Source organism: Cervus canadensis, chromosome 13, assembly GCF_019320065.1.
Source record: "Cervus canadensis isolate Bull #8, Minnesota chromosome 13, ASM1932006v1, whole genome shotgun sequence".
NCBI classification, from domain to species: Eukaryota; Metazoa; Chordata; class Mammalia; order Artiodactyla; family Cervidae; genus Cervus; species Cervus canadensis.
In genome coordinates, this window is record NC_057398.1 from 73,489,536 (window position 1) to 73,559,295 (window position 69,760).

The 69,760-nt window shown below is 56.4% G+C and overlaps 1 protein-coding gene and 1 long non-coding RNA gene across 3 annotated transcripts; one reads left to right on the forward strand and one right to left on the reverse strand.

Moving 5' to 3' along the window:
* Positions 1–10,612: 10,612 nt before the first annotated feature.
* CDK18 (cyclin dependent kinase 18) lies at positions 10,613–38,649 on the reverse strand. Of its 2 annotated transcripts, none has more exons than XM_043485722.1 (16): positions 38,460–38,649; positions 19,906–20,054; positions 19,599–19,738; positions 18,885–19,010; positions 18,071–18,127; positions 16,994–17,108; positions 16,771–16,865; positions 16,329–16,391; positions 15,283–15,406; positions 15,066–15,186; positions 14,205–14,302; positions 13,890–13,995; positions 13,736–13,778; positions 13,041–13,131; positions 12,666–12,743; positions 10,613–12,032 (listed from the first exon to the last, which is right to left on the reverse strand). In XM_043485722.1, the coding sequence occupies exons 2-16, from the start codon at positions 20,027–20,029 to the stop codon at positions 11,998–12,000; spliced, it is 1,416 nt and encodes a 471-aa protein (XP_043341657.1). In that variant the 5' UTR covers positions 20,030–20,054; positions 38,460–38,649; the 3' UTR covers positions 10,613–11,997. The 2 variants fall into 2 exon arrangements, with proteins under 2 accessions (XP_043341657.1, XP_043341656.1); XM_043485721.1 differs by having other exon boundaries at positions 38,377–38,527.
* Positions 38,650–43,067: 4,418 nt separating this feature from the next.
* LOC122452231 lies at positions 43,068–46,458 on the forward strand. The gene is made up of 2 exons (XR_006272634.1): positions 43,068–43,282; positions 44,870–46,458. It is a non-coding gene; the product is annotated as an uncharacterized LOC122452231 (long non-coding RNA).
* Positions 46,459–69,760: the final 23,302 nt, after the last annotated feature.

The following is a 69,760-nucleotide window of genomic DNA, read 5'->3' on the forward strand; positions in this document are numbered from 1 at the left end:
AGGCCCCCCAGCTCAACAGAGACAACTCCAGGGAAATAAGCCTGAGCAGCAGGGAGGGTCGTGTGGGAAGGGCCCCTGGGATGATCCCTCAGAGTGCATGCTTTTGGTGTGATTCCTGGCGTGAAATCGAGGGTTTGGGGCATGGACGGACAGAGGAGTAGAGGGGTGGAAGCAGCCCTCCGGACCTGACCGGGGCTTCAGGGTCCTGCAGGCCACAGCCTGACCCCTGATCCTCTGAGGGTGACCCAGGCCACTCATCAGAGCCCACAGTCATCATTCTGAGTTCTGACCCCCACCACCCGGCCCAGCCCTTGGCTCTCAACAGAGTCAAGTGGGTCAGTGGCAGGTGGATGCTGCTGGGAGCCCTCCGCCAGCACGGCCTGGACACGGAGGGTCAACTCCTCCCACTGCTCTGCTGCTGCTGCCCATGCAGGGAGCCCTGTGAGCTCGCAATGATCTCACAGCCATGTGCAGAGGTGGACCAGATGGCCCTCATCTGGTCTGCAAGCTGAGCTCAGGGAGGTTGTCATTTGCCTGGGAGTGCAGAGTGGCCAAGCCAGATTCAAACCCAGAACTCCACATGCTGGGTGTAGCACCCCTTCCACTAATCTACAGCTGTGCCCCAGGCATCCCCCAGGGGCTGCAGCTCTGGGGCCCTCACCTCAGGAGTTCCTTTCCTCCCCAGGCCCTCCAGCCGCCAGCTCTCAAACCTCTATTTGCTTCAGAATTGTCTCGGGGAACACATTTAAAACAAAATGCAGATTCCTAGAGTTCAACCACCAGGGATTCTGACTGTTGAAGGCTGGGACAGAGCCCAGGACTCTGCATTCTTAGCAAACCCCAGGTGTCTCTAAAGCAGGTTCCTGATGCAACTCTATTCACCATCTCAGAAGTGTCTGTCCCAAGCCCTATCCCACGGTGTGTGTGTGGGCTAAATCACTTCTGTTGTGTCCGACCCTTTGCGACCCCATGGACTTTAGCCCACCAGGTTCCTCTGTCCATGGGATTCTCCAGGCAAGGATACTGGAGTGGTTTGCCCTACCCTCTTCCAGGGGATCTTCCAGACCCAGGGACTAAACCCGCATCTCTTTTATCTCCTGCATTAGCAGGCAGGTTCTTTACCACTCTGCCACCTGGGAAGCTCCCATGGAGAGGGGCCCCTTTATTCTGCCTTTGTTGCTTAGTTTTCTCTCTATGTATTTCAAATACTATGAAGGGTGATGGGAGACTGTTCTAGGCTGCAGATGGGTTCCCTTTGTCTTCCGAGGCTCCAGGCTGCTTCTCCTGGGTCTCGCACATAGGCAGGGACAGGTGACGGGACAGGACCACCTCTTGGGGTCTCAGCAGGAGCCTGAGGCTGTACCTGTTTTAGACCAGTGTGCTGCTCTCTTGGCTGAAATCACAGAACAGAACCCAGCCCCCAAGGCAGTGTTTCTCAACCTGTGGCTCACATGCTACAGAATCGCCTTTTATTTGGCAAAAATGCAGATGCCTGCCCCTCCCTGGTTTATTGAATTAGAGTAGGGGAGAATGCAGGCCCAGAAATCTGCACTTGGCCAGCAATCCGGTCACTCTTTCGCACGTGAGTGGCTGAGAAGGCCTGCTGTCGATCATGGACTATGGAGTGTCACAGACCTGGGTTCAAATCCCAGGCCTGCCACAAGGTAGCTGTGTGTATTGGAACTAATCCCTAACCTCTCCTCTGTAAGACATGGCATACTATACCTGCCTATTTATTGGTCTTGCTGTGAGGATTCAATCAGACCTTGAGAAAATTGACTCAGAGCACCTGGCATCCAGAACCTGCTCTGAAGGCACACCCCGTCTCGTGGCAAAGAGGATGCAGACATAAATGCCTCCCTCGGGAGGGAGGCGCTGCAAGCTAAGAACGCTGAACGTTACTCACCCCACAGCAAAGATAGAGCAGCTTTAAAACAGTTCTGACCTTGCCTTTCCTCTGGGGTGAGCTCAGTGAAGTTTTCAAGGTGACTAGGTCCATTCCCACCCTCAGGTGTGAGCCATTCCAAGTTGGGGTCAGGCATTGGCAAACCTCTGGTCGGCCTAGGTCCCTGGGACCTTCAGCCTGGCAGCAGGCTGCCAGGAACCGGGAGTCTACAAGTCCTTCCTTTCCCGGGCTCCCCTAGTCTGGATCCAAAGAAATGCCAAAACTTGTAAAAAGCTCCAGCCATTCATAACGGGTCAGTTCCCTTGGGAAACGCTCCCAGCTCTGCTGAAAGCTTGCCAGGCGACTTGGTGACGTCGTGCTCAGCCCACACAATGGGCAGAGCAGGAAAAACATCCCGCCTGTCCATAGGCTCACATCCTCCTGGGGCCCCACCCTGCGGCTCCCAGAGGTTGGGGATGGCAGTGCAGAGGGGGCCAAAGGGATGCCAGAGCAGCTGTGGAGGAGGGAAGGGGGTGGAAGCAGGACCAGATCTCCCCAGTTTGCCTGCCTCCGGAACCAGCTGGGCGGGCTAGATTACAAGTCAAATCTGCTTTTTCTGGCTCCCCTGCCAGTCCCTGGAGACTACTGCTTACCAGCCCCGACACCGGAATGGATTAAAGCCTGAGCTGGCACATAAAGCTGTTCAGAGGGCAGTCAGCAGGTGGGCATAGCTGGTGGGAGGCCTTGCTTCGCACTTAACTGATGTGCAAGGTGTTAAACCTCCCAGGCCCTCAGTTTCCACGTCCATTGAATGGGAGTACTCGTGTATGTCTTATCTACTACCCAGGGTGTTCTCAGAGCAAAATGGGCTACCAGGCATGAAAGCACCTCAGTAACCTTAAATACACTACTGGCGTCATTATCGTAGCAGAGTGAGTGGGGAGGGGGCTGCATGCCTGGGGAGGCACAGCCATGAGGACAGGACCCTCCCCAGCCCAGGCAGCTGGCCACCTGAACCCAGCAAAGAGACCGAACAGATTGGAAACGCGGACACGTGAGTGCCAACCACAGGCGGTGAGGATGTCCAGACAGGCTTGGGGGGCAGGGTGGGGCAGGATGAGTGGAGAGGGGGCAGGGAGCGTTTACTGGAGAACTCACCCGGAGGTCACGTTTCCATACTAAGCTCTGTGTTTTTCCTTAGGTTGTGTCTATTTAGCGTGGCCTTTTGGGAAATGGAGGTTATAAGGGGCTAAGGCTCCCGTGAAGCCCTTGCATCAGCATTGATGTATGCATCATTTGGCATCAACAGAACTGAGCACATAGTGCTCAAGGGGTTGATCAGGGAAGGCTTCCTGGAGGAGGATTTGAGGCATGCTTGAAAGGAAGACAGAGGGAAAAGGTTCCCACAAAACCCTAAAGTGAAAACAGGCACGTTGATGAAAAATCGGGAGCAGGGAGGGCACTCTGAGGGCATCTACACCCCCCCTACCCCATCACTGTAAGGACGGGAGCACTGAGTCCCATCACCTGCCTGAGGTCCAGTGTCTGGCTGAGCTGCTGCAGGAGGTGGGAGGGGATGTCCAGGCAGAGGTTTGAAGACTTGAAGGAGGAGTCGCCTTCCAGGGAAAGGTGATCCTTGGTCTGCTAGCAGGAAAGGAGTGCGCAGTGGGTGGTCAGACACAGGACTGGAGAAGGAGGAGTGTCAGGGCTGGGACCCAAAGGGCGCCTCGCTGGGGCAGGCTGTGCCTACCTTAGGATGATGGTGGGAAGCCGGCAGGATGTCGTGAGGTCTCTAGGAGCACCTCTGTGGCCCAGGGCCACATTCTTTAGAGTATTCTGGGGGTGGGATGGGGGTTGGAGGAGTAGAGTATAGAAACACCTAGAAATAAGAGTGACTTTACTGTGTGACTAAATGGCACGAGTCTAGAGAGGTCTAAACTCAAAGTTGAGGGTCACCTAGGGGCACTCACTACCTGGGAGCAGGCCAGGAAGGGAAGGACTTGCAGAGGTGGGGTTCCAGCAAGTTCCTAATGCATCAGATATTTCATTTCAATGTTAACTCATTCTTATTCACAACTATGAACTATGAGGCCCAGAGATCCAACTCACTCTCTGAAACTTGCAACGCTAATAGGTACGCAGAGGTTGAGGAAGGGGAGGGAAGGTGCTCGTAAGTGAAAAAACCCTAGGCAGGTTGCTCATACCCGATGGGGTTATCTGCATCTATGAGTTCCTTGAGGAGTTTACTCAATTCTGAATCTTTAGTGCTTTACAGAGTGGTTTGGACCAAGGAGATTTTTTAATAAATGTCTGTTAAAGAAAAAAAAAATGTCAATTTAGGTAATGGTTTGTTACCTAAATTTTAATGAGCTCCAAAGAATTGATACTTTTGAACTGTGGTGTTGGAGAAGACTCTTGAGAATCCCTTGGACTGCAAGGAGATCCAACCAGTCCATCCGAAAGGAAATCAGCCCTGAATATTCATTGGAAGGACTGATGCTGAAGCTGAAACTCCAATACTTTGGCCACCTGATTCGAAGAACTGACTCATTGGAAAAGACCCTGAAGCTGGGAAAGATTGAAGGCAGGAGGAGAAGGGACTGACAGAGGATGAGGTGGCTGGATGGCATCACAGTCTCAGTGGACATGAGTTTGAGTAAACTCCAGGAGTTGGAGATGGATGGGGAGGCCTGGCATGCTGCAGTCCATGGGGTGGCAAAGAGTCGGACACGACTGAGCGACTGAACTGAACTGAACTGAGTGTTACCTGAAAATTTTGATTTAGGTAATGGTTTGTTAAGTTCACAGTACCTTGCCTGACATACATCTGTTAGGATATGAATGAATATGTGCGAGCATTCTCAGTTGTGTCCGACTCCTTGCAACCCCACGGACTGTAGCCCGCCAGGCTCCTCCGTCCAGGGAATTCTCCAGGCAAGAATACTGAAGGAGGAGTTGCCATTTCCTCCTCCAGGGGATCTTCCCAACCCAGGGACGGAACCCAAGTCTCTTGCATCTTCTGCACTGGCAGGCGGATTCTTTACCACTTCGGCACCTGGGAAGCCCAAGGGACATCAGAATTCTGAAACTTTGGTGGCAGTTTGGAAGGATGGGTGGGTTCCCATGGACAGACAGATTTTATTCCCTCCTGTGCTCTTACAACCCTTCCCCCTTGAGAGAATGATGCTGGCTTCCACCCTAGGGGACAGGCAACATAGCAACAGCCAACACTTTAGGTGGTGCTTTTCTATGTGGCCAATAAATTCTGAGTGCTTTCCGTGTATTTACTCATCTAATCTTCACACTAAGTCTGTGATCACCCCATTCTACAAATGGGGAAACTGAGGCACGGAGAAGCCATTTTCTGTGACCCCACAATTAGGAAGTGATGGGGCCGGGATTCAAGCCGAGACAGCCCGGCACTAGAGCTCTGCTCTCGACCGTCACGCTCCAGCTCCTCTGTCGCCTGGGAACCCCAACCTCCCTGCCTCCCCCGGTACTTTGAGCGGGGCGGTCAGTTCCACCGCCAAGCAGAACACTTAGGAGAGGTGCAGAAACACAGGTGGTTAAGGGTAAACATCAAGTCATCACCTCAAGGCAGGAAACCGCACTGGGCCCTGCCCGTGGGCTCCAAGGCAGCCCTCGCGCCGGTCCTCATCAGCTCCAACTTTAGGAGTTCCCACACCCCAGAGTCAGCCCCAGGTCTAGAAAAGCCAAGGTAGTCTGGCCTCAAAGCAAATGGCCCCACTGGACGCTCCAGGCATCCTGCAATCCAGGTGGAAGGGTTCTGCAAGCCTACAGCCACGGTTGGCCACACTCCTCTTAGCATCTCTGAGGGACGCTTCTTACCTGTGGGCTGTATCTTCCTGTCCTGCTTGGCAAAGTAGAGATCTGGCCAACCCCAAGACAGCTCCTTCCTATGCAACCTTGTAAGACTTGCCAGAAAAACTGCCTGCCACTGGAATTCCCAAGTGGTCTCCCATCCTCTGCTTGGATGCTTCTAGGGACAGAGAACTCAACACCTTGGAAGGCAGCTGATCCACTAATACCTATGACCCAGTGTTTTTTTATCATAAAACTCTTTGCATGTTTACTTCCCCAGCTATACTTAAAGCTCTGTGGAAACAAAACTGGGATGAGGTCATCCTAAACTCTTGCAAAATCTTTTAGGTAGAATGTACTTAATACATTTTTGCTAATCAAGATCTTATCAACGGTGAAGAATGCAAGAAAAAAAGTATGATCTAATTTAATCAGCTTGCAAACAGCAGAGCAGGGATCTGAATCCAGATTCTTGTATTTTGGAGCCCTGGATGTGCAAGACTCTTCCCTGGAAACCCAGGACCCCACTGACCCCTTCTCCAGGGAAAACATGGATGGTATAAAGTCTTGGTTGTATCTGAAGAAAAGAAAAGCAAAAAAAAAAACTCTTGGTACATTTTTTTTCAAATGAACAACTCCCCCTCCCCCAAGTAACCCAGACCTCATGAGAGGAAGCAAAGACCACATCCTAACTGACGCTGAGACTCTGAGTTCCTGCAAGTGGGGTCTAAGTCAGGGTCGAGCTGGTGTCCCAGATACTGGAAAGAGAGTGCAGCGTGTGGTCAGGAAGTCTTGGATGAATAATGAGTGAATGTGGGTGGGAGGGGCTCAGAGACAGGAAGATGAGGGGCTGGGCTGGAAGCTTGAGCAGGGAAGAGTGCTGATGGCATCCTAGAGGGCTGAGCGTGTCCCTGCCACTCGGATGGGCCCCCGAGTGACACAGCTACTGCACAGCCACGCCTCGTGCTGACCTCACCAGGACGAGGCGGACGCGGGTGCAGGAGAAAGCGATGGTACCCGGCGTCGAGAGAACTTCCCAGGGGCTGGGGGCTGGGTGAGCAGCTAGGAGAGGCTTCCTTAAGGCAGAGGCCGTGTCAGATGATTCACCTCTGGACAGGTGTTACTGCGGGGGGGGGCCCCCCCAGCAAGAGGAAGGGACGGGGGAGGAGCAGAAAGAGCAGCTGGCAGAGGGGAAGAGGCAGAGAGATAGAAGGCACCAGGAAGTGGACAAGTGGCCTCTGCAGCCCCTCCGAGCCGCCGCCCTCCCCGGCCGTCCTGTCTGAGGAGAGCTCTCCCTGGAACAGGGTGTCGCCCATAACGCTGGCGTGGCAGCTGGGTCCCCAGTGCCCAAGGCCACCTGCTGAGCTGGTGGGGAGTCCCGGAGGGTCCCGAGGAGGGGCAGGGCAACGGCAGGGGGCTCGGCCTGTCAGCCATGCCCGCAGGTGGCCAGAGGGTGAAGGCCTGCTCCCAGCTGCCAGGAACGCGGCAGGCAAGCCAGGTGCCAGCTGCCCACATAGCCCAGCAGGGGCTGTCCTGCGAGCCCCGCGCCTCAGGGCGGCAGGCGGGTGGGTGTGAGCGCTGACATCCCCCTGCTCCGCGGGCGCAGAGCCTCAGGCTCGCTGCAGGAAAGAGAATGAGGGTCCCGTCTCAGGGCTCCGCTCCCAGGGCAGCTCCTCCTCCACGCCTGAGCTCCTCAGATGAAGCCTCCCAGTGTCTGGGGGGGGGGGGGGGTGGATGCTACTGGCCTCTCTCAGCCTTTAAAAGCAGGGGTCAGGGGCTTTCCAGCTCAAAGTGAGATCCAGAGTCCCTCCCATGCCCCACAGGACTCCAACCTGGCTACACACTGGGGTCAACTGGGCAGCTTTTAAAAATCTTCTGATGGGGCTTCCCTCGTGGTCCGGTGATAAGACTCCATGCTTCCAATGCAGGGGGTGCAAGTTTGATCCCTGGTCAGGGAACTAAGATCTGACATGCTGCAGAGGGTGTGCAACCCCCCCAGTTTTTTTTTTTTTTTTTAAATTTCTGACACCTGGCCCCACTGCTGGAAAATCTGTGAATTTCCAGCATGGAAATTCCAGCACACTTCCTACGTGCTCCCTGATGGGCCCGAGGTGCAGAACCATCCATCCCTCCATGCATGCCAGCCCACCTGCCACCCTGCCGGGCCACTGTGCTCCGTCCAGCCCGGCTGCCTCCTTGTTCATCCTCATGTGCCCTCCCTTGGGGGTCTTTGCTGTAACACTCTGTCACTGGGGGTCCACACAGCTCCCCACTGACAAGGCCCTGCTCTCCCCAGTCTCACCAGAGGCCCCTGACCACACTGCACCATCACATGGCCCCTGACTCCGCCTCATTCTGCCTCCTCACACCTGAGCCCTTGACATAGGGTGCTTAATTTGGGTAATGCTTTCCCCCCTCACCAGAATGTTGCTCTGCAACAGCAGGGACAAGGCGATCTTGCTCGCTGCCCCGTCCTCTGGGCCCAGCACTGTGCCTGGCATGCAGCGGGTGCTTGATACAAAAATGCTGAAAGGTCATCCACACCAACAGGTCTGAGCTCCTATTGCTGCAAAGCGAGGGTGTGGAGTCCCACGACTCGGCGTGCTGGCTCCCAGCCAGGACAAATTCCCAGGGCTGAAGGTCTGCCCTGGAGACGAGGGCTCTCAGGATGCTGCGTTGCGTCAAGACAGGAAGCAGGGGTCTGAGCAGAGGTGAAGGTGGAAAGATAGCCCGGAAGGAACTGAGCTCCTTCAAGGAGGAAGCAAAGGAGGTCCAGCACGCGTCCCACACCTGGAGCCCAGCAGGCAAAGAGGGTGGTGACCCGTGGTCAGATCAGCAGCCCTGACCACTGGACCCAGCCCACAGGGACGGCGTGACTGAGCCACAGGAAGGGCAGAGGCAGCCCCAGGGCCGGCAGGGTGGGGTTGCTGCGGAACGGAGCCCAGCCGCCCTCTGCAGCCACCGCTGAAGCCAACCTCCTGAAGCTGAGGGCCCCTGCAGGGCGCCGTGCCCGTGCGGACAGCCTGGTGTGGTGGAGGGAGAGGCCGTGGGTGCCCCAGGCACTCCTGACTCATCCCAGGGGCAGAGGAGGGCAAAGGGCGGCCAGAGGGGGAGATGGTCAGCCGCTGCGGGGGACGCTGGGCCAGGGACTCCGGCCCGGGGGCGGGCCGCCGCTGCGGGGGACGCTGGGCCAGGGGCTCCGGCCTGGGGGTGGGCCGCCGCTCGGGAGAGGCATATGAGAACGGTGGGGGGGCACCCGGAAGACAGAGGCCCCAGGACACCTGGCCCGGGTGGTGGTGGTCGGGCCACCGGAGAGGCTGAGGACGGCCCTCAAGGCCTGTCTGCCCCAGCCGCTCACAACCATCACGCCACCAAGCTTCCTTCTCCAGTAACGTCCTTTTTCCTCAGGCACTGATTACACATGAGGCCTGGGGGGCACCCCCCCAACTCCGCCCCGGAGCTCTCTGGGGCAGAAACTCAGAGTGCTGTGATGTCGGCACAGAGACCCCCAGAGTCCCCCTGACCCATTCTGCCTCCAGAGAGGACAGGAGCTGTCGCAGCAAGAGCAGCCGCCCTGCCCCTCCAGACTCTCAAAGGGGCCAGCGCCTGCGTGAACCCCTGTGTGCTGCGGCCCGGGGTACAGCGGTGGCCTCCAGTCCCGAGAGGAGCTGCAGCGAAGCAGCGTCTGCTCCAACTTCCCTGCCGTGTTCTCCTCCAGTCTGCCCCTCTTCCCTCTTTGCCCTCCGTGAAGACCCACGGCTGCGGCGGCTGACAGACCTGGCCTCTAATTCGCCGTGGGACCCCAGGCGGGTCATTTAACCCCGGGGAACCTTACTGTCCTCACCAGCAAAGCAGGCAGAAAGGGGGCTGCTGTGAGGCTTCGACGAGACGCAAGGCGGTGGCACAGAGTAGGGAGCTCAGCAAACCTCAGGTATTGCTCGTCCCCTCCCAAATTCAACTTCAAAAGCCCAATGCAGATCCCCACCAACGTGGCTCCTGGCCCCTGCCCTCCAGTTTGGTGACCGGCTGCCTGTAGGAGGTGAGGGGATTAAGGCTGGCAGAATCAATGTTGAGAACCAGGCCCTGATCCACCCTCTGCGTCCATGGTCTTGGGGCACACCACCCAATCTCTCAACACAAGCTTTCTCCCCTGGGAAGCAGCTGGCCCCTCATGCGTGCCAGCAAACTGGAAAGTTCTCACGGCCAGATGTGAGGCATTAGACACAGCCAGGAGGCGTGGTTTGCAGCCTGACATTCTCAGGGTGGTCTTGGGGAGAACAAACCTGGACACCGAACTGGAAAACAGCACGACGCTGAGAACTCTGGGAGGTAAGTGTGAAAGGAGATGTGAACAGATCCAAGGTAAGGGGGCATCTGGGAAGTGGGAACAGGAGTCAGGTCTGTGCAGTTACCGTTGGGCCAGAAATACTGGAGGTCTGTGCCCTAGTTCTGCTGTGCTGGCCTTGACCATTCTCCACATCAACCCGCTCTTACACCTTCCTCCCTGCCTCCCAAGAGGTCAGAGACTCACTCGGTTGGGGGAGCACAAAGGTCAGCTACATCAGACAGAACCCAGACCCTTCCCCGGGACCCCTGGCAGCAACTCGGGCCACGGCAGCTACAGAGAGCACCAAGCCCCAGGCCTCTCCTGCACCCACCCCAGGGTACCCAGGACTGATTCCCAGCCCTGAAGGCAGCAGCATCCAGAACACAGCAGGGAGAATACAGGGCACCATGCCCATGGCCCCGAGGGGGCTCAGGCACACACACTAACCAAACTCTCCCCCTTTATCTACACAGACACAGGCCCGGCCTGCACTCAGGAGGCCTGGGGAGGCCCTTCCGTCCTCCACCTCCGGCATCAGTTTGTCAACACCAGCTTTTGTGCAGGAGACTGCTCACTCCTTTCTGTACAACATGAATTAAATATATTATCTGTCTTTATGCTGAGTCACAGGACATTCACAGTACAGTGGTGGGGGGTGGGGGGGGCACTTATGGGGAAGCCAAGACCCTCTAGGGCCGCTCCTCAGGCGGAAGGGGGTTGGGCAGGCGGCCTGGCCTCCCTTTGGCCTTGACATCTAAGACCCAGCCCAGTGTTGAGACTTTGGGAATACAAGAGGCGTGCTCCATAGGTGGGTAGAGGCGCCTTCTCGGGGGCCACGGCCCTGCACACTCCCGGTACCCTGGGGCTCAGGGTAAGAGCTGACCCCATCCCATCCCACCTTCCTGCACCTCAGACTGTGGGCGCGGTCTCCTCTGGGCATGGGGAGGCTCCAGGCAGGCCAGAGCAATGACAGAGCCACGGGCACTGGGGAGGAGGAGGGAGGCTGTGCCAACACCACAGGGCTGGGGCCGGCCTGGCACCAGGCTCAGGGTGAGCCTGCACACCCGGGAGCTGCCCGCTGGACGCTGGTGCAGGGCGGACCCACCAGCACCCAGGGATGATGAGCAGGAAGGGCTCTGGGGAGAGGGCAGACAGGCAGGAGCGGGAGGCAGAGCTCCCAGGGCAGTGCGTGCTCTCCCGCCTGCAGTTTAAGGCAATCCCGCTCAGACTGGGGGGGAGGGCGGGCTCCTCCGAGCTTCAGGAGCGCGGCTGGGGGCCAGGGCCCCGCGGGACTCGGCTGGGCCCCCAGCAGCACACAGGGCCCCTGGCGAGGAGCGGAGCGATGGGAGAGGGGGTGTGGCTCTGTCCCTTGGCAGACACCCGCCCCCTCAGGTGGGAGGGGCTTTGGCACAAACGTTGGCACCCAGGGTTCCAAGGTCCCAGTCAAGGTGCCATGTCGCTTCCTGCCCTCGGAGGGGAAACTGGGGGAAGATGTGCGGGCTCCCAGGGGGCCTGAAAGGGTCTCAACCAAACTGGTGAGGCAGGCAGGCAGGCAGGCAGGCCCCCAGGAGGTCGGGGGGCACGGTGGTGCCCATGTCCAGGGCACAGCGCTCAGCTCGGCCTCTGGACTCCCCGGTCCGTGTGGTCTCCCCGCGGGTGCCCGAGGGTTTCAGGGTGGGAAAGTGCCTGTGGTCCTCTCTGCCCACTGCTTCTTCCCAGGGAAGCAGCTCATGCCTGGCCTCAGGGCAGGTGGTGGAGGGGTTGGTGTCTGGGCCAAGGCCACCGGGGAGGCATGTGGGAAGCAGGGAGAGGAAGCAGCCACGGCCAGCAGGGCTGCCCGAGGTCTCCTGGGCCGGCCACTAGCCCGCACTCGTCTGTCCTCCGAGGCCGCGTGGGCCCCATCCCACCGCAGCTGTGCATGGAGTGACCTCTCACCCCTGGGCCACAGCAGGTCGGGCGCAGCTCAGAAGATGCTCTGCCGACGGTTTTTCCCTCGCCCTGGAAAATGGAAGGAAAGATGTGGGGCTGCAAGGAGCAGGCGGGGGCCAAGTTCGCCTGAGATCAGCAGGGGCGGACTGCTCTGCCAGAGCCAGCAAGAGTGTGCACTCGGGAGCTGGTCAGTCCTGAGGTCTAATCCCATCCCTTCTGCTCACCAGCTGTGTGAAACTGCAACTCAACCTCCCAGAGCCTCAGTCTCCTTGCCTGAGAAATGGGGAGCGCTAGCCAATGGTATCAACTTCAAGGAAAATTTTAGGATTAAATAAGATGCTACGTGGAAAGCACTTATCACGTCTGAGGCCATCAGCTAGCCTGGAAACGAGCACAGTTCTCCCAGGATAGAAGCTACATACAGAGCTCAGAATTTGCCCAGAGAAGGCACCAGGAGATGAGCGCACCTTCCTGGGGCTACTGTCAGCTGCGCTGTTCTGTCTGGACTGGGGGTTGAGGAGGAACACACAGGGAGGAAGCCTGGGCAGGAGATAGGGAAACCGGCCCTGCCCGGCTCCCTGCAGGCCCCCGGAAGAGAGGATCCCCCGTCTCTCGGCCCTATCTCTGTTCCTCGGGGAGGCAAGCGCTGCCCGCCCTGGCCTCCTCTAGTAGGAGCGAGCAGTGGGGAGGACAGGCCCCTACCTGGCTGCTGGAAGGCCAGGCCCCGGTAGCCGGGGTCCTTCTGGAGCTGGATCTCCTTCAGGGAGAAGAGGGAGGCGGCTGTGGGCAGAGAGGGCACAGGCCAGGAAATGGCTCAGTGAACAGGTCTTGTTCTTGCAGTCTGCGGCCCCTCGCCCATCACGCGCGGGGAGCTGGGAGCACCCCTTCAGTCGGGGCTGGCAGCCCCAGGATAACCAGGTTTGCTCCCCTCGTTACGAAGGAAAACCCGGGGAGGGGGAGCCAGGATGCTCAGCCAGACCTGGGCCCTGGGCTCTGGGCTCTGCTCCCTCCTCCCCCAGACCCACTGCCCCGCTCCCCGGTCCAGGGAGGCCCCCCCAGCCTCCCCTTCGCACTCACTGTCTTCAAGCTGGTGCACACGCTCCCCCAGAGACCGGAAGTAGGGGTGCCTCAGTGCCGCCTCTGCCGACACGCGGCTCTTGGATTCATACTGAAAGGCAGAGAGGGGCGGCTGCAGGGACCTCTAGGCTAAGTCCCCTGGCCCAGATGGAGGGCCAGTCTGAGCTGAGCAACCCCTGGGGTCAGCTGCTAGCCCAGCTCAAGACCGGCCCAGAGCCCAGGGTCCCAGGTCCCCAGCCACCAGGAGAGAACCAGACGTGGGACTTAAAGAGGGTGATCTCCTTTGGGGATGGAGACACAGATGCGAAAGCATACACAGTTATAACGTGAGTACCAGCAATGCTAACAAGGAACAGCAACCACCACCCTTGCCGTGGGCTTACGCAAGACACACATCGTTCAAAGTGTCTTCAACAACCTCACTTTATCCCTCTTACAAGCTGTGAGTGATTCTACTGTGCAGTTGAGCGAAGCGAGGCACAGCTAAGTTCTGTAACCTGCCCACGGCTACGCAGCTAGGGTTTGAACTGGGGTTTCCGTTTGGAGCACGCCTGCTCTGAAGTCTGGGGAGGCCGGGGGGCTGGGGGTCCCAGGGAGCCCCAAGCCGGGCCCGGGGCTGGGGCTGGGGGCCAGGGTGTCGTCCTGAGGCTCAGCTCCCTGCCTGCTGGGCCCCGGCCAGCGGGGAGCACACTCACCAGGAGGAGGCCGCTCAGGAGGTTGATGCCGTCAGGGTCCAACCTGCGGGAGGAAGGAGCTAGTGCAGGCCTGTGGGGGTGTGGTGGGCCCCAAGGCCGCTTCCCCGAGGGACTGTGAGGACCACAGCAGACAGGAGCGGGGAGGACAGGCTACCTGGGAGCATGGCTGAGGAGCGGCTGTGGGAGGTACCGGGGGAAGTTGTAGGCTCGGAACTCGGACAGGGCCATGACCCCGGGCCACGTCTCTTCCGTGGGGGTCCCTGGGGAGATGAGAAGGGTTTGGGAGGGTGAGAGGCCAGGGCCGAGGGTGACATGGGGTGGGGGGCAAGGGAGGAGGTGGGGGCAGAGAGTGGCCGAGGCCACCGGGACCCCCACCCTGGAGGATCTTGCCCGACCCAGGAAGCGTCCATGCTGGACGGGGTGCTGGTGCCCCCTCGAGGTGAGACGGAGGGAGCAGCAGGAGACTGACCGAGGAGTCGGAAGATGAGGTGTAGCTCCTCCTTGACCGTGGAGCCGGGGAAGAGCGGCCTCCCTGTGGCCATCTCATAGTGGATGCAGCCCACACCCCTGCAGGAAGCGATGGGCAGGGCTGGCGTCAGCCTGGGGCTCCTTGCACCCACGCTCCCTGGAGCTGCTCCCCCGCGATCCACCACCACGGAGGCTCCAGTGGGTCATGGCATGGGGGTGGGGGCCCAAGGGTGCCGAGGCCCCTAGCACAGCACCACCCCCCCTGCAGTCTCCGTCTGGGGAGCCTCTGGGCTCCAGGACGCTTTGAGCTCTCCCCCTTTTACTCTGTAGGGTTTGTGTCTGCATAGCCAGCACTCCTGTGGCGGCTCTTCAAGCTGCGCTATCTCAAATTTTGTCCATCGTGTACCCACACGGGAAGAGAGAAGTCCACAGATCCACTCTCCAAGAAAACCCCTGCAGACCACAGAGGCCATTCATCGCAGACCTGTGTTTTACCTGGAAACCTGGGCCAACTTTTCATTCTACACTGAATCCTGTCTGTGTTAATTTTAACACAAAAAGCATGCATCCCTTCTAAATTTTTCAGCAGAACTGATGCTTGGGGAAGATTCATCATATGCACTGTGGGGGCCCTCCTGCACCCTCTGGTGACCCCCTATATGCTCCTGGTGGGTATTTCAGAAGCACAGCCCAGCACAGTCTGTTGAGAACCAGGGAAACCCCGATGTAGCTCTGACCTAGTTCTCTGACATCCACTTCAGTAGGATGCCACATAGCTTTTATTCAAAGGAGGTTAGACAGCCCTTTGAAGAAGCCCGAGGGGCAGCAGAGGCGAGTCGGGAGGTCCCACAGGCCAGCTTACCACATGTCGAGGGGGGTGGAGTACTCCGTGGACCCCAGCAGCACGTCGGGGGGCCTGTACCACAGGGTCACCACCTCATTGGAGTAGGTCTTCGTGGGCACTGACTTGGCCCGGGCCAGTCCTAGGAGCAAACCGTCACTGCACCTCCCCGCTCCACGGCACCCGCATCCCGGAGAGATTGTCAGGTCCTCCCAGCCCCGCAGGCTCTGGCCCTCACCAAAATCAGCCAGCTTCAGCTCCCCTCTCTCGTTGATGAGCAGGTTCTGGGGCTTCAGGTCCCGGTGCAGGATCTTGCGGCGGTGGCAGTAGGCGAGGCCCCGGAGCAGCTGGAACATGAAAATCTGGAGGGAGAGAGGGAAGGGGGCAGCCAGAGGCGGGAGCACGCCCCACAGCGGGGGAGCAAGGGGGCCTGCACCTCTGCCCCGGGGCTGGGACGGGGTGGGGGACACGACCGGGTGCAGGTGAGGTACTGGAGGCTGTCTGGTTCTCCTGCCCACCTGGACTCCCCGTCCTCGGCCCCAGCCAGAGGGGAGGGCACCGGGCAGGCAGAGGAGGCGGGAGGGTGGGCAGGAGAGAGCACTCTAGCGGGGAGCTGAGAGGGGCCACTGTGGGTCGGGAAGCGCGCCCGGTGTGCGCACACAGAAGAGGCCATTCACTCCTCCGAGCTTCCCCGGAAGCTCCTCTTCACCCTGACAGGGAACTTGTGCTCCCAAGTGACAGACATGCTAGAAGCGGGGAGGGTTACACCGGCCCCGGCGGGGCGGTCCATGAACAGACGTGTTGGAAGTGGGGAGGGTTACACCGGCCCCGGCAGGGCGGTCCATGAACAGACGTGTTGGAAGTGGGGAGGGTTACACCGGCCCTGGAGGGGCGGTCCGGAAACAGACGTGTTGGAAGCGGGGAGGGTTACACCAGCCCTGGGGGGGGGGGGGGGGGTCCATGGACAGATGTGCTGGGAGCAGGGAGGGTTACAGCAGCCCTGGTGGGGGCGGTCCATGGACAGATGTGCTGGGAGCAGGGAGGGTTACAGCAGCCCTGGTGGGGGCGGTCCAGAAACAGATGTGTTGGGAGCAGGGAGGGTTACAGCAGCCCTGGGCGGGGGGCGGGCGGTCCATGGACAGATGTATTAGAAGTGGGGAGGGTTACAACAGCCCTGGGCGTGGGGGGGGGGGGGGCAGTCCATGGACAGATGTGCTGGGTACGGGGAGGGTTACGCCGGCCCTGGGGAGGGGGGGGGGCGGTCCGTGACAAGGAGGCTCTCACCTTGACGTTGTGCATGCTCATGAGGTTCCCACAGTGGTCCAGATACTGCTTCAGGTCTCGGTCCTGGAACACGCGGCCTGGCTCAGCCCCACGCTGACCGATCCCTGGCCAGAAGCCCTCCCGTAGGCAGGGCCCAGCTGGCGAGTGGGACGCCCCGAGCCTGGGCCCTCTGGCGCGCCTGGCTGGGGCATCTGGGCACAGGCCGGGCCAGCGCGCCGCAGCCCCGCGCCTCAGCCTCGGGCGCCCCTCGCTGGAGGCCTCTGGGCACAGGCCGGGCCAGCGCGCTGCAGCCCCGAGCCTGGGCCCTCGGGCGCCCCTGGCTGGGGCTTCTGGGCACAGGCCAGCCCGCCCGCCGCAGCCCCGCGCCTCGGCCCTCGGGCTCCCCTCGCTGGGGGCCTCTGGGCACAGGCTGGGCCAGCCCGCCGCAGCCCCGCGCACTCACCAGGTACTCAAACACCAGGGTGAGCGAGCGCTCCGTGTGCACCAGGTCGTGGAGCGTCACGATGTTGGCGTGCTTCAGGTTCCGCAGGAGAGACACTGCGGGCGACAGGCGCACCTGAGCCCCGCCCGCCCCTCACCCTCTTCGGGGACCTGCCGCGGGGGCCCCGCCCCAGCCACGTCTCCTGGCCCCCGGTGCCCCCAGCCCGCAGGACCCCGGGGCGCACCCTCGCGGATGGCGGTGCAGGGCGCCCCCTCCTCATGCTCCAGCCGGATCTCCTTCAGGGCCACGAGGTTCTCTGTCAGTTTGCTGCGCCCCTTGAAGACCGTGGCATAGGTTCCCTGGGAGCAAGAACCGCACTCAGGGCCGGCTTTCCTGTCCGGCGCCCTCCTCTCTGTGCCTCTGCCTGGGCCGTGACGTGGACCAGACTGTCCTGCCAACTGCAGGGGGAAATGGCAGCCCACTCCAGGGTTCCTGCCCGGGAAACCCACGGACAGAGGAGCCTGGTGGGCTACAGTCCATGGGGTCACAGAGAGGCGGACACGACTGAAGTGACTTGGCATGCACGCCCTGCCTACCCTCCCCACCCTCTACCCTTCACTGAAACTCCCTTTCCTCCAAAGCCCGCTTGTCTGTGAAGCTGTCCCTAATTCCTCCCTGGTCAGAAGGAACGTCTCTCCTGTAAGCTCCCAACAGGCGAGGTGCCCGTCTATTACAGCACTAGCTTTTTCTTCCTTATATTCTGCCAATGTTTACAGGCAGGTCTCCTCTGGCTTCCTAGAAGGATGGGGCTACACCCTCCTCCTCTCTGTAAACCATTGCCCACCCCCAGCCTGGAACACAAAGGCCAATGCAGTAATAATGGAAATAGCCAGTAAATACACAGCACAAAAGCTTATTCTAGGGACCTCCTCAGTCCTCACAGCACCCCATGAGGTAGAATAGTTACCACTCCCACTGACAGAGGGGGAAACCAAGGCACAGGGGGGAGGTCACCCCAGACCTCACCCCAGGCCACACAGCTAGCCAACAGTGGAGCTGGGACATGATCCCAGGCATGAAATACTTGCAGAATAAAAAGACTGCATTCTGCCCCAGAGTCCATCAGCCACTCCATCCTCAGGGCCTCCACCAGGACCCAGGCCCACCTTAACACCTGCCAAAGGCAGGGCCAGACAGACTACATGGGCAAGAGCGTGGATGGCAGGAGCTGTGGGCAGGGGCGTGTGAGCACAGACCAGGGGAGGCTGGGGAGACCCCCTTCCTCCTCCTCGCCATCCTGCCTGGCAACCTGGCCTCTTACCTCTCCCAGTTTGTCTAGTTTCACGTATGTTTCCAGTTTCCCAAAGCCGATATCTGACTGAGAGAGAGACAAAGGGTCCGTGAGCCTGGAGCCCCCGCATACAGTCAACCTCCCCGCCCCGGGCCCCAGGTGGGAAGGGAACGAGACCCTGTGGGTCCGAGGCGAGCAGGGGAGGGCAGTGCCAGTTGTTCTCTCCCCTTCTTCTCTCTGTCCCTGGGGGTGAGTTACTTTCTCCCATGGCAGTGCAGGGACCCAGGGTGTTGGCCTGGGATTGCCCACGCCTTCATCACCTGTCTCCATCCTGCTCAGAAGCCCCTCAAGGACAGGAACCGTGCCTTTTTTGTCACCGCACCTTGAGTGTCCAGTTCAGAACCCACCTCTCTACAGCCTCTCATCAGCACACTTGCTCTCACTCAGCACTACCCAACCCTTAAAAGAATGGATTCCCGGGACCCACCACCCAGAGTCTGATTCTGTAGGCATCTGGACAGGGGATCAGAATCTGTGTTTTGTAAGATGCTCCCAAGGAAATCTGACAGGCCAAGACTCGGAAACATGTGCCATCTTGCTTATTGATCTCATCTCAGTGAAGACTCTGGAACCCAGAGTGGGCTTGGAGCCCAGCTCCATCACTGGTGGGACCCAACTAAAGAATGGAGGTTGACAAAGATCTGCTGTAGGAATCCTCCCTGGCCAGCAGGTGGCGCCAGAGGCCCAGGAAACTGCTGCAGGCCTCAGCTGGGACAGGCAAATCCAGGACCATGCAGGGGAGTGGGTGGCCATTCTGGTGACCTCTGACCCTCTTAGGACTCACCAGGGAGGCGCGGCGGGACATTCGGGTGAGCGGTTTGGGCAGGTCTGGGCTCTCCAGCTGCAGCTTCTGTAGGAATTCCTGGGGCAGGCGGATGTCCATGGGCAGAGAGAGCCTCTTACTGATGTCCTGCAGGGGCCAGGATGAGACAAGGTGTCCGAGTTTGCTCCCGGGTAGCCAGGGCTTGTGGGGCCTGCATCTCCCACCCTGGGTCTCGCTTTCCCTGTGAACAACCCTGGCAGGATTGAATCATGGGTGGGGATTGCGTCAAAGGTGTGCTCAGAGACAAACATGAACATCCAGATGGTGCTGGGTGATCTCAGGAGGTCCCTCGTGCTCTCTGGGCCTCAGAGTCGCCATCTGCAGCATGAGATTCCTGTAGACACTGTGCTTTTGTAAGCCTGTTTTTCATACATTTGGGCACATGGATATGGGCCATAAGAACAGTAGTCAAATTGTCTAGCCCTTGCTGTGTACCAGGAATGTTCTGAGCATGTGCCGTATGTTAACTGATTTCATCTTCATCATGATCATTTTAACATAAGGAGACTGTGTTATGCAGAGGCTGAGTAACCTGCTCAAAGTTACAGATTTAGTCAATAGCAGAGCTGGGATTTGAACCTCTGAAGTCTGGCACCAAGGCAAACCTTCCTGGGCACACACACTTGTGGATGTGTCTCTTATCACATCCATAGCATAGCGCCCGGAGCCCCTCACCTCCATGGAGAAGCGGCGTTGGTTCTGCCGCCGGTACTGCACGCCTGGGGACGGCTGCCCGCGGTCCTCCCCACTGTCTGTGGGGGAGAAGGTGCTGGACTCTGGCTGGGTGTCTCCACCAAGAGGACCAAGCTGCAGGTCTGAAGGGAGAGGCATCAGCTACCCTCCCGGCCTCTGCCCCGGGGTGGGGGCAGAGTGGGGAGTCCAGTCCACCCTGACCTCTGTCCTCCCCCACCAGGGCCAGTCGTGCTGGTGTGTGGGAAGGCAGGGGAGGGGAGGGGTGGGGAAAGGGCCCCAGACCCCTCACCCTCATTACGCCGGTTGTGGAGCTGGTTGAACTGCTCTGTGAACTCTGCCAAGGACTCCTCGATGGTCTCCGTGCGGGGCACGGATAGGGAGAAGCGGCGCTTAAAGTTCTTCATCTTGTTCATGATCAGCAGGGAGCAGCGGCGGGTCCTGGGACAGGAGATGTGAGAACAGGTGAAAACGGATGAGAACGGTGAGAACGGGGAGAACGGGTGAGGACGGGTGAGAACGGGTGAGGATGGTGAGAACGGGTGAGAACGGTGAGAACAGATGAGAACGGGTGAGAACGGGTGAGGACGGTGAGAACGGGTGAGAACGGATGAGAACGGTGAGAACGGGTGAGAACGGGTGAGGATGGTGAGAACAGGTGAGAACGGTGAGAACGGGTGAGAACGGTGAGAACAGATGAGAACGGGTGAGAATGGGTGAGGACGGTGAGAACGGGTGAGAACGGATGAGAACGGTGAGGACGGGTGAGAAAGGTGAGGACGGGTGAGGACGGGTGAGAACGGTGAGAACGGGTGAGGACAGTGAGAACAGAAGAGAACGGGTGAGAACGGGTGAGGACGGTGAGAACGGGTGAGAACGGATGAGGACGGTGAGAACGGGTGAGGACGGTGAGAACGGGTGAGAACAGGTGAGAACGGTGAGAACGGTGAGAACGGGTGAGAACAGGTGAGGACGGGTGAGGACGGTGAGAACGGTGAGAACGGGTGAGGACGGGTGAGAACGGGTGAGGACGGGTGAGAACGGGTGAGGACGGTGAGGACGGGTGAGAACAGATGAGAACGGGTGAGAACGGTGAGAACGGGTGAGAACAGGTGAGGACGGTGAGAACGGATGAGAACGGTGAGAACGGGTGAGGACGGTGAGAACAGATGAGAACGGGTGAGAACGGGTGAGGACGGTGAGAGAGGGTGAGAACGGATGAGAACGGTGAGAACGGGTGAAAACAGATGAGAACAGATGAGAACGGTGAGAACAGGTGAGGACGGGTGAGAACGGATGAGAACGGTGAGAACGGGTGAGAACGGTGAGAACGGTGAGAACGGGTGAGAACAGGTGAACGACGGTGAGAACGGGTGAGAACGGTGAGAACGGTGAGACGATGAGAACAGGAGAGACACGGAGACGGAACGAACGGTGAGAACGGGTGAAAAGATGAGAACGGGATGAGAACGGTGAGAACGGGTGAGGACGGTGAGAACGGATGAGAACGGTGAGAACGGGTGAGAACGGATGAGAACGGTGAGAACGGGTGAGAACGGATGAGAACGGTGAGAACGGGTGAGAACAGATGAGAACGGATGAGAACGGTGAGAACGGTGAGAACGGGTGAGAAACAGACAGATGAGAACGGGTGAGAACAGGTGAGAACAGATGAGAACAGATGAGAACGGTGAGAACGGGTGAGAACGGTGAACGGTGAGAACGGGTGAGAACGGTGAGAACGGGTGAGAACAGATGAGAACGGATGAGAACGGTGAGAACGGTGAGAACGGGTGAGAACAGGTGAGAACGGGTGAGAACAGGTGAGAACAGATGAGAACAGATGAGAACGGTGAGAACGGGTGAGAACGGTGAGAACGGGTGAGAACGGTGAGAACGGGTGAGGACGGTGAGAACGGATGAGGACGGTGAGAACGGGTGAGAACGGATGAGAACGGTGAGAACGGGTGAGGACGGGTGAGAACAGGTGAGGACGGTGAGAACGGGTGAGAACGGTGAGAACGGGTGAGAACGGATGAGAACGGTGAGAACGGGTGAGAACAGATGAGAACGGATGAGAACGGTGAGAACGGTGAGAACGGGTGAGAACAGATGAGAATGGGTGAGGACGGGTGAGAACGGGTGAGAACAGATGAGAACGGGTGAGGACGGGTGAGAACAGATGAGAACGGGTGAGAACGGTGAGAACGGGTGAGGACAGTGAGAACGGTGAGAACGGATGAGAATGGTGAGAACGGGTGAGAACAGATGAGAACGGGTGAGAACGGTGAGAACGGGTGAGGACAGTGAGAACGGGTGAGAACGGTGAGAACGGATGAGAACGGTGAGAACGGGTGAGAACAGATGAGAACGGGTGAGAACGGTGAGAACGGGTGAGGACAGTGAGAACGGGTGAGAACGGTGAGAACGGATGAGAACGGTGAGAACGGGTGAGAACGGATGAGAACAGATGAGAACGGGTGAGAACGGTGAGAACGGGTGAGAAAAGATGAGAACGGGTGAGAACGGTGAGAACGAGGAGAACGGGTGAGAATGGTGAGAACGGGTGAGAACGTGCAGCGGGTCTTGTTGACACCAAATGAGAATCCTGGGTCTTCCCATCAAGCTCTGACAATCACCCTGCACTTGGGGGCCAGGGCGACATGTTGCTAACCATCTTCCTTCCTGGGAATCTTATCCCCTCTGGATTCCCTGCCCCTGGGGAGATATTTACAATGTATAACAGGAAGCAGAGAAAGGTATTGCTCATAATAGTGGCTTGATGTGCCAATAGGATCCTGAAGGTCTCCCCAGGGCCGGACAGTAGCCTTTTAGCTGCTGGAGGCCTAGAGAGTTCTGGAAGGAGGCTGGGGGGCAGGGGGGACACCAGAGCCAGGTGGCCCCTGGGCCAGCAGCTCTTTACCAACTTAGGTGGAGGAGGCCAAATATGTCAACAGCCAGTAAGCCTAAAAGATGGATGTCTGTAAGCTAAACGTACCTTAGCCTACACCCTCGTAATGCAGCCTGGCCCAAACATTTTCATCCTAATACTGATGCCTAGAAGCCCCTCTCCAGTTTGCTGTGAGTTCCCTGGAGCCAGGAAAAGAGAGGAAAGGGGTGAGGGGAGGAAGTGTGCATCTGAGCTGGCCGTGCTCCCGTCTCTCCTGCTGAAATATGGGAGGTCTGGAGCAGCTGAATGTCTCAGGGCAAAGGCAGAAATTTGCCGGAAACAGACAGGGCCCCCTGGGGAGAGGACACAGAGCACGGTCGGCCCTTGCCATACAGAAGCCAGCAGGCAGGGCATCCACTGCAGTGAAGACCATGAAGCAGGGGGGCGGGCAGTCTGCTCGCCCCAGGGCCCCTTCCCCAGCCAGTTCCCTGCCTAGGCTCCGCAGCCATCTTGGACTCTGAGAAGGGGACACCCTGCTGGCCTCTCAGTGGGACGGGTGCCATTGCTTCTTCACACCGACTCTTCCTTCTCTGTTCTGCCCTGAAAACTCAGAGTGGAGCTGTCACGCCTCCCCTCCCCTTTCCTTCCCTTCCCTCCCCTTCCCTGCGTGGTTTCATAAGCTTCCAGTGTGTCCGCCCCCTCATTCCGCTCTGCCCACTTTTCCCTCAGCTACAGTGGGGCCAGGATCAAGAGGCCTCACCAGGCACCCCCCGCCCCCGACACCTGCCAAGAAGCCATCAGGGCCAGCCCTGTGAGAAAAGGACCACCCTGCACTCTCTCCGGATTTCACCCATGCACCAAGCATGGCCCCTCCCCAGAGGATGCTCTCAGCACTGTCACTGGCCAGTAATCAGTTGCCAAGGCAACCAGGCCCCTCCTGAATCCTGGTTTAAGGGATGATGGGTCAGTAATGTTTACTTCGCGTAATGATCACATCCTTCTGTCCTCAGCCAGCCTGGAAAGGGTCCTTCCCCTGGCTCCTGGCTGCCCCCAAAGGCAGCTAAGTTGAGACCTTCCAGCTCTCCTGAGCCCAGACCCCCTGCTTCCTCGGGCTGGCACCTCTCAGAGTATAGGCCTCAGGTCCACACTGCCCGCTGAGCCTATCTCTGCCACTGGGCCCTGAAGTCTCACTCAGTTCAGCTCAACAAACGAAGAGCCAGGCCCTGGGGCTAGTGGTGAGTGAAGGCTGGTCCCTCTTCTCAAGGGACTTGGGGCTGCGAGGGCTCCTGAGGTGAGAAGGTAGCCGAGAACTCCTCTTGCAGCTTCCCTGCAAACCTCATCAGCCTGGAACTTCCCTGCTTCTCCATCTCCAAGCTCATCCCCATCAGTCAACCTCAGCCGCTCCTCCAGGCTCCGTGTGATGTCCCGAGCCCACAGTCTGTGGGATTCTCACGGACAGAAAGCTCCCAGAGGCTGCTAGCCACCTCACTCTTGTGTGGAGCTCGCAGGGAAATGGGAGCAGGAACGGGGGCTTCCTGATGGAGGCAGCGTGTAGGTTCCAGTGACAGGAGGACCTCAACATGCCCTGCGTGTTCGCTCACACCTCCCACACGACAGGAGAGTGGAGATCTCCCCATTGCACAGACCACCTGTTTACAAGTTGGCTGAACATCAGCATCAGCAAGGAGCATCAGAAAAAATTCCGATTCCTCGGTTTCATGCTCAGATTCTAGAACTGAGGCTCTGAGGGTGGTGCCTGGGAAAATGTGTTTTTAAAAACCATCCCCAGTGGTCTGAACATTGGAGCCATGGTTGGGAAGTAGCTGAGGTCCAGGTAAGGGATGGACTCTGCCCAGGTTTCCAGATGGCCCTAATGTGCTGAGATGGGGAATCCAGGGGGTGGGGGAGCCACAGGAAGGTGGAGTGAACGCTGAGCGGAGCGTGAGACACCCCCCTCCCCCAGGAGGAGAGGAAATGACTGGACTGCACAAACTGATGCCCCAAGCTCCGTCGTGGTCATCCTAGTGGGTGGGGGAACTGGGCACTGGGCTTCCTGAGGTCTGTGTTCCGCCAAGGCGGGGCCAGTCATGCCCTCTTCCAGAAACAGGGCTTCCCATAAAGCCGTCCTACAGTCTGGGATTTATGGGATGGCAGGTTGAGTTGGTGACTCAGGAATCCACCAGGAGCTGCCATAAATCTGATGCCCTTGCTCTTGCCTGGAGGGGAGGGGGAGGGAAACTCATCAAAAGCCTTGTGGGAGGGAAGTCCCCAATTTCTACAAGACAAAGGAGAACCAGCCTGAATCCCACCCGCCCTTCTCATGGCTAAGTTGGGAGCAAGGAGCCACCAGTGGGACCAGGAGGCATGGAAAGAGTGAAACTGGAGACTTGAGCAGGAATGCAGAGCCAAGCGATGCAGACGACATGGGGGACCAGCTGCTCTCAGCGGCCTGAGAAGAGACAGAGAGGAAGTGGCTGCCACTGCAGCAGCAGTGATGGGGGCGAGACATCAGGATGGGCCTCCTGATGGCAGCCGGGGAGCAGGCGGCAGTAACCACGCAGAGAGTGGACGCTGCTCTCCGATGGGGACAATTGGGGCATTGAACCCAGCAGGGTCTGAGTGCGACAGGGCAGACTGGGCAGTGAATGATCTGTTGTTTCCTAGCTCAGGACACAAGATGCCTCTGTCACTTCTTTCTTGGGAGCGTCAGCTCCTCAGATTTGAGGGTCAAGGGGGAAGGGAGACAGGAAAAAGGCCTGTTACCTTCGTGCAGTCGGCCCCTCACCCGCATCAGGGGACAGAACGGCTCAGTGTCACCCAGCCTGAAGCCAGCCCAGGGCTGGGCACAGTGTGGCCTTTGTCCCCAGGGCCAGGGAGCCATCTGGGGCTGTCCCCGGGCAACCGGTGCCAGGGGAAGAGGCAGATGTGCGTTCAGAGATGCTGGCCTGGCTGGGTGTGGGGGTTGTTGAAGAAGCAGTCGCCCTCGGGAGCTGCAGGGATGGAAGGCAAACCCTAGCCCTCCTTCCTGCCCAAGTGAGTCCATTAAGTTCTTGCCTAACCGCCACCACTTCCTCCTGGCACACACCAGCCAGCCAGAGAACTGCCAGAGAAGTGCGTCGCACAGGAGGAAGGGGGAGCTGGGCCAGGAGGACACTGACGCTTCTCCAGAGGCCGCCGTGAGAAAGGGCTGGGCTCCTGGAGTGCTAGCCGGAGTGGGCACTCACAGAGCCAGCATCCCAATCCTCGCTGGCTCCCAGAGGGGAACTGACTTGCTCAAAATCATGCAGCAACTTCCTGGCTGTTGCCAAGTGCACAAACTCCGTGACCGCATCACTCCTTTCTTCTCCTAGCTGGAACATCCCCCCTGCCCCTCCAGAGGCCCAGCTTGTAAGAGCTGTTCTCTGCCTCCCAGGTCTCCTCCACCCTCACCCCAAATTCAAAGCCAGACAACCCCAGATGGCAGTTCCGTGCTACCACTAGCAGGCCGATGACTGCGTGCAATCGCTGCCCATTGCTCATATTTCGGCTCTAGCCTTTCATCCCATGATTATTTATTGAACACCTGCTACTTGCCAGGCGCTGTTGCTGACCCTGATAATCTACTTGTGAACAAAATGGGCACTAATCCTGTCCTCATGGTGCTGACACTCTAATGGGGGTGGGGAGAGGTAGCAGACAATATGATTAAATAAAATACACAACATGTTAGATGGTGACAAGTGCAAGGGAGAAAAAACAGGAAAGAGATGGGGTGTGAGAGGTGAGGTGTTGCAGTTTTAAATACGGTGATCAGGAAGTCCTCCTTGAGAAGGTGGCATCTTCTGAGGAAAATTCTGAGAAGGCAGTGGGGAGGGGGCTAGTCATACAGAATCCGGGGGAAGCAGGTAACAGGGAAACGGCAGGTGCAAAGATCCTGAGGCAGAAGTGAGTGGGGCGATCTGGGAGCAGCAGATCATGCTGGGTCCCCGCGGCGTCTGGGAGGGTCTGAGGGGATGAGTGATCTGATCGGGTGTAGGTTCGAACAGGCTCCCTCTGACTGCAGCATGGGGGCTGCAGGGAGGCTGGCCAGGAGGTGACAGTGATGGGGGAGATGGCCGGGATCAGGGCGGCAGAGCAGAGGCGGGGAGAAGCGCTGGCTCCTGGGTGTGTCACAGAGGGGCAGCTGGAGGGATTTGCTGACAGACTGCAAACGGGGGGTGAGAAAAGAGCCAGGCGGGGCTCCGAAGGGCTTGGCCTGAGCCAGGGAAGCACGGGCAGCCACCGTGGGGGTGAGGGGTGCTGGGAGCAGAGGCCTGGTGGGTTTGGGGCACGAGCTTTACATTCGCTGATGTCTGAGTGGGGGTGCCGAGTTGACACAAGGAAGGCACTCAGAAAATGTTAGCTCTCTTCTTTTTTTTCCCTCGGCTTCCGGCACAGATGTAAAAATATATCAGAAAGGAGGCCCATATAAAGCTCATCCTATAACACATATCCCTCACAGACATTCCTACCGTCCATAAGGCGCTTTGAGATCTTGGGGTGGAAGAGGAACAGGAAGCAGGGACGTGGTCAGTGATTGGCAGGCAGGAGCCTCCAGATGGAGGGCAGGGCAGGCAGGAGGGGTCCCCCATGGCTGACACTGCCAGGCAGGGCCCTCCAGCCCCTGGGAAGACAGCGCCCACCCCCGGGGAGGCCACCGGCCTGCAGGCCGATCACCCCCATCCAGGAGGCGCAGAGATGGCGGCTGCTCCCCATCCCCAGGACAACCTCCGCCAGGACCCAGAACTAATCCCCACACTCTGGCTGGGACACCTGGAAGACCCAGGTGGGCAGACCCTGGAGACAGAGAAGGAGCCTGGCAGAACATCCGGGGAAGCTGGGCCACGGCCTCCCTCTCACAGGAGTTTGGCTGCAGGCCGTTGCAGGGGGCAAGGTCAGCTTTACCTCCCAACCTCCAGGAAGCCAGGCTCTGAGATCCCTCAGGAAACCTTATGAGAAGTCCCTTTGCCTTCCTCAATAAAGCCTTCATTCGGACTTCTCTGTGGTCCAGTGGTTAAGAATCTGCCTGTCAATGCAGGGGTCATGGGTTCAATCCCTGGCCTGCAAAGATCCCACATGCTGAGGACCAGCTGAGCCTGTGGGCTACAATAAGAAAAGCCCGTGCACCGCAGCTAGGGAAGGCTGGTGCCCAGCCACAAACACCCAGCACAGCCAAAATAATAAAGAAATACAGTTTATTTTTTTTTTTTTAAAAAAAGCCCTGATTCGCAGCCTGCAACCCAGGGCCCTTCAGAAGCCGCATCACCTTCCTCTGGGGCTCAGCTCTCCCCACTCCCCACCGTGGCATGCGGTTCGGGTCCCACATCGCCAGAAGCCTCCCCAGGAGGGAGCCCACCTGACGGGCACACTTGTGAAAGTGCGTCATCCATGGGGCCACGGGCAGGACTGCTCACGCCCTCACCAGGCACGCTTCGACTGCCAGGCTAGCTCTGCGGCACACAGCAGCCTGGCTGTTTCACCAGCACTTGGAGCACCTACTGAGTTCCAGGTATGTGAGTGCTTTTCAAGTCCCCCTTTTGCTTTGTTTTCTTTTCTTTTCGGTCTCAGTCTCTGCGAACCCAGGGCTAGGAGATGAAGGAAGCAATTTCCAACTGCCTGCTTTCCGAAGCCCCGAGGGTCTGTCCCTCATTCTCAAAGGCTGACCACCAGCTACGGTCCTCATTACACTTTCCGCTGCTTGCTTCCTGGCCCTGCCTCGGCCACTCTGGGCCCATGGGCAGGTTTTAAAATAACCAGGGTCCACGGTTGACCAAGTCTGCACACGTCACACGCTGGGACTTCAGAGACACCCCTTCCGCCCAGCAGAACCGTGCCTGCAGGGAGCTGGCAGATAGCATCTCTTCCTTCACCCTCTCACTGACCCTGCCCTGCACGGCTTCAGGCTTTAGTTTCCCTAGCTTGCAACAAACCTCAGGGGAAGCCAGTCACCCCATAACCGCCTGGAGCCGGGAGGAAGTGGGGAAGCAGAGGCCCTGGAGCCCTCATCACTCACCTTGCTCTGTGAGCTCCAGCCTTGGGGAGAGGCCGTCAGCCCGGGCCCTTCTGAGGGGCCGGGACCCAGTGGACAGTGAGGCCTGTGGTCACCCTGCCCGTGAGCAGATGCTCTGGGTGCGGGGACAGAGCTCAGAGATTCCCACAGCTCCTGCCAGAATGTGTGGGGGCAGGTGGGGAAGGCCTTCCAGGAGCAAGCTGGACTAACCTGCAGGAAGCCTGTCAGGAGGCGGCTGTCTGGGGTCCCGGGTCGCCCCTGTCCTAGACAAGTGCACCCCAATTCTTCCCCATGGCAGTGGGGGCATGGTGGGCTGGGGCAGAGGGGACAGCTTCCGGCCAGCAGCCACTGCCCCAGGGAGGTCTGCGTGGGCCTCGGGCGGGCAGGTGCCACAGCAGTGAGGAATGGCATCCTACCTGATGCAAGAGTCCCATCGTGAGGGCCACGTGCTGCCCGGGCCTGCTCACCAGAAGGCTCTGCGGTTTGGAGTCATGGGAGGAGCCCCAGCTCTCCCACCTACTAGCACTGTGACCTGGGAAGACCTCAGCATCCTTGTCTGCAAAATGGGGATAGTGTCCAACCTCCTATCCAGTTGCCACCAGCTGTGAGACCTGACTTTCTCAGCTGCCTTCTGATGACGTCACTTCCCCGTTTTAAATCCTTCAGTATTAACACCACCCTCAGGAAAAAGTCCAAACTCCAGCGGCCAGAAGACCAGGCCTCTTGTGTTTTGACCCCTGTCTCCTCCTCTCTCTGCTCTCACCCCTGCCTGGAGGGTCCAGCTTTCAGGAATGCAGCTGACATTCTCAGAGGAAAGCACCCTCCTGGCCCTGGGAAGGCCTTCTTCGCTTTTTCCTTGGTAAGATTGCTTCCAAACTCAGCTGCTGCCTCCCCTGGGAGGCTGCACATGGCCGCCCCCCCTCCCTGGAGGTAAAACAAGATGCCTCCAGACTGACATGTCCTTCAGGGCAAGAGCACGGACTCGGGCAGCTTTGCTTCCACGGCCTCACGTGGAACCAACCTGCCAGGTGCTTGGCCAGTGTTGGTGGGATGAATGGCCACACCGAACTAGACCACAGCCCGCGCACTACAATGGCTCATCTGAGCCTCTCCACTACATTTAAACGTTAGACCCGTTGAAGACAAAGACCTTGACCCCCCAGGACACTCTGTCGGTGTGTAGACCCTTTCTTCCACTCTCAGGCCGGCCAGGTCCTGCTTCTACGTTTATCTTTTCCTTGTCAGGCCAGCCCCAACTCTTAGCAGGTGGGACTCGAGCCCACGTGGGTGGCCTGGCCCTGCCCTCTTCCTGGGGACACGAGAGCAAGCGCGGGGGTCCATCAGCCAGCCCAGGACTCTCTGGGACACCTTTCCTCTTCGGTTCTCCTGACTCTCCATGGAAACTGGAACCCAGGGACTGGTGCACCAGGGACAAGGGGGAAGCCAACCGAATGTCTGCATCTTCAAGGCTCGAGGCAGACGTGGCCTCCTCCTCATATGCCTCCTGCCACACCCCTCCTGTTCTCTCTAGCCTGAAACTCTGCTGGCCCGGCCACGTGGCCCTCACTGGGCCCCCACGGCACTCTAGATGTCCCCAAGCAGCGCGCTTGGCTTGCTGTACTGTGACTGCTGCCTTGTCTGTCTCCCAGGTTTGCCTGTGGGTGGGTTCAGGGCAAGGACTGGTCTGACTCATCATTACACCCCTAGCCCCTGACACAGGGCTCCGCACCACACAAACCCTCGAACAAGCAGTGAGCGAATCTATGAGAGCCCAGCTCTCCTGGTTTGCGGAGTGTTTGGAGGTAAGCAGGCTGCTCCGAGGCTGCCAGTTGCCCACTGGGCTCCAAGTCTCAGCTGTAAGCTTGGCTCCTTCCCCAGGGCAGTGGGGGTGCAGTGGGGGGGTTGGGGCAGAGACAGTGGCTTCCGGCCCAGCAGCTGCAGTCCCACTGAGGTCTGTGCAGGCCTCGGGGTGGGCAGTTCCCACAGCTTGGTGAGGCGTAGACAAGGGATGGAGACAATCCTCAAGAGAGGTTCCAGCTGAACATGTGCCGAGTTGGGGCTCCCAGGTCTTGTGGGGAGGGGGCTTGGCAGGCCCCAGGGCCCTCCTCCTGGGCTCCCGTCCCCCAGGGGCAGATTTCCAGGGCCTCACGGGTCACGTGGACCACCTAGGCTCAGACCTTGACCCCTAGAGATGACCCCTCCTCACCGCAGACCGCTCCATCAGCCCTGCTGATACCCCGTCACTCTTCTTGGCTTCCTGGGGCTCAAGGAATGAAGCCACATATATTATCTTCTGGCATTTTCTCTTTTGGCCTTTTTTGGACACCCAGCCAACGCTGGCCTAAAATCTCTGGAGAGGTTGTGGATTTCTAAGCGATAAGGTGGGACGAGGCACCCTTCTGTCAGCTCTGGCCCTGGCCGTCCCAGACATCCCAGACCAGAGGTGGGAGCAAGGAGCCAGGGCAGGCAAGACCTCTGTCTCCTACATCTGCTTCCAGACCAGGCCCACCCTACCTCCCAGACAGAGGAGACCCTCCTCCACTCCTTTCAGCAGCATGTATTAAAGAAAGACCCTCCAGGAAGGCCCCTCACTACCACCCAGTGTTTTTAAAATTCCAAAGTCGGGAGCCTTTTCTTAAGTGTTCCTTGCCAAATCTCAGTGGAAACAGCTCATCTCTGTTTCCACTCTGTTTGCTTAAGCACAGAGCCTGAGGCCCACCATCCTCTATTTAACCAACAGGAGGAGAAATAAAGAGTACCCAGGTCGCCTGCCCTTTAGTCTTCGCTCATCCAGAGTGAACAGCCTGTCAGGGGATCTTAGTTCCCATCTCTGGGCTTCCCTGGTGGCTCAGAGGGTAAAGCATCTGCCTGCAACGTGGGAGACCAGGGTTCGATCCCTGGGTTGGGAAGATCCCCTGGAGAAGGAAATGGCAACCCACTCTAGTACCCTTGCCTGGAAAATCCCATGGACAGAGGAGCCTGGTAGGCTACAGTCCATGGGGTCTCAAAGAGTCTGACATGACTGAGAAACGTCACTGGCTTTCTCACCACGCCCAACTTTAGCAACAGAACAGCAGGGGCCTTCAAGCCTGCATCCCAGGGGAACAGCTGTCTCATGAGCAGTGAGGGGGCCGGAGGGGAGGGTTTCCCACATCTCTAGACCACGTTCCTATTTATACTGCACTCCCTGCACTCGCCACCACCAGTCTGGCCCTGCGACGCCACGCCCATGTTCTGAAGGACCCTGGCCAACATTCTCCACCCTTCAGGGCACGCTGGCCTTCTCACACTCAGCGTTACCTCCCTCTCACCAGGCGAGGTCCAGGCAGCCGCTGCGGCCACGACCACTGCCCTGCTCCTGTCTGTCTCCAAGGCCCACTCTGGGACACCTCCGAACACCCCGTGCTTTAGATGTCCCGTCAGCGGCACCCACCGCTCAGAGCTTGGGGGCGGCGCTGGCTTCTCCCAGTCCCAGTCTCGTTATGTCTCCCCTCCCCCAGCCCCTGGCTCTCCAGCTTCCTCCTCCCTCCCCTGTCTGGGAACTCACTTCCTCTACCTGGCCCTGAATGTCACGCCGCTCAGAGTTCCCTCTTTGGTCCTCTGTTCTTCTGTCTCTATGCTCATCCTGGTGACCTCAGGCTTTCCTGCCGTGGAAACCACCACCCACGTGCTGATGACTTCCAGATTCGCAGCTCAGGCCCCACCAAGCCCCTGCGCCTCACACACAGGCCTGAATGCCTGCTGGGCACCTCGGTCTGGATGTTGCCCCAGGGCCTGGGATACTAGAATTACCCCACTGGGCCTAGGACAGTCCCTGAGACAGCAAGCAGTTTGAGATGTGTATTTAAATGAAAAAGGCATTTGCGTACAACTTATAAAAGCTGTGTGCTAGACATATATGTGTCATACATGTACACCCATAAATACATGTAGACAAACACTATATAATTCAGCAGGACACACACACACACACACTATATATATATATATATTCCAGAAGGCTCTAAATTAAAATGCTAACAGTAGTTATCTAACTGGGTGACAGAATTACGGGTGATTTTAATACCTCCTTTTTGCTTATTTGCAGCTTCTAATATTTCCATAATGAACTTTCATTGCTAATGTTAAAAGAACAACACTTCTTTTTAAATGAAAAGAAAGTATTTTTAGATAGAGATTCCAGAACTGTTTGGTGCAAACCTTGGAAGAACTATGGTTATCTAAGCAGGGTGGGCAAGCGTTCCTATAAAGGCCAGACTGCCAGTATTTTAGGCTCTGTGGCCATACGGTCTCTGCTGCCGTCACACAACTCTATCCCCCTAAAAGTACCCACAGACAGGATGGAAAGGAGTGCGTGGCTGTGTTCCAGTAAACCTTCACTCGTGGACACTAAAATTCATATATTATGTAATTTTCAAGTGTCACAAAATATTACTTTCATCTTTTGAATTTTTCCCAACCACTTAAACCTATAAATATCATTCTTAGCTCACAGGTCAGACTAATATAGGCTGGATTTGGCCAAGAGCCATGGTTCTTCAAGCCTCGCCGTTGGGCATCAGTGCCTGTATGATGTCTGAATCCCACACCCACTGCTTTGGGAAGTACTTTTTCTCCTCCCGTCTGACAAGGAGGCAGCCTTCCAGGGCTTCCTCATCCACCGGAGCGATGGCAAGGGCCAGCTACCCCGGCCTCAGCTGGGGGAAGGCCCTGCGCTGCAGAGTTTGGGGGATCAAGAGTCCCTCCTGGGGTCTCCAAGGACAGCTCCCCTCGCCAGCAGGATTGGCAAAAGCTGGAATCACAAACCAGCCATCCTGGACGGGGCTCTAGGAATCCCCAGGTCTGGGCCCTCATCTACCAGGTGAAGAAGGGAAGACTCAGAAAGGGGAGCGGCTGGCCCGAGGCCACTTGGACGACGGGGTAGAGCCAAACTAGAACCGAGGGCTTGTGACTCTGAGCTCGGTGCCCTTTCTGCTCCCCGGGGCTGGAAGGGACAGCAAGGGTCTGGCCAGAGGTGGCGTTCCCTGCTCCGGGCACCATTATCAGGGACATCAGCCGTCCACTGGAGAGCCACCTTGCCCAGGCAAGCAGCCAGGCAGGTCTGGCGTCAGCCCAGAGCGTGGCACCCGGCCCAGCCGTGGCAAGGGGTGCTGCCAGCTGAGCTCCGTGCCAGGAACAGGGAGGGGCCTAGGGCCCCCTTTCCTGGCCTCAGCCCATGCATGGCCTGCTGGCAGAGGGGGTCTGGGGACCCAGCACTGCTCATGTCATGAGCGTGATGCCCTCCAGCACAGGGCCTACTCCCTACCTGCTTCCAGGCGCTGGATCCTGCCAGGATGTGGGGAAAGACAGCTATGCCCCCCTCCCCCGGGGCCTGCTCTCTCAGCAAGAATCTCCTTTGCTGGGTGGCCAGGGCCAGAGGGGAGAAGCAGCCCTATTTCCTGAGGGGACCCCCAAAGAAAGAAAAGGGGAGGTTCCTTTATGGCAGCGAGGGGTGAGGACAGAAATCATTCTGGAGCTTTGCCAGAGCGTCTCACGATAATGATAACCTGGAGAGGGTGCTTGGAGTAAGGGAGTGTAGAAACGTTTTAAGAATAGTTTCCTTCCCAGCTGGGGGCCTGAGCCCTGGTTTCTACAGTGATCAAGGAGAGGGCAGGGTTCTGAGAACTGCCAAATGTGGTCCGCTGACTCTGCCTGCCACCAGCCCCTGGTCACACACCAGGTAAGGCAAAAGGCGAGCAGTACTGTTGACATTATCTCATCGGAATTCTCACAACCACATGAGGCAATACTGTTCCTCTCTCCATTTTCTAAAGGAGGAAACTAAAACTCGGGTGAGCAAGGTCCTTCACCTAAGGCAACCACTTCCTGAGCAACAGGGGCAGGACTGAACTGACCCCAAACACTGCCCCCATCCTTGACGGGCAAGAGACACACCCTCCACACGCAAAACTGAATGAACATACCAGCGCGCCATCATTAGCAGGCCATCCAGGACTTCCCTGGTGGTCCGGTGGCTAAGACTCCGAGCTCCCAAAGCAAGGAGCCCAGGTTTGATCCCTGGTTAGGGGACCAGGTTCCACGTGCCACAACTAAGAGTTTGCATGCCACAACTAAAGATCCCGCATGCTGCAAGGAAGATCAAAGATCCTGCGTGCTGCAACTAAAACCCAGTGCAGCCAAATAAATAAATATTTTAAAAAATTATTGGGTCATCTTGTCTATACCAACCCCTCTATTTCCAGGAAAGACTTTATTTAACATCAGAAGGGTGGGGTGGGAGCACAGGAAGAAACCACTATCCAGAGTCCCCAGTATCACCACTGCCCTTCAGAGGTTCAGGCCAATGTCTCCAGACCAGTGTCCTGTCTTACCAGGGCCACTCATGCTGTCAGAGAGCCTGAAGACCCTCTTGAGTTTAAAGGCACTTCTCACCCTGCCACCTTACCGCTCCTCCTCTGCAGACAGGACCCTGAAGATGTCAGGAGCTAGGGGGAGCTCTCCTTCCAAAGGGAGGTCTGGCTGAGATGCGCCCACAGCGTCCCCTCTTCCTAGTCTGCTCCTGCACCATGGGCCAGCTCCTGCCAGGCCAGCCACTGGCTCTGTCGTGATCCTGGGTCCCAGATGTCTGAGCAGCCACGAGCCCAGCCTTAGCACTGGCTTCTGTGTACGTGCGCGGGCACGTGCGCTGGGGCGCCCAGGACAAGACCTTGGTCTGCTCCCACCCCGGAGATGGGAAAGTGCCTACTCAGCAGCTGATGCCAGGAGGGCGAAGGGTCCAGGGTGGACAGGAGAAGAGAAATGTGACTCACGCCCAAAGGGGCAAAGCTAATCGGGTGAGTCTGGATGCAGGCCAGCCACTCCCTCCCAGACAACAGAGCAGAGTTGGGCCCGCAGTTAAGCACTGGGGGAGGGTCTTCTTACCCCAGGGAAGGGAGGCCTGGTGGAGGGCCCTCAGAGCAGGAGGCTGTTAGCTTTTCAGCCCCCAGGGCCCACCTCGCTCCTCTTGGAAGCTGAGATAGAGGGGAGGGTAGAGTCCCACAGCGCAGACCCCTGGGTCCCTCCGGGCAGGTTCTCACCTAACAGGAACCCCACCTAGCCCCCACTCTCTTACACAGGGACCGCCTCCTCAATCTGGAGGAATGGAAAAGACACTGCTAAGGGCCCAGCCTGATGAGATTAGGAAAGCCTGCCTCCATCTCTACCCAAAGCCAGGCACAGTGTGATAACTAGGAATTCATTCCCAAACAACAAATAAAGTCACTGGTTATTTAGCATTTGCCAGGTGCCAGGCACTGTACATTACTTCATTTAATTCGGGTAACAACCTTCCCTGTTATGACCTCCATTTCACTGGTGAGGAAACAGGCTGGGAGAAGCTCAGGAGTTCGCTGGGAGAGAGGAGTCACACAGTGAGCACTTGCGGGGCTGGCCCTGTCCTTTAGATCTCAAACTCAGGGAAGGAAAAAACGAATCAGAGAAGGGATAGGTGGAGACACTGAACAAAAGTCCAAAGCAGGGTGACCCCAGAAAGTAGAGGCCAGACTGGGGTAGGAGCTGGGCGGGGCCAAGCCAGGCACGGGGCCTGTCTACCTGGGCACAGGAAGGTCAGATCACCAGAGGTCAGTCTGGGTCTGCGGGGAAAACAAATGCAGGCATAAAGGCAGCTCCATCTCCTCGAGGCCCGAGGTAGGGGGCATTTCCAAGGCAGGCAGCCTGATCCCATGAGGTCTTAGACCAAGAACTTAGTTGTTCCTCGGATCGGGTGCCTCTCTCCCACGACCCGTGGAGAAGCCGGGCTCTGCCTGGCACGGGACAAGTGGGAGCCTCCTTACTCAGAGCACCAGACCCTTCCTTCCTTCTCCAAGGACCAACATAGAACCAGACAGCTCCAGAGTAGGCTGGGGTCTCCCTTGATGGGGGCACAGACTAAGAGCCAGGGGGCTTGAGGTCAGAGGAAGTGGGATCCCACCTATGTGGATAGGGGGAAAGTTGGTGTCCCAGAGTCTCTGCTTCCTCACCATAAAGTGGGATAATAGTAACAGCTGCAGTGGCGCTACTGGTAAAGAACCTGCCTGCAAATGCAGGAGATGTAAGAGACGTGGGTTCGATCCCTGGATCAGGAAGATACCCTGGAGGAGGGCATGGCTTCCCACTCCAGTATTTTTGCCTGAAGAATCCCATGGACAAAGGAGCCTGGCAGGCTACTGTCTATAGGGTCACAAAAGTTGCACATGACTAAAGTGACTTAGCACGCACTCATGCACAAATAATACCTATCTCATAAAGCTGTATGACACACTGCTTGGCACCCAGTAGATAATTGATAAATGGTAGCCACTAGGGCATTAAGAAATCAAATGTAACTTACTGAAAACTACTCTGGCTCTGGAAACCCCAATAGGTTTGGGAAGAATGAAAGCTCCTGGCTGGGGGTGGGCAGCCAGAGGGGAGAGTCCCAGGAACCAAGTGGGCAGGGCTCGGGGGAGGTCAGGCTCACAGGCTCATCAGCTGCACGGGAGGTGCCTGGAGCTGGGTAACCTGAGACAGAAGCTCTCCTGTGGCAAGGTGACCCTCTCTCCAGAACACCTTGGGATGCAGACCCAAACCTAGAAGCCAGTGTTGCCTGGGCCATCTTTGCCATCCCCCAACCCTAAGCAAGGGGGTCCCAGACCCCCCGCCCAGGTCAGAGGAAAGGCAGGGCATCTCCGAGGATGCGCCTGTCAGCCAGACATTCCAGCATCCTCGTTCTAAGGATTCTGCTCCCTCAGGCCAGTGTCAAGGAATGTGCTGTGAGCCCCAGCCCAGTGGAAAACACCCCACGAGCATGCTGAATCTCACAGGGCGCTGGCACTGGAGGGCCAGGCCGGTGGTGTCAGTGAGTCACAGGGCTCAGGACGCAGCTGGGGAACCGCTGAGGGCCGGGCTGGGGGTGGGGATGAGGTTCTGGGGAGCGGTCTCCACTCATGCTGTAGGGAAGGAGTTCAGAGAGGATCAAAGGCCCCTGGTGCCCAGCAGGGTGTTGACCCCAAGCACAGGAGATCAGTCACTGTCTCAACCGCAGGACTCCCACCACAAGGCCTGCAGACAGCTCCAGAAACCCTGGCCCCCAACAGGCAGGGAAGAGAGGCCTCCAGCCAGAGCAGACTTCAGATTTCTGATTCCTGACCATCTCCCCCCCTCCCCAAGAATCCTTAGGCTACATCTCCCAACTGGCCACCCACCCTTCCCATGACTGCATTAACCCTTTGCCTGTTGCGGCTGGGTGGGCAAGGGGCATTGCTCCTTTGGTTGGCAGGGAGAGAAGAGCCCCCTCCCCCAACCCCCGCACCCCCACACAGCCCCTAGCGCTGGACGCTTCAGGGCTTCACGTGTCGTGTCCTTCCACCTTCACCCTAGGGCCCTGGCCTCCCACCGCGCCAGCCTGCCTCTCTGGAAAGTTCACCGGAGCCCCGAAAGCCCTTCAAGGCGGGGTCTGGTCCCACACTGGCGGGTTCTCCCATTACCGGAGGCTCCTGACCCTTGCCCTTCCCAGGAGGAAGGGAGCAGAGAACGCGCCCCGTTCCGACCGGGTGAAAAACTTTGCTTCCTAGGAGCTCGGGGGAGGTCAAAGTGAGTCCCGCTGGAGACGCCCGGGAGGGGCGGCGGACCTGAGAAGGCAAAACAGCCCTCGGTCCTAAGCCCCTGGACGCCGGGAGCCGGCCTGCGCAGGGAGGGCATCGCCCGCCCCCCAGCATGCCGGCCCAGCCGCGCGGCGATCGCCGACCTCCCCGCGTGGCCCTGGAGTCGCCCTACAGCCCGGCCCCCAGCAGAAGCAGCCCTGCGCCTTTAAGAGCCGCTGGGTTTACCTTTGCTCCGTTTCCCCGGCGCCGCGCTGCCCCCTCCTCCCGGGCCGCCCGGCCGGCCGCCGCGAGTGGCCCGCGGGACTCACCGCGCGTGTCCTGGGGGCCGCGGCGCGCCGGCTCCCGCCCGCGACCGCCGAGGGGCCGGGCCCTGCGCCCTGCTGGGGTCCCTGCCCGCGCTCGGAGCGGCGGCCGCTGCTCGGGAAAGGTGAGCGGCTCCCGGGAGAGGCTGCAACCTGAGCGGGAGGAGGAGGAGGAGGAGGAGGAGGCGGCCGGGGTTGGGGGGGGGAGGGGGGAGGGGGGAGGGGGGAGGAGGGCGGAGCGGGGAGGGAGAGCCCGGCGCCCGCCGGAGTTTTTCACACGCACGGCCCGACTCCGCCCCCGGCCCGCCTGCCCTGCCCACAGCCGCTGCCAATCCCTGGGGCTCGCTCTGCCCTGGTGCCCACCCCTCTCTCCCATCTGGGAGCCAGGGTCCAAGCGCCTCTTCCGGTTTCGTTCCTCCGCCTGGCCTCTGTCAGCCCTCTGGGGCTGCCCTGAGCGCCTTGACCCGGGGATGAGGTCTCCGGGCTTGGAGCACCCGGGACTGGGGCCAGGGCACCGGGGAAGGGGGGGATTTGCTGAGTGTCCTTCTCTCAGTGAAGCTCTCCCAGCCTTCTGGGTCTGACGCTGGATCCCAGCACCTGGCACCCCAGGAGCTAAAATGCACAGACGGCCCCGTTGGTCATTTTTGCCTTTAGAGTTCTTGACAGCCGCAGTCCTGGCAGGGCTGTCCCTCTGTCCAATGGGACTTATCACTTACCTTCAGGTAAGTAAGGGCTGCCCTGGTGGTTCAGGCAATGAAGACTCTGCCTGCGATGCAGGAAACCCAGGTTCAGTCTCTGAGTCAGGAAGATCCCCTGGAGAAGGGAATGGCTACCCGCGCCAGTATTCTTGCCTGAGAAATCCCATAGACAGAGGAATGGTGGGCTACAGTCTATAGGGTTGCAAAGAGTTGGACTCTACTGAGAGACTAACACACTTGCACACAGGTAAGTAAAGATAATCATCGCTCCCACTTCCTACCCTGAGGAGTAATTATCTCCTTTTGGAATAAAACCCTGCGAGCCAACTGAGGATTGCCCAAGAAGGCTTATGGAATACCTCGTGCTAGGCCAGCTTTCATTTTAGAGAAGGGGAAGCTGACACCCAGAAAGGATATTGGATTGGCACAGTCTCACAGGGAGTTAGCGGCAAGCCACGATGAAGACCTAGGCCAATGGCCACCACCATCCCTGCCCCATCGGATTTCAGGGATCAAAGGAAAACTGGGATGGATCAAGTGCCCAATCTGGCCCCCTTCCAGTGCTACTTCCTCCTGAAGGCTGTGAGGAGAGGAGATGGTCACCAAATTGGGGAGGTCTGTGGCCTCTGCCGTCTGGGGCTCCTGGCAGAGGACTCCTGAGGGGTAGTCCACAGTGGGGATGTGTTTCTGCTGAATGCTCTCTGACGATTGATCAAAAGTGACTGCCACTCTTTAAGTCCTAGGCTTTGAGCCTGGGCCCTTTCCCTAGAGAGAGAGATTGAGTGGTTAAGAATACGAAAAATTTCTTTCTGGAAGACATAGGCCTGAGATCTGCCATCCCACATCAGCCTGCATCCAGCCTGCAGCACAAGCTCTCTCGCGACTCCACAGGGCTTGGACTTGGGAGGGAGAAGAGAAACACCGGGCCCATCAGGACAGGGACCTGGCAGAGGGCCTCCCAACTCTTTGCTCCCTCTGTCTTCTCTGCCAGGGCATGCAGATTTCCTGGGCCCATGTGCTCTATAAGAATAAATCTGCTGCGTGTTGAAGGGGTGCAAAGAGCGATGGATCCGGAGCAAAGTCTCCTGGATCCGGAGACTCCAGGCTTTCAGAAGCAGCAGCAACCTGCCTGGCTCCATAATCCACCTGTGTAATAAGAATACAGGCATGCAGGGAGGAATCCATGCAGTAGCAGGGCAGGAGCTATGCTGAAAAACTATGTTTTAGAGGATAAGAGAGAATGAGGCTAAAGGAACCAGGGGAGTATATGTAGTTAAGAGGCTTCAACAAAACTTTACTGATCATCTCTTCTGTGCAAACAACAGCCGATTCTCTGGGCACAAAAGATGAATGAAATGCAGTCCCACCCCTCAGGGAGCTCACTCTCCCTGGGGCAGTAAGTGACCAGTTCCTGGGCTGGAGGGCTGAGGTCAGAGCTGTGGCCGCCTGGAGGGGTTGTTCTGCTACTTGAGCGCAGGGTTACAGGATGAGAGGACAGTGGAGGGGAGGAAACGCTTTTGTGTTTTTCCAGCAGGGATAATATCAAGTGCAAAGTGCAAGGGTAGAGAATCTGGCCACACGGCTCTGTGAGGCCAGGGCTTAGAGTGGGGCTGGAGGTGACTTCACGAAGGGAGCAGGTGCTGGGTTCTGAAGAGCCTTCTACATGCACCAGGGCTAATGAGCCAGGGCCCTCTCCTGACAAAAGGAGGCAATCTAGAACATTTCAGAGGAAAGCGGAATCACCTGGTCTGTGATTTAGGATAAGCCCTCAGGTAGTCAAGTGGAGGATTGATGGTGGGGTTGAACTGGGAGATAAGAACCCCAGTTTGGAGGCCGAATCTGGTGAAACATCATGAGGAGTAGCAGCAGAGAGGAGGGGAGACAGGAGACAGGGTCACAGAACTTTGTGCCTAGAAGATAAGTGATCAGAGAGTGTCCAGGCTGGAACCACTGGTGTGATAAGCCAAGCTGGGAGCTTCTTAGGGACGCCTTGATTCCTAGCACCTCCTGTGTACCCTTGGGCAAGTGACTTAAACTTTCTGAGCTGAGTTTTGCAATCTGTAAGTAAAGATACTAAAATTAATGTGTGTGGTTGTGCTGCATATTAAAGATAATGTATGCCAAGGCACAGGATTTGGCTCATAACAGGAACTCAGGACAGAGTAGATGTAATTACCTTCGTCCTTTCAGCTAACATTTATTGAGCATCTGCTATGTGCCAGGGTCGGTGGTGGATCCTTGGGATCTAAATCTCATTGCCCATTCTCTGGCTGCTATCCAAAAGTCTACAAGCAATAAATGCTGGAGAGGCTGTGGAGAAAAGGGAACCCTCTTACACTGTTGGTGGGAATGCAAACTAGTACAGCCGCTATGGAGAACAGCGTGGAGATTCCTTAAAAAACTGGAAACAGAACTGCCATATGACCCAGCAATCCCACTTCTGGGCATACACACCAAGGAAAGCAGATCTGAAAGAGACACGTGCACCCCAATGTTCATCGCAGCACTGTTTATAATAGCCAGGACATGGAAGCAACGTAGATGCCCATCAGCAGACAAATGGATAAGGAAGCTATGGTACATATACACAATGGGAATATTACTCAGCCATTAAAAAAGAATTCATTTGAATCAGTTCTAATGAGATGGATGAAACTGGAGCCCATTATACAGAGTGAAGTAAGCCAGAAAGATAAAGATCAATACAGTATACTAACGCATATATATGGAATTTAAAAAGATGGTAACGATAACCCTATATGCAAAACAGAAAAAGAGACACAGATGTACAGAACAGACTTTGGGATTCTGTGGGAGAAGTTGAGGGTGGGATGTTCTGAGAGAACAGCATTGAAACAAGTATACTATCAAGGGTGAAACAGATCACCAGCCCAGGTTGGATGCCTGAGACAAGTGCTCAGGGCTGGTACACTGGAAAGACCCAGAGGGATGGGATGGGGAGGGAGGCGGGAGGGGGAATCGGGATGGGGAACACATGTAAATCCATGGCTGATTCATGTCAATGTATGGCAAAACCCACCATGATACTGTAAAGTAATTAGCCTCCAACTAATAAAAATCAATGGACAAAAAAAATAAATAAATCTCATTGCCCATTCTCATGCAGGTCAGTGTCCGGGGGGAGAGAGGTGTGCAGAGGAAGAGAAGCACAGCTAGGTGATCGGGGCTGGGGCCCAGGAGAGTCAGGAACACCTTCACAGAGGGGAGGGGACAGCTGAAATGACGCTGAGTCAGCTACTGCTCAGAGACTGTCCCGTCGCCCCCACCCTCTGACATGGGGTTGCATTTCAGAATCTTTGAAATCTTCAGTTTTGACTGCAAAGCCTTGCTCCTTGGAGTTGGGTGGGGGGAATGGGCTGTAGATGGGTGTCTCTATGGAGTCTGAATGGCAGATGGAGCCTTGGCAGCCCCAGGGAAGGGCACGAGCATAGGGACAGGTAGGAGGGGAAGCCAGGTGAGAGTGACCATGGGCTGCAGGCGGAGTTTGCTAGCTGGGTAAAGAGCCTGTGTGTGTGTGTGGGGCTCACCCTGATTTTTCTGCTCCCTTTCTCTGTTCTTTGGAAAGTCGCCTCCAAGTCCTCTGATGTCCCCACCCTTCTCCCATGCCGATTTTCTTTCCATCCATCTCTCAACAAGCCGAGCTTAGTAGAGGACTGCCTGGGTCCTCCACTAGAGAGTGACCCCCACCCTACCGCCACATCAAGTAAGACCTCGGGCTGTAAAGCCACATAGACATGACCTTGGGCAGTTATTCACATCTCTGGCTTGCCCGTCTGTAACATGAAGATGGTAACGGTCCCTCTCTCGTGGGGCTGTTGTGAGATGTAAACCCGTGCCCAATCAATGCTTTCTTCCCTTTTCCGCAGCCCAATAACTCTCCTTGCAGAGAGTCAGACAAGACTCAGCTGGGGGTTTCCCCTGGCACCCCAGCCCCGGGGGCCCCTCTTCTGCAGACGCCTCTGCTCTGCTAACCTGAAGGGTCTGCGGCTTTCCTGGGAGGCTCTGGTGGCCCCAGCACGACAGGCTGAGGCCCGGGCAGCATGACAGCGGGGCCCAGGGGCAGCCCAGTCCACTCCTTGCCCGATCCAGCGACAAGCCGCTGCCCTGCAGGTAAGACAGGCATCCCCGCGCCCTGAGGACCGAGTGTGGAAGCTGGAAACTGCTCTCCCTCACAGACTGTGTGGGCAGCTTCTGAAAAACCAAAGTTCAAGCCCGCCGCACTTTTTCCTGGGAGGCGCAGCATCCAGCCGGGCAGAACTCAGCCAGCAGAGAAACCCCCTTCCTGCACCACTGCTGCGGGCTCTCCCCCCTCTGACCCCCCACCCCCCCGCACCCGGGCAGACAGTCTCCCGAAGCACTGCAGGAACCCTTGGCGGGCCCTGACCTGACTCTGCCCCTAAGGTGCAGGAGTCATTTCCTTTATCTGGGCCTCAGTTTTCCTCCTCTGCAAAATGGGAATAAAGCAAATGCTTGCGTCTCAGGAGGCTTCTATGAGTATGAATGTAGAAGTGCTTAGTTAACTGTAAGAAGATCTGCATGTGTGTAGATCATTAGTGTTTGGCCAAAGGGCCCTTCTTAGGATTCTAGGAGACAAGTAATGACAAGAGAATTGAGAAACTAAGTAAGAACAGAGAGAAACTCTCCCGAAGGGCATGTATGTCCCTGGCAGGGAACAGAGTGGCAGCAGCGACCTGAGCCCACAGACTGAACCCCTGTGGCCTTGCTCCTTAGGCTGCACCAGTCGGCTGGAAAAGCAGGATGTGGCTGGACTCAGCCAATTCTTACTCCTCCTCTAAATAAACCCAGGCCAAATGTTTTCCAGTGATCTGTGGAGAGTGGGGATGAGTAGGAGAAAAATATCATTTACCTGATTCCATTATGAGTCTAGTAGAAGGCCTGGGAGTTTCCACTTTACCACCGCACCAAACATCACATCCTCTCTTCACTGTTTGTGCCAAATGTACAGACACATTTGTACTTGTGCGTGTGTACACAGACATACTGCACTACCACTCCAGACTTCAGATGGGCTAACAGCTGCATCCCTAGAGGGTTCTAGGACAGGGTGGGCACATAAACAGAGCCAGCCAATCATAGTCCTGTTGACCCTAGCAACCATCAGACCAATTAGAACCCCACCCCTGTATCCAGCAGTACCTCCCAAACATTACACACACACACACACACACACACACACACACACACACACAGCCTTCAGGTTGCTGCATTGCCACGGCAACAAAACCACCACATAGAGCCAAGAAAATGGGAAAGGCAATGAGACTGGACAGTCAATGGGATGAGGATGCAGTTAGCACAGGCTGGAGTTAGGACACTGAGTAGGGTCCCCATGCAGGATCGGGGAGGAGAAAGAGCTGGCTCACCAAGACTTTCCAAGCCCATTTTATTTAGCCACGGGCCTCCGTTTCCTCATCTATAGATGAGGGTCAAATGCTCCTGCTTGTATTATATTATGTGCTCAGAGCATATAATTACTTTTCAACTAGTTAGTAGGGATGGGAACTGTAGGTTACATTTTTAGAAACCCCTGAAGAAATGAGAGATCTGGGTAAAAAGAGAGTTGATAGGTCCCCAGAAAGACCTAAAATCAAGTCCTAAAATTCAGCTCATGAATTCATTGTGAGTTGGAACTCATTTCAACTTGAGAACACTTACTTGGGATGTACCATTTGCCAGGCACAGATGCTGATTTCGGCTGTGGCCAGGCAGACTTTGAGGGGTCTGCAGCGCGTCTTGGTGGAGACGACTGGAAAGGTCCAGGAGACCAGCGAAGTGGGCCTGAGACAGGTGCTGGTACGGATGGCAGACTGCCTGCAGAGACCGCTCCAGCCAAAGAGAAAGCTGAGGCTTCGACCCTTGGGCCCCACTGGCGTTTTGCTTCCACATCTCAGACTCCTCCCTTCCGTCAGCTGCCAGCGTGGTCTCAGTTAAGAGTGAAGAGCAGACAGTGCACTCCTCTGCCCAGCGTCATGATAGCTCCCCAACAGTGGGCCTTCGGGCCCCCAAGACCTCCTTCAGAGCTTGGTGAAAGCTGAGGAACTCCCTTCCTAGAGTCACATATGCACAGTATTTTTCTTTCATTCTGGGGGACTCTGGGCCTCTTTCAAGCTCGTTCAGGGAGTTGCTTGTGGAGGCCTGGCCTACGAGGCCCCTAGGTGACCTGGCCTCTGCCTCCCTCGCCAGCTCATCCTGACCTCCCCCACTGGTGTATGCCCGGCCACATCAATCTGCATGTAGTTCCCTTGCACATCTGCTGTATTTCACTGTGACTTTGCTTATGTTGTCCTCACCAGCAAGAGAGGCTTCCTCCTGGTGTCTGGTTAACGCCTCCTTGTTCCTCAAAGCCCAGCTCAGGAGTCACACCTTCGATGCTGTCCAGACAGGCTCAATCACTCCGCAGCCTGAATCAGTTCTGCTCCCTCTGCACACCTCTCTCCCCAAGGGCCTCCTGATACACGGGGGACTCTGTGTCTGTCTTCCTTACTATGCTATGAGCTTCCTAAGGCCAGACACCACATCTGTAGCCTTTGTATTCCCAGGATTTAGTGTTTAGTAGGTCTGGAGAACCAAAAGGGTGGGACTGAATTGGCAGAGGAAACGGAGCGGACAGAAGAGGTGAAGAACAGTCAGGAGCCTTGAGCAGAGAGGGCATCAAGAAGGAAGGAGGCATCAAGAGGAGCCTGGCGGTCAAGCTGGTGAAGGACTGAAAATTATCATTGAATTTGGCAACTAGGAAGCAAACAGTCCCACTTCTCCCAGGGCTCATCCAGCTCTAGACTGAAAAGTCCTGGGCAGATGGAGGTGGTCAGTCACTCAACACTGGTGACCTTGATGAGGGCAGTTCTGCGGGTGGGGGTTGGCAGAAGCCTCATGTGAGGGGCCAAGGAGTGATGGAGGCAGGGAAGAGAGATTGGGGTGCTGTGACTGCTGAGTTGTTAGGCTGTGCTGAGAGGAGAGAGCCGGCAAGAACCTGGGGGACTCCCCGGCCCCACCGCTCCGGAGAGACAGCAGACAAAGCTGTCAGGAGCACTGTGGGCATCTGGGTGACTTCTTCCCAAAGGGCTCCAGCCCTGCCGCCTCGGTCACCACGGCGGATTCTGCTTGGACGGCTTGGGGGTCCTCTCTTCTTCTGAGTTGTGAAAGTCTTCCTTGAATCTGTGTATCTTGTCTAACTAATTAGATCCTGAACTTCTCGAAGGCAGGGACCATGTCCTCCCCGCTGCCTCCCCTTTCCTTCCTTCAGTAAACACTAATTAAGTGCTGTCTCTCCAGCGGTCACGACGATGGCTAGAGTTGCTGCTCTTAGGTGTCTCCCAGTCTGGGTTCAGGAGACCTGAACGTGGAGAATTTTATACCCTGGAGCCAGCAGAGAGCTCAGAGAGTCTGTAAAAAAAAGCATACTGTTATATGCCAATGCTGACTCAGGGGGTGTGTGTGTGTATGTGTGTGTGTGGTGGAGACTGCATAGTTCTAAAGAGAGACTCTACAAATGAACATATTCAAGTGGAGTCAATCAGCTGGATTCAAGTCTTATCTGTGTGATGTGGCAAATTATTCTCCACTCTGTGTCTCCTTTCCTGGCCTGTGAAATGGGGACTATATAGTACCTTTCTCCTAGGGGCACAGTGAGGGTTTAATGGGGAATGTATATAAATAACTTGCCACAGTGCTTGGAACAGAATAAGAGGACGATTAGTGTTAACTCTTATTGTTTTTGAGAGAGAGGGTGAGAGAAGCATTCGTGAGACTCTCAAAGGGTTCTTGGTCCAGAAAAGACCAAGAGTCGGGGGCCCAGTGGATGAAACTGACTTGCGTGCTGACTGCAGGACACGCATGACAGGTGCCAAAGGGTGGTAATCTGAGGGGCGATGCGGGCACCTCCAACTTCCGCTCTGCGTCTCCCAAGCACCAGGTGGCTCGGGACCCTGCTCTGAACAGTGGTTCAGAAGTAAAGATTGTTGAACGGCCTCCTCGTGGCCATTGAGTTCAGGCTGGAACAACATATGAGGTGAGACCAGAACTCCGTTTCTCCCAGTTGGATGGATTAAAGGGAGGGGAAAAAAAAGAAGAAGAAGAAGAAGAGGGCCTTTACTCCTGATCACATTAAAAAGCAATCGCCTGCACAGCAATTAGGCCCCCGTAAATTACAGAGCCTGCCTCTGTCAGCCGGCTCGGCGCTATCTCATTAGCCAGGGTGCCAGAGACGCTACACGCCCTGCCGGGAGCCGCCCAGTTGCCAAGCGCCTGCTCCATAATTAGACACAGAGTCCCGGCCTCGTCGAGGCGCCCACCCACCCCTCCTGAGGGGCAGGTGCAGGGCACGGGCGGGCCCGGCTGCCGGCCCTGCTCAGGGGAAGGGAGGTCAGAGCGCAGGTCTGAGCGGAGAGTCCCAGCCCGGCCGTGACCTTGGGAGGAGATCTGGGAAGTCCTCGGGGGAAGGAAGTGAAAGGGCAGGGACAAGGGCAGGGACCCCGCCTTCTGCCCACCTGGACGCCCAGTACCGGGGGCAGTGGGCCAGACGGGCCTCCCAGGAGACTCTGGGTTAGAGGGGAACTACAGAAAGGTGGGGAAGTGGGGAGGTCTTTGCTCCAGGTTGGTCTGAGAACATTGAAGCACCCAAGCCACCCAGCATGCATGCGCATACACACACACACACACACACTGGTTCTCAGTCACCCGGGGGCTGGTGGGGATGGTACCTGGGGCTGGGAGGGGACTTGGGGCTGGGGCAATACAGCCCCCGGAAGCCCCTGTAGCCAGAATTGCAGTAAGGGCTGGGGCGGCAGGCAGGTGCCCAAGATGGAAATATAACAAGATGTGTGTAGGAGAAATGATTCTCCAAGCCTCTCAGGGCAGAGATGAGCACCCCTAACGGTCAGGAATGCTCCAGTGACAAGACAGTGGGGTTGTGCTTTGCGGAGTGGAGGACACAGACCCCCTGGGAAGGCGGGCGGGGCCCGGGCTGGTCCCAGCAGCCCTCTGCCCACCCCCACACAGCCTCTCTTCTAGATCTGCTTTGCACAGGTGAAGGGAGGTCCCAGGGAGGTGCCAGGTGACTGGCCTGCCCGCGGGTCTCCAGCCAACCACGACCGCCCGCTGAAGGAGGCAGAGGACACTGCAGGATGCCTGCAGCACTCGTCACACGTGGCGGACCAGGTCTGGAGAGAGGATGAAGCAAGAGAGGGGAGACTGGAGGGCAGGCAGCAGCCTGGGGCCTGCGGACGGCAGCGCCAGGCCCCTCCGAGTTCCCTCATGTGCCCCCTCCCCAGCCCAAGCGGCTTGGGCCCAGATGGGCGCTGTTCCGACCTCCAGCTCCAGCAGTCCCATCCTGATGGAGAAGGGGAGCACCGCAGAGAAAACATGGCGAACGGGCAAGACAGCCAGACGGGGAGACCCAGGCCGGAGCCCCCGAGGGCAGGTGTGGACGGATGTGGACGCCATCTGGCATCCATCGGTGAGGCATTTCATCTTAACGGGGCAGCGGGAGTGGTGGCCGGTGCCCAGCCAGAGCTCAGGAACTACCTCTGCTGAGAGAAGAGGGCTCGGACCCGGGCCTTGCCCTCCCCCAGGCGGTTCTGCCGGCTCTGACTGGCCCAGGCCGCGGCTGCTGCCCCCCCGGGCCCCCCAGTCCCGGCCGGGAGGACAGGAGGCTGCGGACGGCCTCAGAGCGTGACTCACACTGCTGGTCTCCAAGGCTGGCAGAGCCTGGAGCAACGCCAGGCGGGCTGGGCTCCTCCCAGTGCCCGCTCCGCGCCCCAGATCATCAGCAGCCCTGGGCCAGGCCGGGGCCAGGGCCCCCCTCCCACCGCAGCCCAAAGGAACCAAGGTTCCCAGCCCAGCCTGTCCCGCCAGGCCCACTGGGAGCCCTTTGCCACCACACCTTGGGAGCCCAGCCCAGGGACCATTGTTCCCTGGAGCCACGGCTCATTTTCCTGGGGGCTCCTCCCAGGCCAGCTTCCCCTTTTCCTGCAGCCAGGGAGGGGTTGGGGCTCCCGGGTGGCCAGGTGTGGCCTGAGGAGTGGGAAGGAGCCAGGCAGACTGCAGGGGTCAGCGGGGTCAGGAGCCAGAAGCGATCCAGATGGGCCCCGGCGTGGGGGCACGCCTGGAGGAGCGAGGAAGAAGTGGGAGGTTATACTCACAGTCCCCTTTGCTCTGGGGGGAGCGCATGACCAGAATGGTGAAGACTGCCAGGGCCTCCCAGAAACACATCTGGTCTGCGTGAGGGAGCAGATAAGACCGCTCAGCTCAGACCCCCCCGAGTGATCAGTGAGGTGCAGGGCCCCGACATCTGCATGATCAAGCCTGTCTGGTCAAAGCACATCTGGCCGTGTCGGGTCCCCACAGGTGAAAGTGGGCCTGAGAGGCCAGGCAGTGATGATAAGTCTCTGCGTGAACAGGTGTGACCAGCTACAATACCTGAATACTCCAGGCTGCCCCAGAGCAGACCCGAGTGCCAAATGACCTGGCAAGAGAGGCCTGTTTTGGGGAGCCAGCTTCTCCAAGTGACAGCCCGGCCTCACAGGTGGGCATCTGGCAGTGCCCGCCGTGGCAAGGGGAAGGAGGGCATTGTGACCCATCCAGATCCCAGGCCTGCTGTTTGCAGCAGCGAGCTGGCCCCTGGCCCCTCGGGGGTGGTAACACCACTCTGCGTTTCTTCCCCAGGACCCCAGCCATTCATGAACTCACGGCTCCTCTCTTAGTTAAATATCTGGGGACTGAACCTGACCCTGTATTTACTCCTGGAGGGAGGGCAATGGAGCAGGCGTCACCTAGGAGCCTGCCGCCGCCGCAGGCTGGGTGCAGGGGAGGGCCGGGGAGGGGGGCCTGCTGTCTTTTCTTGGGTCGTTGCTGTTGTTCAGTCCCTCAGTCGTGGCTCTTTGCGACCCCATGGACTGCAACGTGCCAGACTTCCCTGTCCTTCACCATCTCCCGGAGTTTGCTCAAACTCATGTCCATTGAGTCAGTGATGCCATCCAGCCATCTCATCCTCTGTCATCCCCTTCACCTCCTGCCATCAATCTTTCCCAACATCAGGGTTTTTTCCAATGAGTCAGCTCTTCACATCAGGGGACCCAAGTATTGGAGCTTCAGCATCAGTCCTTCCCATGAATATCTGCTTGGGCTCCGGAGGGTCTCTCAGGCCGCGCGCTGTGCCCCCGGGCAACCGTCTCCCACCTCCTCCTGGCTCGGGCTGGGAGGGACAGAAAGGAGACTCTGTCCCCAGGGACTGTCCCTAGGAGTGTGAGAGTCGAGTAGATAAGGGACCTCAGCCAGAAGCTGTTAGAAACCCAAACCTCTCCCTCTAGATAAGAAGGCCCCCGGATCCTGCCCTGGACCCAGTGGGTGGGAGGCTTCTGGGGGAAGGAGCTTCCCTGTGGGAAGCGGCCAACCTGCTTTTCTCTGGAAGGGGATGGTAAGAAGAAAGGGGGGCTGGGGAGCCCCTCGGAGGAATGAAAGCAGGTGGCTCCTCAACAACGGGCTGGGCCACCTCCCCACAAAGGACTCAGACCCGAGACTCTGTGAGAATCCAGGAACTTGGTGATTTCCCTGCATTAGGCACTGGAACTCTCCCTGGCATGATTAGCCATAAACCTTGAAACCGAAAACACCAGGGAAGCCCTAAGGGCTCAGAGGGTGAAGAATCTGCCTGCAATGCAGGAGACCTAGTTTCGATCCCTGGGTTGGGAAGATCCCGTGGAGAAGGGAATGGCTACCCACTCCAGAATTCTTGCCTGGAGAATCCCATAGATGGAGGAGCCTGGCGGGCTGCAATCCATGGAGTTGTAAAAGAGTCAGAGAGTCAGACACAACTGAGCGACTTCACTTTTGCTTTCTTCCACTTTCACTTTCTTTCGAAACCCGATGTAATTGCCAGGTTCTTACAGAAAGAGGAGCTGAGGGATCTCTCACTAGCCGGGCCTGGAGGAGAAGCCCTAGAGACAGAGCTTCAAAGAAGGGCAGGGAGGGGGCCAAGGTGGTGGGGAGGCTTGCTGAAGAAAGAAAAAGTAGGGACAAGGGTAGCAGCCAATGTGTTTTCCTGATGGGAATTTACTTTACGGGTGCCTGTTATGTGTCAGGCACCCTATGCAGATCAGAATTAAAGTTCATGATGACATTAAGTTCATGGGGTTCTCAAGGCAGCAATACTGAAGTGGTTTGCCGTTCCCTTTGACAAGACCCTGATGCTGGGAAAGATTGAAAACAGGAGGAGAAGGGGACGACAGAGGATGAGATTGTTGGATGGCATCACCGACTCAATGGACATGAGTTTGAGTAAACTCCGGGAGTTGGTGAGGGACAGGGAGGCCTGGCGTGCTGCAGTTCATGGGGTCGCAAAGAGTCGGACACGACTGAGCGACTGAACTGACTGACTGATGACATTAAGTAGACACTGTTATCCCATTTTACAGATGAGGAAACTAAGGCTTACAAGTGGTCGAGTGACTTTCCTGGTCCCTAGTGAGTGAAAGCGTTAGCCTCTCGGTCATGTCCAGCTCTTTGCAACCCCATGAAATATAACCTGCTCAGGCTCCTCTGTCCACGAAATTCTCCAGGCAAGAATATTGCAGTGGGTAGCCATTCCCTTCTCTAGGGGATCTTCCCGATCCAACGATGGAACCCAGGTTGCCTGCATTGCAGGCAGATTCTTTACTGCCTGAGCCACCAGGGAAGGTCCCCAGTGAGAGGCAGGGCTGAATACAAATCCAGGTCTGAGTCGAGGGCACGTGTGCTTTCTGCAGTGCTTCATTGCTCAAACCAGGCTGCAGGCCCCCTCCAGACACCAGAGCCCAACCTAGGGCAGGTCAAGCCAGGGGAGGGAGTCTCAGTCACAACCTCAGGGTGCCCAGACTCAGAGGTCGTGCTCCCAGCAGCCCGCAAAGACTGCCCATCAGAGGCAGCACCACTCAAGAGAAGAACACAGGCTCTAGCCTCGGAAAAATCTGAATTCACATACCGCTTGCTGGGCTTCCCTCATGGCTCAGCAGGTAAAGGATCGCCTTCAATGCAGGAGACACAGGAGACGCAGGTTCGATCCCTGGGTCGGGAAGATCCCCTGGAAAAAGAAATAGCAACCCACTCCATTATTCTTGCCTGAAAGAGGAGCCTGGTGGGCTACAATCCAAAGGGTCACAAAGAGTCGGACACGACTGTGTGACTGAACACCACTCATTAGCCCCTGTGTCTTTGGGCAAAGGGTTTGACTTCTCTGAGCCTACATTTGCTCATCTGTGAAGAGGACATACACACGCCTACCTCATAGAGCTATTTGAGATTTAAATGAGATACTGCATATAAAGGGTCTAGCCCATGGTAGGCGCTTAGTAAAAGATGGTTCCAGGCAGGGTGGGCTGCTGGGGCCTGTGATCATGTATCACTCAGGGCCCTGTGCTCGGAGGGGCCCACACATAGGAAGCTCCATTCCTGGTTTAAAGCTTTATTGGTGCCTTCTTGAAATTTTGAACACTTTTCGAACCAGGGGCCCAGCATTTTCATGTTGTATTGGGTCCCCCAAATTCTCTATCGAATCCTGCTTATGGGTCTGGGTTCAGTTCTTTTGACTCCCACACTCTGGAACAAGCTGTCCTTTCATCATTTCACGGTTTTCCAAGCCCGGGAAGTGTTTCTCTGTTGCTGACAAGCAATCAGGGAGAGCAGACAAGAGCCCCTTCTCGCTTTGGCGGCCAGCACCTCCAGCGGGGCGGGAGAGGATCCCCCCCTTTCTCTTCCTGAAGAGACTCGTGAGTTCGGGCTCCTGGTGGTCAACGTGACTTCCCAGATGCCAGCAGCCCCTTTAGGATTAAAGCTCTGTGAGGTTGGGAGCCTCCAACTCCTCAACCCTCTTCCTCCAGGGCAAGCCTGCATGTCTCCAGAGCGTCGGGGAGAGGGCTGCTGGCCGGGACAGAGGCAGAGCTCTGAGCGGCTTCAGGGGGTCATGGGCAGGGCAGCCTCCAGACGCCGCAGGTCCCAGGCCTAGACCCCGAGGCGGGGCCGGAGGCTGCCCTCCTTTGGTGTGGACTGCTCCTAGGCTTCTGCCTCCGGCTGTGTCTGCTCTGAGCTGTTTTTAGACTCCAGTTCCCAGAGGCCCAGCTGTTTGCTAAACTGGCTAGTCAGGGCCCACCTCCTGAACTCTGAGAAGCATCAGGGCAAGAGGGGAAAGACAACCTGATAGGCTGGAGAGCTGTCTGTCTTCCTCATTCACTCTCACAGCCTGCCTCATCACTAGGTCTAGGAGCCTGCGACAAGGACATGGGAGTCGGGAGTCGGGAGTCGGGAGAGGGAGGGTGCGGAGGACCGCGGGAGAGGAGGCTGGGCTGCAGCTGCGGGGCCGGGGAGAGGAGTCGTAAGCCCACTTGAGGACCGTGAAACATCAGCCTCAGAAGGCACCCTTGAGAAACTGAGGCCAGAGAGGGAGAGCAGGGCGCCCAAAGTCACGCAGCAGGGACTGACAGCTGGGTCTCCTACAGTCCAGCTGCGGGTCCCTCTGGCACATCATTTGACTTCAGGCTCAGAGGCAAATCGGGTCAGTGAGGGAAGCCCTGTCTTCTGTATGGTCACACACCGATCCACACACAGACACCAGCTCCTCCTGGAGACTGTACGGGGAGCTGCGAGGCCCTGGCCAGGTCCCCAGGACATCAGGGTAAGGAGGCATGTGCCCTCTGGCCTTACCGTTGGCATGGCCTCTGGAACCTGAGGGTTTGGGGTGATACGATCTGTTATGTGTCTCCCAGGACCCTTCTCCAGCGGCTGGTCTGACATGGCTGCTACCTTTCGGAGTCCTCAGGCTGAGATCTTGGGGCCTCTTCATGGGATGGAGGGACCTGGAAACTTTCCCCTTCAGTATGGATTTTTCAGGTAACATTAACTGCTAATATATATGAAACACCTTATATGCCAGCACCATTCTAAGTGGTTTTCAGGTATCAGTTCATCATCTAATACTTACACAACCCTGTGGAGACAGATGCCATCATTGTCCCCACCTTAAAGTTGAAGCAGGGCTTCCCTGGTGGTCCAGTCGGTAAGGAAATGCTTTCCAATGCAGGGGACACAGGTTGGATCCCTGGTCGGGGAACTAAGATCCCACATGCCACGGGGCAACCAAGCCCCCACATCGCAACTCCTGAGCCCACGGGCTCTAGAGCCTGCACGCCACAACTAGAGAAAAGCCCCTGCACCCAGTGAAAGATGCCACATGCTGCAACGTATCCAGATAAAGTGGGAGAAACTGAAGGAGGCGGAGGTTTCAAGGTTGAAGAAACACAGAGAGGTTGAGTAACCTGCCCATGGTCACACAGCTAGGAAACAGTAAAGCAGGGACTTGAACCCAGGCATCCTGGAAGAGGGTAGCCAGCGCTCCTCCCCCATTCCCTAAATGCCTGCTACCTCTGGGCTCCCAATTCAGGGCTCCTGGCAGTGTGACACCTGCTCGATCCCCATCCAGTAGGGTTTTAGCTGGCAAAAGCTATGTGTATTTCTACCTCCATACACATGTACCCTCTGATTCCGCGTCTCTCTCCTCCCACACCTGAATACCAGACAAGCAGCAAGCATGGTGTGTGCACTCAGGTGGGGAAGAGGAAGCGACCTCTCTGAGGGGCCCACTGAGGCTGACCTGGTTGGGATGTGTGTCTCTGTGCTGCCACCTCCTGGCCACAAAGGGTTAAGACAGGCCCTGCGCGAGTTCTTCAGGCTTCTTCCCTTCGGAGGCATCTCCCAGGGTCCTGAGACTATATGCTGTTGATTCCCAAATAAATATCTTTTTTGTTATTCCAGATTTTTCCGGCATCATTGAGATGTAACTGACATGTCACATTGTATAAATTTTTAAATAAATATTGGATTATTTTTACTGAATCATAATAATAGCTTGAAACACAATCTAGAAATTCTCGTCAACAGCAGCTTATTTCCCCCACTTTTAACTTGAAGTATAGTTGATTTACAATGTTTCAGGCATACAATACAGTGACTCAGATATATATATATACACATTATAAGCTTAAGGCATGCATCCATGCTGATTTGATACACACACACATTATGTGTGTGATCACCACAGCACCTTCAGTTAACACATTCATTGCTTCACATAGCTAACTTCTTGTTTGGTGGTGAGAACTCTCTGCCCAAATCTTCATCTCTTTTGAGACGCAGGCCTGTGTATGCTGATGTACCCCAACACCCTGCGACTCCCCTAAGTTCAGAGCTGGCACCAGAACACAAGGGTCCTGGCTCCTGACTCAGTGTTCATGTCACAACACTGCATTGCTTCTCCACCAAGGCAGCAGAGGAAACGGACAAAACAAGGCCCTGGAGAAGAACAAGACCACGACCCCATGCCTGCTGGTGATCGTCAGGGTGCAGACCCAGGTCAGGGCGGCAGCGACACCGGGGGGGGGGGGGCCCTCTGGAGTGCTGCATGTCAGTGAGGGGGTTTGGAGAAGACGTCAGCCTGCCAGGACAGACAGTAAGGGACTTCAAGGCCATCTGCAAGGGTTGGCTGCACAAGAGCTTCGTGGCTGAGCAGAGGCAGGGAGCGGGTGGATGCTGGGGGTCCCTGCCCCAAACTTGGGAGCTGGAGCAGCAAGAATGAGGGTCCCTGGGAGAGGTGGGAGAGGAGGACAGAGCAGGCCCGCGCTTCCAGCCCCCCTGAGGGATGGAAGGAGAAAGAGCAAGGGACAGAGAAGGCATGGTCAGATGGAAGAGCTGAAACCTGAGTGCTTTAGAGACAGACAGTGCATCTCAGAACAGGAGCCGGGTCTGGACGGCCCTGCCGCCTGTTGCTGTGCTGCCTGCAAGCTAAGGGTGTGTTTTGACATTTTCAAATAGTTTAAAAGCTTCAAAATAGAATAATATTTCACGTCAGCTGAAAATTGTATGACATTCAAATCTCAGTGTCTGTAAAGTTTTCCTGGGACACAGCCATGAGCTCATTGTCTTACGTATCATGTCTCACTGCAACAGCAGAGGGGGTCGAGTCGGACCACAGGGCCCACGAAGCTTGAAATATTTACACTTTGGCTCTTCAAGTGTGGACTCTTGGTCCACAAGAAAGCTTGTGGACCCCTGCCTTAGAGAAAAGGGGCCCTGGGCCACAGGAGAGAAGTTGCCTGAGGGAATCAGGCTGCCTATAGGAGAGTGGCCAAGGGGCAGAGGAGGGGCGGTCTCTCAGGAGGCCTCTGCAGAGCCAGCTGCCCTGATTCTCCCAGGACGGGGTCTAGACCCCTCCACATACCCTCTGGCCTGGGAACCCCTGCTCCACCGCTGTGAACTTGTGGGCTGGTGCAGTTCCACAACTTCCAAGCCTTAGGATCTCCGTCTATGAGATGCGGATGATAAGGAAGACCTTGAAGGGCTGCTGAGAATTCTCTGAGATGACAGAGGGTACAGCCTGGCGCACAGTGGCTTTCAGAAGACCCTGAGGGTAGGCCGCTCCGCCTGCAGGGGGGCTCCATCAGCACTTGCAGCTCCCAGCTGTGTCCACTAGAGGGCAGGAAGGGCCTGCTGGCGGCCTGCAGGGCGTCAGATGCAGTCAGTCTGCAGGTTTCCGGCCTGGGGAGGGGTGTCCGCCTTGCTGTTTACAACCCTGGCCTTTGATCAGCTCCTGTTCTCCCCACAGCCTGCTGAGGGCCAGACCGCTGCAGAGCTTTCCATTGAGGGTGGGCCGGGCTTCCTTCTTGCCCTCTCTTTGTCCCTCAGAGGCAGGCCAGGCTGACACCAGGTCAGTGGGTAAAGGCTCCTTCTCCAGCCTATTGTACATCTCCTCGCATCATCCCCCAGTGACCCTGGATGCAGGCAGAGCCGTGGAGTGATGCCCCTCATTCCCCTGAGAGAACTGAAGCTCAGAGAGGCTAAGTGACTCGCTCAGAGTCCCAGAGCCAGTCAGCAGGCTGTCCGGGGCTGTAGCTCTGGTCATATCTTGGGCGGCAGGTGTGGGTCTCGCCCCGCCAGAAGGCTGGGCTTAACCACCACACTCCCCACGAGGCTCCACCTTCTGCACTTTCTGCCAGTGACTCTGTCCCTGCCCTCCAGGCTGATGAAACACCAAAGCACTGCTCCACCCAGCAGGATGTTCCAGGTGCTTCCGAACAGGTGAGCTCATTGTGACCCAAAACAGGCTCTCCCAAGGTATCTGAAAGCAACAGTGACTGTTCTGTCCGGGGGTTTTGATGCAGTTCAGAACACAAGAGCATATGGATACAGACACACCCAGATGTGTCTCGGCAGTGAACAGCAGAAGGGAAGTTGCTGGGCAAAAGTAGTCAAGGAAGACCGCCAGGAGGATGGCCTTTGGGAAGCTGCAGGAAGGAGAATGAAGAGGCAGGAACACTTGTGGTCATCTGGGATGAGCCTGAGTCCGTTAAGGGCAGAGTGACAGTCCATAAAGTTAGAGGAGGCTGCTTCACAAGGAGCCTTGAATGCCAGGCTCAGGGAGGGGGACTTGGATGGGACAATGGGGAGACAGCAGGCCTTTGGGGGAGTGTGTGATAGGAATTAATGGTGTCTTAGAGAGGTTGATATGAAAGTGATAAGGAGACTGGGTGCCCTGGGAAGAAAGCAGGAGAGGATGTTTCTGTGGTCCAGCTTAAGGTGACTGTAGGTACAGTGGAGAGGGTGTGGGTTCCAGAATTGCCAGGGTGTCGAGCTTAATATGATTTGGGAGGCTGGAGGAGGACTGGTCCAAGATGGGAATAACTGGAGAGTCAAGGTGTAATGGCTGAGAAAAGGGTAATGGTAAGGGGAAATAATTTTTTTCCTATGAGGATGAATTTGAAGATATCAAGTAGAAATGCTCTGTGGATGCATATGATGAGAATCATATAAGAATCACATGAGAAAAGAATCAGAACTCAAGACGCAGAAAAGGAAGGAATGAGCCACTGGACATGATCTCCAAAGCCGTGAAAGGGAGTCCAGGTACCAGGTAAGCAGCTGGAGAGAGGCTGTGGACAGGGAAGAAGAGGTGATCCAGGGGGAAGTGTGCCTTGTGGCTCCCCATCCCATCCCAGGGGAAAGGTGTGCCCTGGGCCCCCCCATCCCATCCCAGAGGGAAAGTGTGCCCTGGTGCCCCCTCATCCCATCCCATCCCAGGGGGAAAGTATGCACTGGGCCCCCATCCCATCCCATCCCAGGGGAAAGTGTGCCCTGGGCCCCCATCCCATCCCAGGGAAAAATTGCACTGGGCCCCCATCCCATCCCATCCCAGGGGAAAGTGTGCCCTGGGGACCCCCATCTCATCCCAGGGAGAAGGTGTGCCCTGGGCCCCCCATCCCATCCCATCCCATCCCAGGGGAAAGTGTGCTCTGGACCCCCATCCCATCCCAGGGGAAAATTGCACTGGGCCCCCATCCCATCCCATCTCAGAGACCCCGCGTGGTGCACAGGGCACCCCTCTAGCAACCATGACTGCGTGTTGGAGGGAGGACGTTTGTGCTACTTCAGGCCCATCAGAGAACCCAGCACTTTTGATGGACAAAAAAGCTGCCTGCACCAGTGCGTGAACAAGGAGGCAGGCTCCGGGTCCCTGGGGGAGAGAGCCTCAGGCTGAGGCAGGCGGAGACGGGGAGGGACGAAAACCTAGCCCGGGGCACCCATGAGGCCTCCCCCATCCTCACCTGAGCCACTGTGAGCAAACAACCGCCCTTTGTTCTGTGGGGCGGGGTTGTCTGTTTCCTGCAAATGGAATATTCCTTAACCATGCCGAGGAAGAAGGAATCCCTGAAGAAAGTCACTTTTTGGTAACTGAGGGGGAAGATGTCCAAGTGGAGGGAGAAGTGAATAAACACTGTCGTGTGCTGGGAGTGTCGGGTCAGAGGTGTCCTACTGACCGAAACTGCGCAACCGAAGGAGAAATGCTTCCCGAGTCAAACCCAGACCCGGCCTCGGGCTTCACAACTCATCACCTCTAGAGGGGAAGGGGAGCCATCTCTTAGAGCGCTGTTCCTGAGTGCTCTTCCCCACCCATGGCTTTGCTGCAGAGCCCCCCCATCCCACTCCCAGTCCTTTCCAGACAGTTCTGGAAGCTTAATCGCCATCTCCCTGCCCTCATGCCAAACCTCCACTCATGCAACTTCAACCTCAGACAAGAAAATATCTCATATTTTTTAAACTCCAGACAAAGGAAGGCCACATGGCTTCAAACTCGACCACCCTGACCCTGGGGCAGTTCTTGCTAGCGTCCAGCTCAGGTCCTCCCTGTTGAGAAGGACTCGTTAGCCGCGCCCCTGACGAGGGCTGGGTGGGTCTGGAGGGCGTCTGAAGGTGACCCCGGGGCGGGCCGGGACGAGAGGAGGCAGCCTGCGGAGGAGCCGTCCGGAACGCGCCCCCGGCTGCAGTGTCAGGCCAGGCTCTTCCTGAGCGGATTACGCGCGGTCTAAGTGACTGAAGCTGCCAGAACGCGATTGGAACGAGCGGCTTACCGAAACGGAGACACCCAGCCCCGGCGCGTCCCAGCACAGAGACGGGGAAAGAAGCAGAGTAATCTCCCAGCGCTGAGCCGCACGCTGCCCCGCTTCTTGCTCACACACCCGGCAGTCTCCGCCCGTGCCCCTCCCCCACCCAGAGCCGCACTCCGGGGCCGGGGGCTCTTTCCCCCAAAGGTGGGGCCGGCGGCCCTCCGGGAGCCCGAGGGATGTGCTCAGCTGAAAGGCTCCTTCTTCGGCCTGGACAGTACCGAGGGGCCTGAGCAAGTGGGCCAGGGTCACAGGGTCACTAGCACTGTCTCCTGGCCCCCAGGCAGCGCTTACTCCTGTGCACTCATGGACTCTCAAGAGGGTCTTCTCCAGCACCACAGCTCAAGAGCATCAATTCTTTGGCGCCCAGCCTTCTTTTTGGTCCAACTCACATCTGTGCAAGACTGCTGGAAAAACCATAGCTTTGACTAGACGGGCCTTTGTCAGCAAAGTAATGTCTCTGCTTTTTAATATGCTGTCTAGGTTTCTTATAGCTTTCCTTCCAAGGAGTAAGCGTCTTTTAATTTCATGGCTGCAGTCACCATCTGCAGTGATTTTGGAGCCCAAGAAAATAAAATCTGTCACTGCTTCCAGCTTTTCCCCTTCTATTTGCCATGAAGTGATGGGACCAGATACCATGGTCTTAGGTTTTGAATGTTGAGTTTCAAGCCAGCTTTTTCATTCTCCTCTTTCACCTTCATCAAGAGGCTCTTTAGTTCCTCTTCACTTTCTGTCATAAGGGTGGTGACATCTGCATATCTGAGGTTATTGATATTTCTCCCAGCAATCTTGATTCCGGCTTGTGCTTCCTGCAGCCTGGCATTTCTCATGATGTACTCTGCATATAAGTTAAATAAGCAGGGTGACAATATACAGCCTTGATGTACTCCTTTCCCAATTTTGAACCAGTCTGTTGGTCCATATCCGGTTCTAACTACTGCTTCTTGACCTGCATACAGGTTTCTCAGGAGGCAGCTAAGGTGGTCTGGTATTCTCATCTCTTTGAGAATTTTCCACAGGTTATTGTGATCCACACAATCAAAGGCTTTAGCATAGTCAATGAAGCAGAAGTAGATGTTTTTCTGGAATTTCCTTTCCTTCCTCCATGATCCAACAAATATTTGCAATTTGATCTCTGGGTCCTCTGCTTTTTCTAAACCCAGCTTGTACATCTGGAAGTTCTTGGTCCACGTTGCTGAAGCCTAACTCGAAGGATTTTGAGTATATCCTTTCTAGCATGTAAAATGAGTGCAATTGTACAGTAGTTTGGCCATTCTGTGGCATCGCCCTTCGCCAAGGACAAGTCACTAAGCCGCCCTGTGCTGCGGCCTCCTTATCTGTGGAATCAGAATGTTGAAAGTGCCTGCTGTGGACTTCCCTAGTGGTCCAGTGGTTAACAATCTGCCTTGCAGTGCGGGGAGACAGGTTCGATCCCTGGTTGGGGAACTAAGATCCCACATGCCCGCATGCCTTAACTAAGATCCGGCACAGCCAGATGAACAAATAAATATTTTTTCAAAAGCATCCCTGCCACATAGACTTGTGAGGACTAAATGGGTTTTTCTGTGCTAAGCAGTTAGAACCGGGACTGTTACCCCTCCCCTTCCACCTCGCCTCGCTGCCCCTCTCTGCCTCACACATGTGCTTTGACAGCCAGGCTCTTCTTGTAGAATTGCAAAAACCTCAGCAGCAAATTGCGCTGCTTCTCCCCCTAGTGCCTCGGTCCTTCACAGAGACCCTGTCCTCTTCCCGGCCTCAGTGCGCCCACCAAGCGTGTAGCTTGTGTCGCTGGCGTGTTTGCCTGATTTCTTGTGTGTCTCCCCAGCTGGACTGAGAGCGCCGCGGGCAGGCCTGGGTCCCTGGTGCCTAGAACTCTGCCCAGCACACAGCATGCCTGCGAGGAGTATGTGTCGACCAATGGAATGAATGGAACACTCACCCCTAGAGTGCTGGGTTTGGGTCTTCCTTGTAGCATGGGTGCTTGTGTAGGAGGGCTTTGTAGTGGCACCAGGGTCCCAGAGATACACCTCAACGTTTGTCTCACTCCCCTAGGCTGTCTACTCTACTGTAATGGGCATCAAAACACAATGACAGTCCAAGCTAGGGGAAGGGTCTGGAACCTTCCAGGGTCTACGGACTCACTGCTGGAGAGAGGCGGCAAAGAGGAAGGATAACAGGACCTGAGGTGCTGAGAAGTCTGCTGTCGCCCAACTTTCCTTGGGTCTTCGGCGATCCTCGTGACCCTGGGACCTGCCCCTGTTGTGACCCAACAAAGTTCCCTTGTCTGGAGTGAGATCACGGAGATGGTCCCTCTGCTGTGCCACTGCCCTGAGCCTCGTAAAATGGACATAATAATACCTATTCCATCTTCCCCCAGTAGTCATATGGTTGAGATTCGTTAACTTGCCTACTGTTTACCTATCCATCCATCCATCTATTCCATAACTTTGATAAGTATCTTCTGTGCCAGGCATGGCCCTGGTTGCAAAGGATAGACCTTTGCTTAAGACATACTTCTGGGGAACTTGGGGAGTTATGAAACAGACAATGAAATCATGAAGTATGAGTTATGACCAAGAAATAGAGGGTAACAGGCATGAATGAAATAAATGGGGGACAGGCCTCATTAGGGTCCCCAGGACCACCCTGTTCATGTGGGGTAACGGGTCTGTGGTCCTCACGGGCACCATGATGCTGCTTCCTCGCTGTCCTCCCACACCAAGGACTGACTCTGCTGAAAGAGCTTTGACCTCTCAGGACTTAACATCGTGAAGCTCAAGGATTCCTGCCAGTCCCTTGTGTTTAGACCCAAGTGTAGGGTGGTTCAAGGTGTCTGGGAAAAGAAGGTAAACCATCCGCAATCCCTCACTACCCCTTTGGCAGCTGGGATGCCCTGGCCCCTGCAATTCTCCCTCCTGGACTCGTCCAGAAGCAATCTAGCATTGTTCAAAAGCTCCATTCTGGAGCTGGGTGGCCTGGATTTGAATCACTCCCCACCTCCTTTACTACTAGCTGGGTGATCTTGGACAAGTTACCTAACCTCTCTGAGCTTCAGCTTTTGCATTTGTAATATCCACACATGTACGATTACATGACGATATAAAGTGCTTAAAACAGTAATCGTACAAAATCAGGGCTCGCACACAGTAAGCTCTCTGTGTTTTATGAACACTACCTCTGCCATTACCATGATGTATCATGTGCTATTTGTCTGCCTCTCCCGAAGTCTTTGAGGGCAGGGACCCTCTGACTTCCTCGTTCATCTTGGTATCCCCAGGGCTGGCACAGGGCCTGACTCAGAGCAGACAGGCAGAAATATCTGTTGAATGATGACCGACTCAGCGGTCAGCAGGAGCGCTGGGACGGGCTGGGTAGAGCCAGGGCTAGGCGGGGCTCTCGTGGCGGGGGTCTGAGGGGAGCTGTCCAAGTCTCAGGAGGCACGTCCGTGGACACCTGGTCTGGGCGTCATGCATTTCTTTTCCTGCTCACAGCTCACAGAGCTCTGTGACCATCGCTGGGGCAGGAAGGGCAGGTGCCCAGGGAGGCAGAGCGGAGCCAGTCTAGAGGATTCACGCTCCTGTCGCTAAGCTGCTGGACCAGGGACAGCTAGAGGGAGTCCACAGGGCCCTGCAGGATGCATGAGGCACCCTGGAGTGGCCACGGGCGGGGAGGAAAGAGGGGGCGGTCCTGGTGGCCATGAGAGGGGCGCCATCCCCGTCAGATGGGAGGGTCTGTCAGCAGACACCCGGCCAGTGCCCTGCCCACACTGCAGGGGAGCTGGGGCCTGCTCTGCGCCTCTCAGGGGTTAGTGCGGGGTGCGGGCTCCCTCCCCAGTCCTTCGCGTGCCTCCCAGCCATCACACAGCCTCGCAGAATGCTCACGGCCATGTGGACCTCAGTCTTTAAAGCTCAGCAGAGCCTGGATGGGCAGAGCAGGGGGCCCTGACATCTCTTAGGAATTCACTCAGCTGAGTGGGCTGAGGCGTCACAGGTAATCAGAAGCGCATTCTAAGGGGATCATGTTCTATGTCCACAAAGAACTAGTTCTATTACCAGGGGGAAAGGCCTGGACTGTTGGATTATGCATGAGGTGGTGCCCTCTCCTCTCTGAACCTGCTCAGAGTTGGGCTGCTTTTTCTTCTCTTAGTCCTTGGTCCCTAGAGATGGGACCAGTGAAGCAATGAACAGCTGGGCGTGTTGGCCAAGCCCCGCTTGGCTGAGAACATCCTGCAGAAATGACAGCAACCAGCTGCAAAGACCCAGAGGACAGGGACCCTGATAGAGCTTCGTGGGTTGGAGGGAGACATGAAGGGCGCTGGGAGGGAGCTGGTTGTCCTAAGGCATCAGGAAGTGATCTCCCGCTGCTCAGAGACCTCCTTCATGGTTCTGTCGGCAACTCCTACCTGGTGACTCAGCGGTGAAGAATCCACAGTGCAGGAGGCTCAGGAAACAGGGTTTGATCCCTGGGTTGGGAAGATCCCCTGGAGGAGGAAATGGCAGTCCACCCCAGGATCCTTGCCTGGAGAATCTCATGGACAGAGGAGCCTGGCGCGCTACCGTCCCTAGGGCCAGAGTCCCCTGCGACTGAAACGACTGAATGGACGTGCACGCACATTACAATGACGACTCCCGCGTCACCCCACACATGCACTCACACACAGACACACATATAAACACCCCACGCACCACTACGCAAACACACACGCAGCCTTGCAGTCACGTGTGTACACACACACACACAGCTCCACTCACATGAACACATCCGTTTCCCAGTCTTACCAGCTCATTGACACACATACACACACCACTCTGCCCCCTTCACCGGTTTAGGCAATTCCAGACATGCCTGTGAGATGTGAGCTTGCTGCCAGCGGGGCATAAGGTGATGGCTAATGACAAGCTTGAGGGGGTGGTGGCTGCTGGTCTTAGCTGCTTGTTGTTGCTATTGTTGCACTGTGCCTGAGGAACCTTAGTTCCCCGACCAGGGACCTGGGATCGCTGCTGCAGAGGAAGCAGCACGGAATCCTAACCCCTGGACCTCCAGGCGAGCCCAGCGGCTGTGGTTCTGTTGACGTGGTTTGTGTGACTGCCGTCCAGGCTGTGTTTGCACTTGTTTTCCACTCATTTAGTGTTGCAAGATGTGTTTCCACATTGACTGAATGCCTACTATGTGGCAGGCACAATTCTAGGTTCTGGGGATCTCAGTTGGATTTCCCAAGAGGTTGGTCTTGAGATAAGAACTGTAAGAGATAATTTTAAAAAAAGCTTTATGGAGATAACACACGTTTAAAGGGGATGATTTTTAGCAAATGCACAGAGCTGTGTAACCATCACCACAGTCAATTTTAGAACATCTTCATCATCCCGTAAAGAAACCCCATGCCCACCAGCAGTCATTCCCCATTTTCCTCCTCCCTGCTCCACGGCAGCTGTGAAGCTACTTTTTGTCTATAGATTTGCCTACCCTGGTTATTTCATATAAATGGAATCACACAGTATGTGATCCTTTGAGACTGACTTCTTTCACCTGACATAACGTTTTGAAGGTTCACCCATACATTCATACATACATACGTAGGTTTTCGTTCTTTTTATGGCTAAATACTATTCCATTTTATACACTGGCTATACAACATTTGCTTGTCTATTCATCAGTTGACGGACAACTTTTTCTATTTTTTGACTATTGCAAATTATGCTGCTATGAACATTTGTGTACAAATTTTTGTGTGGTCATATGTTTTCAGTTCTATTAAGTATATACCTAGAAATAGAATTGCCAAGCATTTTGAGAAACTGCCAACTGTTTTCTAAAGCAGCTGTACCGTTTTACATCCCCACCAGCAACACGTGAGCATTCCAACCTGAGATAAGATTTTATTTGGAAAGTGATCCCAGGAAACACCAGTAGGAAACATGGAAGGGAGAAAAAGAAGGGAGAGCAGCCAATAGAAGATCATTATCAAGCAAATTACCACTGAGAGTAACTGAAGCCTAAGGCCATTTCAAGTCAGTCTGGGAGTCAGTATAGAACTAGCACTTCAGTCATCCCACCTGAGGAGCACGGTGGGGTGGGGGGCACCGATTCCTAACAGCCTTGGCTGAGTGCTCCTACGTGTGAATCTCCTGCCAATTCTCTTTTGCTTGATGCAGAAGCAAGCAAAGCAAGTGCAGCAAGAAAAATCTGTCAGCAAAGGAATGTAGATGCTGGCAGCTGAAGCCAAGCCTGCTGGTCAGCAACGCTGGCAGGGGAGAGGGAGTGCGCCAGGGCATCAACAGCGCCTGCTACCCGGGCTGGACCACAGGTCCTGCCCTCATGGAGTCACCCCCAGTGAGAGATGCAGACAAGGGTAAGTGGTGCACAGTCAGGTAGCACCATAGGAAAATGAAGCAGGAAGGGGACGAAGGGAGATCAGGAGAGCTGTGTCAGCTCAGGGGGTCAGGGCAGCTTCTTGGAGGACAGGAGGTTGCAGCAGACACCTGAACGAAGCCAGGGACAGGCCATCTGAAGGCCGGTTGGGTGTCTGATGGAAGCAGCACTAGAATCTGGGCTCTGGGGTCAGCACGTGCTCAAAGCCTGAGCAGGGAATACTGCTGGTGTCCTGGAGGAACTGCAAGAGCTTCATAGCAAAAAAGGCAGAGAGCAGTGGGAACCCCCAGAAATGCAGCTGGGGTCCAAGCTGGGAAACAACGTTGCATTTTGTCCTAGAGGTAAAACAGAGGCCACAGAATGGGTGAGAGCAGGGAAATTTCCTATCTAATTTATACTTTGGTGTCTTGCTATCAAAGCCATTGGGTTCTAGAAGTATTGAAACTCCCTAACCCAACATTTAATGAGCCCGTTAGGCTGCCAAACATGCTAACAGCTCGCTACTGGGCATCCAACCACCCCGTAAACATTCACTTGTTCCGTTTATTAGTGCCAGGCACTGGTCTAGGTGCTGAGGGTACAGCAGTGAGCATCTGACCAAGCTCTCACCAAGCATACATTCTAACAGGCAAGGAACGTAAATATGTCAAATACGTTCTAAACATATGACTCATTAGAAAATGATCACGGCTTTAGACTGCATAAAAATGAAGGGGACACAGGAGTACAGAGTGTGGGATGGGGGATCGGGACTTAGGTATTTTAAGTGTCAGGATGACTCCTGAAGGGGCTGATAACACCAGGGCTGCGCTCTCAGCCTGGCTGACTCCCCAAGGCATCGTCCCCACCTCCAGGGAACGTATCCAGAAAACCTGCCACTGGACAGAGGGCAGGGCAAAAAGAAAGTGGGAGGCAAAAGGGCCCCCAGGGTGGAGGACGGAGGTGTGCCCGTCGGCAGGTCCGGCACACAGCCTGGGGGGAGGAGGGGCCAGCCTGGGGGCAGGGCAGGGGGGGCTGAGTCTGCCCAGGCACAGGGGAGTATTGATGAGCTTTCTGGCAAGAAGTGACGAGCTGGCGGGGATGGTGTAATGAAGACAGATGATCCCAGGCCAGCCCTGCTCATCCCCCTACTGGAGGAGGGAGCGGGGCGGGGGTGGGAGAGCTCCCCGCTAGCCGGGAGCTGTGGCTGGCAGCTGCCCGCCCTCCCTCCTCCTGGCCAGCCCCTGCCCCCTCCCCCACTTAGCCCTCCTTCCTCTCCTTCCTGCCCCGCCTCGGGATGAGTCCCTTTCCCCTTCTCCACTCCTTTCTTCTCTCTTCCCCATTCCTCCCTTGGCCCAACTCTCCGCAGCTCTCCCACCTCCCTTCTCTCTCTCTTTGCCCCCATCCACCCCCGGCCTCCCAGGCCGTGCCCTCTCCTCTCTGGGGTTTCCTGTCCCCTGGCAGCTCTCTGAATAGCAGCCACCCCCCTCCCCGTTCCATCAACAATTTCCTGAGTGCCCACTGCATGTCAAGTCCCAGCCATGTAAGCCATGGCTACAGCAGTTCTAGGCAAGAAAAGAGCAGATTTATTTTTCTGTGTCTCTGATTGTATCTCTCTTCCTTTCTTTCTCCCTTCCTTCCTTCCTCTCTCCTTTTTCTTTTTTTCTTAAAATGGAAAAATATGCATAACATAAAATTTATCATTACAGACCTTTACTACATTCACAAAATTGTGCACCATCACCAGTATTTAGTTACAGGACGTTTTATCACCCAAAGGACCCCGTACTCATTAACAGTCTCTCATACTTCCCCTCAGCTCCTGGCAGCAATGAATGATTAATTTGCTTTCTGTGTCTATAGATTTGCTATTCTGGCATTTCATATGAATGGAATCATACAATATGTGCCTTTTTCTGTCTGAATTCTTTTACTCAACATGTCTTCAAGGTTCATCCATGTTTTAGCATGTACCAATTCATCGTTTTTTCTGGCTGCATAATACCCCACGGCATGGTTATATCATTGATCTGCTCGCCCATCAGCTGATGGACACGTGGGTTGTTAGGCACTGAATTTTGAAACAGACGCCCCCACACTGAGGTGCACACCACTCTTACCTGTGTGGCATTAAGCCACCATGTAATGTCTTTGAGTCTTGACAATTTCACCTGTAAAACAGACCTGCAAAAATTTAAATCTCTCATCCCCTTTCAGAGAATAGCAAAAATGAGCTGGTCCTCTAGGCTGAACACTTGGAAACCTGCCTCTCACCTCTCTTTTCCTGTACCCACTATCCATTTGCCCTTGAATTTGGGATAAATATTCAGTAAAAGGATCTATTGCCAAGAGCAAGTGGACTGATGTTTACTTTCGTGTTCTCTGTCATTCATTCATTTCTCTAGTTTTAACATGCACTATTTTTTTCAGATTTTAGTATCTTCGGGATCGATGCACATCATATAACCAGTGGTTCTATAGTAATTGACTAAAGTAATTGTGTTTATTACAATCAATGGGCCAAGGCTTGCGTAGAATGCGAGGCAGAGGTTGGAGAATATCACTATGAACAATGAGAGAAATTAAAAACTCACTCCTTAATGACTTATTTTTGATGGTGGGCTCATGTGAGTTAACCCGTATCCTGGTGTGTGAACTCTCAGCTAAATGTGTTCATTGAGATGGAAATACTGATTTACGTCAGCTGACATAACATAGACATCATTGTAAAGGCCATGTGGGCACCGTCTGCTGGCACAGACGGCTCTGAAATGCATGGCCGCGGTGACAGGGTGGCAGAATGGATGAGAAGATACATGTGAATGGGTCTTGAGAGCTGAGACGTTTGATAGAAATGTGAAGTGGGGTTATATCACGGTCTCATGCCCCCAAAGAACTGCCTGCCCCCACCCTTGTCCCCCCAGCCATCTCCAACATAGGAGAAGCCACATGCAGAGACTGTACATGTTTGCCTGCATTGAATAGGCCAGACGCTGTGGTTGTGTCCCTGAGCACAGAAGTCTGCCTCTGAAAGGAAGGCTGGGGCGTGGATGGACGCCAGTCAGACTGGACGTGTGGGATTCCTAAGTGGCTAGCTGAGCACCTCCGTGGGGGAACACGTCTCAGCTCCCTGGGGAAGGAAGCTGTATGTACCTGGTTGTCCTCACCCCACTCAAGCTCTGCCTCCTCCAAGCTCTCAGAGCACTGACTGCCCCCGGGACTCTCCTTTACACAACTGGACTGTGAACCATTGGAGGGTGGTGCCTTTGTAGCTGCTATGGTTTCCCCATGGGTCCAGGGATACAGTAGGAATATAGAGAGGAGTCATGAATCAGAGCAGTGGTTCTGAGAATATCCACACAGGCCACCTGCACGAACTGCCTCCTGCTGGAGCTGGCTACAAATGACATTGCCAGGAAGCCACCCAAGAGATTGTATTTCAGTAGGGAAGGTGGTTGGGGGCCATTAATCTGCATCTTAACAGCGTTCCTAAGTAATCCTATGCTTAGTAAAGTCACTAATAACCTGAATATTCATTGGAAGGACTGATGCTGCAGCACCAACACTTTGGCCACCTGATGAGAAAAGCTTACTCATTGGAAAAGTCCCTGATGCTGGGAAAGATTTCAGGCAGGAGGAGAAGGGGGCGACAGAGGATGAGATGGTTGGATGGCATCACCGACTCAATGGATAATGAGTTTGAGTAAACTCCAGGAGCTGGTGATGGACAGGGAAGGCCGGCGTGCTGCAGTCCATGGGGTCG

Bases quoted from the DNA above. Each gene is read 5' to 3' on its own strand.
- CDK18 (XM_043485722.1), bottom strand. From the start codon at position 20,029: ATGAACAAGATGAAGAACTTTAAGCGCCGCTTCTCCCTATCCGTGCCC. The intron at 15,187-15,282 runs GTGAGGGCCAGA...GTTTGCTCCTAG, and splicing joins GCTGAAGCTGGCTGATTTTG to GACTGGCCCGGGCCAAGTCA. The intron at 13,132-13,735 runs GTGAGTGTGCTC...TCTGCCTTTCAG, and splicing joins TCCTGAGCGGCCTCCTCCTG to TATGAATCCAAGAGCCGCGT.